At 49.3% G+C, this 71,049-nt stretch overlaps 4 protein-coding genes across 9 annotated transcripts in view; 1 reads left to right on the top strand and 3 right to left on the bottom strand.

Moving 5' to 3' along the window:
• Positions 1-4,976, bottom strand: part of LOC122387396 (trafficking protein particle complex subunit 5-like) — a 12,416-nt gene extending 7,440 nt beyond the window's left edge. Inside the window, exon 1 of one of the 5 annotated variants that reach the window (XM_043377556.1) lies at positions 4,833-4,976. The gene's annotated coding sequence lies outside the window, so the exon portion shown is untranslated. Of the gene's footprint in view, positions 1-58; positions 86-195; positions 258-4,773 lie in introns of those variants that run through there. The other 4 variants (XM_043377554.1, XM_043377553.1, XM_043377555.1 and 1 more) reach the window with 4 other exon arrangements.
• A 362-nt stretch (positions 4,977-5,338) lies between these two features.
• Positions 5,339-12,714, top strand: LOC122387405. Of its 2 annotated transcripts, XM_043377570.1 has the most exons (9): positions 5,339-5,351; positions 6,647-6,757; positions 8,247-8,330; positions 9,023-9,127; positions 9,812-9,962; positions 10,153-10,291; positions 10,609-10,803; positions 11,307-11,539; positions 11,803-12,714. In XM_043377570.1, the coding sequence occupies exons 7-9, from the start codon at positions 10,650-10,652 to the stop codon at positions 12,697-12,699; spliced, it is 1,284 nt and encodes a 427-aa protein (XP_043233505.1). In that variant the 5' UTR covers positions 5,339-5,351; positions 6,647-6,757; positions 8,247-8,330; positions 9,023-9,127; positions 9,812-9,962; positions 10,153-10,291; positions 10,609-10,649; the 3' UTR covers positions 12,700-12,714. The 2 variants fall into 2 exon arrangements, with proteins under 2 accessions (XP_043233505.1, XP_043233506.1); XM_043377571.1 differs by lacking the exons at positions 5,339-5,351; positions 8,247-8,330 and having other exon boundaries at positions 6,649-6,757.
• A 4,807-nt stretch (positions 12,715-17,521) lies between these two features.
• LOC122387387 (skin secretory protein xP2-like) lies at positions 17,522-19,842 on the bottom strand. Its single transcript, XM_043377537.1, has 2 exons — positions 19,828-19,842; positions 17,522-19,285 (listed from the first exon to the last, which is right to left on the bottom strand). The coding sequence occupies exons 1-2, from the start codon at positions 19,840-19,842 to the stop codon at positions 18,179-18,181; spliced, it is 1,122 nt and encodes a 373-aa protein (XP_043233472.1). The 3' UTR covers positions 17,522-18,178.
• Positions 19,843-40,455: 20,613 nt separating this feature from the next.
• LOC122387401 (WD repeat-containing protein 6-like) lies at positions 40,456-70,366 on the bottom strand. Its single transcript, XM_043377565.1, has 12 exons — positions 70,179-70,366; positions 69,549-69,753; positions 68,404-68,650; positions 67,442-68,135; positions 45,083-45,208; positions 44,698-44,843; positions 43,987-44,301; positions 43,505-43,687; positions 42,666-43,102; positions 41,624-42,270; positions 41,237-41,399; positions 40,456-40,903 (listed from the first exon to the last, which is right to left on the bottom strand). The coding sequence occupies exons 1-12, from the start codon at positions 70,252-70,254 to the stop codon at positions 40,801-40,803; spliced, it is 3,342 nt and encodes a 1,113-aa protein (XP_043233500.1). The 5' UTR covers positions 70,255-70,366; the 3' UTR covers positions 40,456-40,800.
• Positions 70,367-71,049: the final 683 nt, after the last annotated feature.

The raw sequence follows: 71,049 nt of genomic DNA, 5'->3' as shown, positions 1-71,049 counted from the left end.
AAATCTGCTATTTTTAGCAGTCTGCTATTTTTAGCAGAAATCTGCTAAAAATGGGTACGCATGTGACGTCATCGTACCCAAATATAGCAGATTTGGGTACGGCCCCATACAAAAGCAGATCTGAGGCCAGTTTTATCAAAAAATACCAGCCGGCCGCCGAAATAAAATATCCAGCCGAAAAAATAGCCGCCACACAGCCACGAGTTTCACCAACAAAAAAATTCCAGCCAACATCGGCCGGAAATATTTGTCGCCGGCAGTCAGCTGATATTTTAATATCGATAATGGTCAAGGAGATTGATAAATTATTTAAAACATGTTTCAAATAAAGTTAAGCGTGTTTTTTTAAAGCAAATACAACAAAGATTGAGAAATATTATTATTGGAAAACATAACATATATTTTCAAGAGTTGTAACCACAAAATAGACCATAATAAACTTGCCAATACAAGACCACCAAATTGTAAACATACGTCATTTATGACGGTCACGATAGGAAGCGTGCGTTTTAGTGGATCTTTTTTTCCTGTCAGCCTATTATTTTTCATTTTTACAATACCTTCAACTTGCAATTAACCTTTTTGTCTACTTTTAGTTGCACCTTGTAGAAAATAATCGTGTCGAACGTGCACGCAATGTATGGACCCCCACTCCCACCTTTTATGAGGTGGGGACTATAATAGATGGGACCCGCTCCCGACGCGGGAGTCGCACCTCTTTCCTAGATGTCAAAAGAGTGGGGAAGAAGCGGCAAACATTGTTCCCAGAGGCGCCACCTGAAGCTGGACGGACAGTTCCGCTGCCGAGCGAGTGAACTGCGGTGCTGCGAGGCGGCTTCGCGCGCACTGCATTACACCTACTTCTAGGTCCATCTAGGACCAAGAGGGCTAAGGATTCGCCAAAGCCTATATGGGTAAAGCCTTGTGCCAAGGCGAGTGTCATACCTCAGGAAGATACCTACCCAGATTAACTGCACCGCGGTCATTGCAGGGCTGAGGGCGGTCGTTCGCCCCACTTCGGCGAGGTGGAGGTCATGCTGCCCGGCTAGGTGGTTTCAGCCGATATGCAGGCCCCGTTTGCCGGGCCCGATCAAGACGAAGGAACGCCACACAGCAAACAATATAAGCTCCGGCCCCGCTACACTGGTCCGGCTCGTAACAATACCTGCGCTAGCTTCGTCGACCGTCGTTCGACTGCGCCCAGTACCGCTCAGTGGAGAGTCCTGCCGAACTCGTCCACGTGTGCCGAGATCATTCGTTGCGCACGGACACAATCGTCCGACGGAGACCGCTTTACATGATGATCGCGTGGTGACCACCTTTTCGCCGGCTTCCACGCCCAGTCGAGCCGTCTGGCTACGCCCCAACCAAATGATCGTTCTAAGCCTTTCGACTGGTTTGCAAAACTCGGGTCTAATATCGAAGTATTTGGGAGTTAGGACACGTTAAATCCGTGTTCATGAACAAATATACATTATGCAACTAAAAACGCCTTACCTACTTTAACTTTTCTGGGCTGATGACAAGGTAAACACCTATTCATTGTAATATTTCTAAAATGTAAATAAATCATGAGCGATGAGCGTAAAAAAGGTGAAAAAAGCGATCAACTAGAAGCTAGCGTGGAAATCCACTGACGTAGGTCGCCTCGTACTGGCGCAGCTCGTACAGCGGCACCGGCGTCTCCCGCACCCGGCCGTCCACCTTGCCCGCCTGCGCCATCAGCCGCTAGAAATGGCTGCGCTGCCGCTCAAACATTAGCGTGACCGCCTGGACGGCCCGGCTAACGCGCGCCGTCCGACGCACGCAGTGTGCCTTCAACAGCGCCGGGATGTCGTACGACACGACCACGTCCACGGCGTCCACGTCAATACCGCGCGCTATAGCCTCGAGCACACCAGCATCTCAGCTGGCGCGCGCCGCCGCCGCGCTGGCCCGCCGGCACTGCCCCAGGGAACTCGGCCTCGCGCGCGCCCAGCACCGACAGCGGTAGCTCCAGCTGGTGCGCTGCCTCGTTCCAGTTGACCAACACGAGCGAGCGCCGCCAGTCGGGCTGTCGGAGCAAATTGTGCATCAGCAGCGGCTTCAGCGGCTGCGGCGCCACCACGTTGAACGACTCGCTCAGCTCGGCCGGCGTGGTGAACCTGCCGACGAACTGACCGGGCAGTGCGACGGCGGCCGGCCGTGCCGGCCACCAGCAGTCGCGGCTGGAACAGCGACATTCGCTCCAGCTTCTCCGGCCTCCGGGCTCTGTGACAGGGTAGCCAAGAACGGCAGCTTCTGCAGCGGCAGGTGAGGCGCGCAGACGGCGGCGGCCGTCAGCCGGCCGGCGATGCAGGGCGGCGGGCCGTGGCTGCCGCCACCCGCTCCACCGCTTTCAGCCAGCCCGTCTCGGCCATCTCGATCACCCGGTCGGCTTCGTCGATCACCAGGTAGCGCAGGTGCGCTAGCGAGAAGCCCTCGGCGCTGGGTATACTTCGTCTCCACCCAGCAGCCGGACGCAGAGCGGCGTGTCGGCGTCGTACTGGCGGAACACGGCGGGCACCTGAGCGGGCAGCGCCTGTGTGGGTAGCACAGCTAGCGCGCGCACCCGGCGGCCGGCGCACCGCGGCGCCGCGCCTGCACCAGCGGCAGCACGAACGGCAGCGTCTTACCGCGGCCGGCCGGCGCCGAGACGCAGAGGTCGGCCGGTGGCAGCGGCGACTCTGCGGCCGCCAGCAACTCGGGCAGCACCGTCACCTGCACCAGGAACACCTGTTCGATGCCCTCGGCGGCCAGCCGGGCGCGCAGCTCGGGGCAGAGCGCCGGCAGATTGGCCGGCACCGGCCGCCGGTCGCCAATCGGCTGCGGGTGCGCCAGCCAGTCGGGCAGCGCACGCGGTGCACGGCCTGTCGGCTCGAGCGCTCCACCTCGTCCAGCACGGTGAAGTCGTCCGCGGCGGCGTCTCCGTCCGACTCGGAGGTGTCCTCACTGTCGTTATTGGCGACGGCGGCTGCCGCTGTGCGCTCAGTCAGGTCGGCTATCACAGCAACACTCGCCGATGATTGGCGTCATCGAAACCGTCGGACGACGGTGGATTCACCACCGTTTTTGCAGCAGAGACTGGAAAAACCTCAGCAATAAACAAGGAAAAACATCACAACATGCCACAGCCCGCAATTGTGCATATTGTCATTTTATTTCTCACATGACAGAAAATATTGGCTGCCTTATTCTAGGAACTGGCATGAAAAACATAAGCTAAAATCAAGCTAAGTGAATTATTATTGTATTTCAACATAAGACTGGGAAAAAATCCTTGTCACTGTCAACATGACCAGCGTAACGGATGGGCTGCATGAACATTTCGGCGCATGATCTGAAAACTCTGTGTGCAGAAATTTCAGCGCTGAGGTGAACAAATAACATTTTGACAATTTGCCTGGTGCCTCCACAATTTAGCAAAACTAACTCACAATACTTACAGCCAGTTTTAACATGATCCCTGCATGACTCATGCATGCAAGATACACATGCATTCAATATCAGCACAGTGCACACTGCACACACATCAGTTATGGATTCATTTACATTTTACAACATTACTATTATTTTCTTTTCCTTCAATATTGGCAGCATGACTTGCTGAGTTCAGTGGGACAATCTTATGACAGCATTCAGCAAGTTTGTTCGGGTTCGCAACCATGCAAACTTTGCACGTTTTGCTTAAAAAACAAGCCTTTATACATTTCTTTCATGCTATTCAATTTCTTTTTTTAAATTTATTCTATCTTGAGTTGAATTATCTTGAATTACTATCTTGAATTATTATATCTTGAAAATCTTGCCATTTTGGTCTTAGCAATGTCAATGCACCATGCCGCACAGCTCGAGTAAGTTCCACCCAAAAGTAGTAGTGGTATCAGTAGCTGGCACCTTGCAATGTCAAATGTAGATGAATATGTGAAAACAGTGACATATTTATTTAAAATCTTGAGTCCAATGAGCCTACCCTCTCTGCCTCTCCTTCCAGCATTTCTTCAATCACCTTCGATTTTCAAAAATGACCTTCCATCATTATTTTCCACTTCCGTGCGAGCAATGAACTTGTAAGCTGACCACTAGTTAATGCGCTATCATCTTGCTGTTGGGTGCTGGTAGCAAAAAGATAATATAAAACGAAAAAACTAACACCACAACACCAAACACCCGTCTTGTTGGTTCCTTTTGGTCCTGCCTGGTGACAAAGGCTCTTTCATTACGCAATATCATCAGTATTCCTCTTCTAATCTTGAAGCCCAGATGCTTTACAAATTGGCCATGAATGATACTAAATTATTATATCAACTGAGAAGCGCAAATCACGATAATTAGTAACAAATGAGGCCAATCATCCCCACAAGACATCAAAAAAATAGACGGGGTCGCCTGTCTATTTTTTTGGGCTGTTTTTCTACATATAATGGCGCAGATAAACACTCCATTAATGCCGCATTTGCCGTTGGTGAAACTCGTTGGCTATTTTTATGGCTGATATTTTTTCACGCCGGCGGATATTTTTTCGCCTGGTTGGTGAAACTCGTCGGCTGGTTTTTGACAGAAAAATTGCGCCGGGCTGCTATTTTTCTGTTGGTAAAACTGGCCTCTGATCTGCTTTTGTATGGGGCCGTACCCAAATCTGCTATATTTGGGTACGATGACGTCACATGCGTACCCATTTTTAGCAGATTTCTGCTAAAAATAGCAGACTGCTAAAAATAGCAGATTTTACCATAGTTTCCCCGACTGAAGTACCTATTTGCCAAAACGCTAAATACACATATAATAATAACCACCACCCACCACCAACTTACTGCACCGTTTTCGCCGCTTTTTCTGCTCAAATGCCTTCAAACATGCTTCAAATCTCATGTTTGTTTAACATCAGCTAGACGTAAATGACGTCATAGATACAAAATTTTTGAATGAATGTGTTAGTTTTTTCGTATCAAATTTAGAGTTTTTAATTTTCTTTTAATTTTAACGTGCTTCAATAGATTAGGATTTTTCAGGTTTCGTTTGGTTAGGCATAAAACTAAAGCAGTCTTTTAGACTCTTTTTTTACACTTGCGTAACAGAACAGCTGATTCGTTGTTTAGCTTTTTACCTGATGATGTCATTTCTTTTAACTTCTTCAAAGAAGATTTGGAAATCAGAAATCTTCGTTTACTGTTCATTTTACTAGCAACTGCTATTGGTGATTGGCATAAACTACGCGACCGCCACCAATGAAAAGTCGAGGAACTGCAGTGTTCTGGTGAATGACAATTGTGAACGAACATAATTCAGCGAAGGATGTCGCTGAGATTACACCGAACGACGAACGTGTGCTTGTATTTTTTGGATGCTGTGTGTGTTGTTTTAGAGTCATATTTTTCCCAGGTTTATGTTTGTAGATATAAAACTTTATCAGAATTCACTGGGATTGTATTGCGTATGCAAGTCCATGACCCAATGTGATGCAAGACACAGTTTTGACTTTTGAGCCGTTAGGACTGGAGTCCTAATAGGAGCTGGAATAGCGATTCATTCATGGATTGTACTTAGTGACCGTCCGTGATGACCAAGTCCCCTTGGTCATCACGGGTCACATTGGTCATCATAGGTCACATTGGGTCTGTTTCAGTCGCACTTCCTAACACCTCTAAACTCCTCTAAGATTGCTTCCATGTTCCACTTTCCAGTGGCAGCTCTAGCTCCTACAAAGCCAAGGAGGGCTGTGCTCGGTAATAGTAGAGCAGACGTCACACGACGGTTTTCCAACCAAGGAGAGGCGCTATGCCTGGAGGTACTTCTTCCTAACAAAACCTTAACAAACCTAATCTAACCTGACCTAACCTAACCTACAACCTACAACCTACAAACCTACAACCTACAAACCTACAACCTAAAAACCTACAACCTACAAACCTACAAACCTACCCTACAACCTACAAACCTACCCTACAACCTACAAACCTACAGCGCCTCTCCTTGGTTGGAAAACCTTTGTGTGACATCTGCTCTACTAATGTCCTCTGCTCCAACCTCCTCTATCCTGCTCTTGGAGAAGTTCAGAGGTGTTTGAAAGTGTGACTGGAACAGACCCCTTGCATGTTATTTATTAGTTTGGCACTATCATTTACTGTGATAATGATCATTGTATATTATCTAGATCATCTTTATAGGCACACAGGACATTGTATTGTATGACTAATCCTTCAATAAAATAAGGTTTGAACATATACAATTATAATAGGAAACTACTATTCAACAAAATATTCAGTATAAAAATAATTCTTTTGTGTAGCAGAAAGATGGGAATCATGGACGAGCTTTGGTCCAGTCAAACAATACAAGTTAATAATGCAAAGATGTCACCTTAATAAATAATATAATTGATCAGCATAAGGTTCTCATGGGTAATTTTAGAATACCAAAGCCATTCTTACCATGCAACAGGCAACTTCCAGGCAAATGTAAGATGATGCCCAAGAAATCAAGCTTATATATTATATAAATCTAATAGGTACCTACTACCTACCTACCAAATGAATATTGATATTCAAATTCATGTGCCTAACATTCTGCTTCATGTGTCTCACTTTTACCATGAGAGAATCCTGACACCTCATCTATACTTTTTCAGACATATATGAATAAGTGAACACTGAACTTGATGCTGGTGACTGGCAGTGCTTCAGACAGAAAAGTTGGACCACTTTTAAAGGAAATGAAAAATTCAGCAAAGCATCCAAAGGTATTAATTGGTATAATGGTATAATTGGTACCTGTAAGAAATGGTAATAGACATGATTGTGGACATAATGGTGTTACAAAAGCATGTGATGGTCCATAGACCATAAGTGACAGTTAGTAAGTACCTCAGCGCCAGTCTCTCTTACTAGAAGTTGTGGTTGCTAGCACACAGTTCTTTCTAATCTTCCTTCCATCAGCAGCTGGCACCCACTGGCCACTGATACTTGGCCTCGGAGGCGTCCAGCTGTCCTTGTCTCTCGCGGACGGTTTGCGATCGTAATATACAGCGGCTAGCCAGCGTGTGTCGCTTCATAGTGCGATGAAAGGGCAAAGCGGTGTCATCTCATGTATCGCCGTAACGCGGCCCCCTTAGGTTTACTGTTATAAATTGAGTTAGAATATTTGAATGGATGGATTGTCAGAGTCAGAGCCCGATGTTAAGGGCGCAAAATGACCTTAGTCGTCGGCGCGCCCTAAAGCCCCAATTAACAATAAAAGATTCAGAGCCCACGCTCAGCAGAGCTCGTTTTTCAGGCCCCGATCCCTTCCCCCCGGTCGCGCAATTCCAGGTGACTTGAGAATGTGGATGCCGATGTTTAACGCCCTTCAAAGCCGGACCTCCCTGTCCTAGGACGGTCACGGACGCAACTGACTTCAGCTGGCTACGGCTGCTTCCACCAACCGCAGACCATCCCCGTCAGGAGTCTCATAATATCGAGCGCTGGAGCGACACGAACCTGGGCTCTCACCACCGGGAGTACAACGCTCCACCAGCTGAAATACGGCATGGATGAAGTATTCCGGCATGGAATACCTAATCCATGAATACGGGACAGGCACTTGCCTGAGAGGCTTTGACCTAACTTCGAAAAAGGCAATTTGATCTTCTCCAACAAAAATTGTATCGATTGACGCGCCTGGACAAGCCTAAAACAATCAACGATGTTGTATCAAACAATGTATCATAACGATATATCAAAGTTGCTACGCTGCGACGATTTTTGATAAAATACTTACCAAAAGCCGGGCTCCGACCCTAGAATCATTGGCGTGATCCTAGCGGACCAACTGACCTGAGGCCTGAAAATTGGCCATTTTTACGTTTTGTGACCGCAAACAATGAACAAAATTGTTTTCTGTGAAGGTCTGGCTCAATAAGCGGCCAAAAGGAAGTTCGTACCCTCGCCATAGATATGTAGAAAACCAATGAAATAGGTCGGGGGATAGTTAGATTAACCGTCCACTGCTTAGCATATATGTAGAGTATAACAAATGCTTCCTACCACTTGCATCTTTTTTAGGTGTCAGTCTTATCACATGCAGCCACACCACAAGGCATATGCATTCTTAGAAAATGGATCATGGCCATATTCCACATTGGTGCATTTCCTCTGAGGTTCTTCGTGGAAAGGTTTCAGAATATATTTCTATATTTCTCCAATATAGTATTTATCCGATGGTAATATATTCCTCCGCTTCTGCTGTTCCAGGGAAGGAGATGTCGCGTCTGCAACATTTTGGTGCCGTCTTTGAGAATAATAAAGGAGCACATGAAGCTTTGCCATCCAGATGATGTGAGTCTTTTTAAGTCTTAGCTGTATTCCTATCAATAACTGTGCCATGAGTTACCTCTCATGACCTATCTCTGATTGTTTCAGCCATTTTATGTTCAAAATTTGTTCATTAATTTGGTTCGCGCATGTGTGGTGGTGGTGGTGGTGGTGTGTGTGTGTGGGGGGGGTCCCTTCTGTGTTCCGACCCGCACAGTCGGTCGAATTTGCTCTGAAGCACGATGATTTTTTCTCCTTATCCATCTCAACTTCTTCCACTTCAGTAGATCATTCGGAAATGCTGGATCGATCGATCGATCGATCGACTGTCGCGGTTGTCAGAACCCGGTCGGAGTAATTTAGCTACCTACTCGTGATTGCGATTACCTTGGGTCTTATGTCAGTGTTAGTAATCGCGCTGCTTGCCACATGAAGTCGGTTAGCAGGCTGGGCCGGGTGCGGCTACGCCAGTTAGCTCCACTAAATTACAATTTATACCGTCGCCGGGAATTTTAATATCGGGTAGTCGACATAACAACTCGCGCAACAAGTATCGGTTAGCGTGGGTTCTGGGGTGCAGGGAACCCGCCCATCCAGAATAGCTGGACTTGACTATTGGCCGTTGGGGATGCCTTGCGGCTTACCATATTGCTTCAATGAGTATTATTAAGTAATGTTCATTAGCATTAGTCTGAAATTACCCTTCTTTTCTTCAGTGTTTTCCGTGCGACCTCTGCAGCTACGTGGGTTTCAACTCTCCTGCGCTGTGTCACCACAAGAAACAATATCACAAAGTGCTGCCCAAAGAGCAATTAAAGCTCGTAAGTTCTGTCTCTAGAAATCTTGGTAGGTTACGCTGTTTTTTTTAACTGGCTCAAAGTTCACTACGGTCATAAATGCATGTTGTTATATGCATTATTTTGTCATGTAAATTAAAATGGTTTAAAACATGCAAACCAAAGTGCCTTAACATTAATAACATGTAGACAAATAGACAATATAATGTTTAGTGACACCCCTTTGGAATGCTTAAATCATCAATATTTCCTCATCTGTCTGTCTGCCTGTCTATCCATTCGCTCATTCTCTCTCTCTCTCTCTCTCTCTCTCTCTCTCTCTCTCTCTCTCTCTCTCTCTCTCTCTCTCTCTCTCTCTCTCTCTCTCTCTCTCTCTCTCTCTCTCTCTCTCTCTCTCTCTCTCTCTCTCTCTCTCTCTCTCTCTCTCTCTCTCCCTCTCCCCTCTCCCCCTCCCCCTCCCCCTCCCCCCCTCCCCCTCCCCCCTCCCCCTCCCCTCCTCCTCCTCCTCCTCCTCCTCCTCCTCCTCCTCCTCCTCCTCCTCCTCCTCCTCCTCCTCCTCCTCCACCTCCTCCTCCTCCTCCTCCTCCTCCTCCTCCTCCTCCTCCTCCTCCTCCTCCTCCTCCTCCCGCTCCCTCCCTCCTTCACACCTTTCCTCTCTCTCTCCTGCCTTTCTCCCTCTCCATTCTCATTTGTTGCACATTATTGCAGGCCTGCCGAGAATCGACTCGAACTGGTACATCACTGAATCCGTGCACGGCTGAGTTTAAGCGTGCGGCTAGCCTGCGACAGCACCTAGCAGATGTGCATGGCATCACGGAAGCTAGCCATGAGGTCACGAAGGAGTTTGGATCGGTAGATGGTGAGCATAATGGCACCTACAACATACGAGCGAGCGCGAAATAGGAAACGGAATCTTTCGTCGATTGACTAATGTGTGATGAGATGCATGCGATTCATTCGTACGTTTAAGCGCAATTCATGTAGAAGGTAACGCATTAATTGGTTAAAATCTGCGATTTACAATTTACATACAATTACTTGTTTTTCAGACTTTAAGAGATGGAAGGAAGTGTTTGAGGACGACACGTGTGCAAGATACAACGTGCGCGGCGGGAAGCTGAAAGAAGGCGAAAAAAACGATCATATACGCCTGCTCACGCTCAGGGACTTATGTGTCGAAGGTCAAAGGTAAATGCGATTTGCAACTAAAAATGCTTGTTTTTAAGACCACACATTCGGTGGGCTTTCAGGTTGTGCCGTGCTAAAAGCATCCAGTATAATTCACTGTATTGAAGTGATTTGATTTTTTAGGTGACTTAAATAATATCTTAGTGATACTTTAAAGTCGGTCCTGATGCATAGCTTTTATGTATTACCTAAACTCAATTGAAAGGTACCATCTTAGACATACACTAAGAACTATATTTACACGATATTGTGTAAGGTTATCCAACAGAATTAACAGGCAGTGACAGAAAGCTCCCAATGGTTTGTGTGCTTTCTAGGAGTCCGGAAGCGGCAGCTGAAATCCCAGGGATCTTCCAAGATGGGTAGTACCTGCACGGCGGTGATGTGTGCCAGGACATCAGAAGAGGGCAAGGTCAGCGTGACAGTGCATCCGTTCCACTACGGACACGCGACGGACAAGACCGATCTGCCTTATATACGACTACCGAAGACAGTCAGGGACTTCGCACAAGGTAAGTCGAATAACCTGTCTCACCTAGACTGAGCATCCGCATTCTACACACGAAACAGCTAGAGGAATAACACATACAAAATCTCTAGCGGGGAACTGAGTAACAAACCCCGACAAAACATTTATCTGATCGATGAATGTTGTGTCAGGGTTTGTTGGGATTTCATGAGCCTTCGCCAGGTCTGCGGGATTGCCAGTTGGAGTCTGTTCTTGTCGATAGTTCTGAGTGGCGTCCGTTTCAAAGTCACCAATCAAACCGGCTCTGGAGTTTGGTTCTTTTTTCGTCTAGTAGGTGCTAGTTTTTCATTGGATTCAACATTAACTTGCGAAGTAGAATTGCAATTATTGGTGTAAAAATATCCCTTACAGCAGGCAATGAGTCAGGAACCCAACGAGACGGATGAAACTCTCAACACAGGGAATTTTTGTGATGTTCCAATCGGTAGCTTCCGAGACTGAGCAATGAGCATGTCTCTGAAGCGGCGATCAATTTGTGTTGTGCAGAGAAACTCCTGAAAGGAGAGCCCGCGTCTCGCGTCATTAATGACATCCGTAAGTCCCTGGAGGAAACTGGTGATCCTGCCACTCGCCGTGGGTTCTGGATCGGCAGAAGAGATCTGCGGAACATGTGCAACAGTCTCAAGATCAGGCCACAGACCGAGACCTCCACTCAAAAGGAGCGCGTTGAAATGTCGAGTGAGGAACTGGACAATAAAGAAATCCGTCCTCCGAAAGAGGTTTGTTTTATGATTTTTTTAGGGGAATAAATTGGCGCTTGTAGTTGTTCGGTTCTGGATGACAATACTATAATTACTAACCGATCCGTTATCGCACCAGCAGAATTCATAACTGAGTAAAGAAGGAGGCTCGTGTGCATTTAATAAAGTATAATATGACAATAGTTTTTAATATGTCTATTTCTCTTGATGTAGTATGTAGTTAGTTATATGTTGTCGCTGAGTCTGCATGCTGAAGTAATGCGAGTCATGAACATCTCCAGGTGGACGACCTGTGGCAGGAGCGGAAAAAGCTGTGGCGAGGGCCCTCCGCCCGGCTGTCCGAGATCCGGCAGCGTCACGCGGCGGCCGCCGAGCTGGTCGCCGCCCGTACCGCAGCGGCTCACCGCCTGTCGGACGCGGCCCGACCCACGTGGCTGGTAGGCCCGTTCGCCGAGACGGACCACCAGTACATCCGCATCGAGCAGCACCACCGGCTGTGTCCGTTCGGATGCCAGCTGCGCTGTGAGGACTGTGGTGTGTGCGCGCACCAGTTCACCTGTCAGTGCCAGGATTGGGTGTCCCACAAACTGCCGTGCAGACATATGCACTATCTGTGCATGGTGGTGGAAGACCTGCTTGGTCCTTTGCCTCCGCCGGACCAGGAACAGGACAATGTGCCGGGGGTCGCTGAGATAGACGACACGCCAGGCGTCGCTGAGACGGTCGATTCGCCATGTGTTTCGCCGGCTCGCGAGCTACCTCCGGTGACGCCTTCTGCCGGCCGTCCCGAGGAAGGTGCCGCAAGACGACAGCAGGTCGTCACTAAGATGCAAGGGGCATTGTCAGCGATCGAAAGACTGCCGGACACTCTAGCAGAGGAGTCTTACCAGCGCATCCTGGCACACTTGGCCGTTTTAGAACGCCTTGTGGCACTGGAGGTGCGTCCTCAGACACCAGTGCAGGAACTCTTGCCTCCCACGGAGAACGGGCAGCAGACCTCCAATGCCAAAAGTGATCCCCATCCCACCCCTTCCTCTAAACGCCGGCAGCGAACGGTACGGTCTCGAGGACGGAGCAGGGCAAAGAGCTCCACGGCACAGCGAGGTGCGGTAAATCTCGTCGCGAGTGATGTTGACCTGGAGAACCTTCTAGTGGTTCAACAGGACCACTGCTACTGATGTGGGGTTATGGTGGGCTGAATTTGTTTTCTGTGCGATTTTGGTCCGTGTGTGACATATTAATGCTGTCTTATGTGTCGCTTCGGAGCGCCGTTCTGCGAATTCATGGTCATTTATGTTGAAGGCGACGTTGCAGTGTCCGATGCTACTACAATGTGTTAGGTCGGTGCTCGCAGTTACCCAGAATGGCATAGACTTGTATACTTCGTTTTTCGATATCATTGAAGGATCGTATGTTTCTCTCATAATGAGCTCAGATATTGTTTAGTTCTCTGTGTACATTGTACAGGGTGTCTCAAAAGTTCGCTTACAGGTACCAGTCATGCTTTTTTGTCAATAATTCTGAATCAACATGAAATTAACAGTCGAAATTTTGCGTGGGCATTGGTAACAACCTTCCTCAAGCAGCTTCATTGTTTTCAAGCGCATTCGGCCCTTCATGAGCTCACTGCCGTCGGGAGGAAAAAAGCCGTAAATCGCATTTTTATCGATTTTTCGTTTTTGATATCGTTGGAAAGCTCTTTTCATGATGCGTTTAATGGTACTGCTCAAACACGTGTACACTCAAAAATGAAAATATTATATATAATATAAAAATTCAAAAACGGATTTGTTACATCAGGGATAGCAAAACATGCAGGAAGAAAGCCGTATCCTTAAATTCGGCAGATACGGCATTTATACAAAATTTCAAACAAAGAATGTGGAACTGATAAGTCAGGAAGAAAGCCGTATCTTGTAGATACGGCTTTTATTTGATGGTGGCCTGTGAAATATGAGCCGAATCGTTGGTCCAGGCAGTTTGGAAGAAAGCCGTATCTACTCATTTAGCATGGCTTCGGCATATCCTGGACGGAACAGTTGAATATTTACACAAACATGCTACGTGATCGTAGCAATATGTGCCCATTTAAAGGGGAATTTTAATTGAAATAAAATAGGGAGTGAACTTGAGAAGTTTGAAGCCAACAGAACTTTGCCAACTCGGTGGTGTCAGCAGGGTGCCGGGCATTCAGCATTTTGATGTGCTAACCAGCCGGGGGCGCCAGTATAATCCGACCGTTCTTTTCCCCAGCTTCGTTTAAAATCCCAATAAGAAATGCCCCACCTAGCCTCCCCAATGATTAATTTAGCCTCCCTGTCCCCACCCCACCCCACAACCAAAATAGCATCATGTTAAGTTCGACCCGGTAATCATCATACTAGACATGCAGCTCGTAGCCGGCACGCTTAGTACGACGACCTACAATCTTTGTCTTAAAACCGTTGAAGATATAGTTGAATAGGTACCGTGAAAGGTCGATTGCTATTGCCAACCTCGTCACATTTATTGTGATAATTGTGACCACGCCCATGTATCTTTGGGACCGTCGTCCCCTGTCACTTCCATTCCTGATCAATGACTTTACTGTCTTCTTTCCATCTCCATCATACCCATGATGCTCAATCATATTGGAAAGTTAGGCTACCTTGTAGCACCCACACAAGCCCAACATTGTCATATTCTACGGGCAGCTGCCCAGAGCCTACCAGCACAGCTGTGGCCGGTGGAGGATGCAGCAAGACGTACCGAATAGCCCTCTGCTCTGTTGCAGTAGGCGCTGTAATCAGAGCCCTGTGAATACGAGTGCACATTGGGGGGCCTTTTGAGGGTGCGCCCTCTAAAGGGCGTTCCCGCAGACGTGTGGAGCTCTCAGCAGCCAGCAGTCTAGCGATCTCCGACAATGAGGCGGCATTTGCTTACACCATCAGCCGCGGCACAGTGCTGTCGCCCTAGATGTTTCGCACAGGCTTTGTAAATGCAGTTTCTTTACGGGAATTCCTGAAGTTCTTACACCATCCTCTATTTTGGTTCAGGAGCCGGGCGGTTCCGTGCTTGTAGCTGCGCACCACGTGACTTAACAGTCCAGTGTAATCGAAAACTGAAGCACCGTACAAAGACAGCATTCGTGATTCCCCTTGTCGGTTGCAGGCACGTAGCCAGGATTTTGCTCAGGAAGGGGCCACAGGTCGCGGCCTAGTGTCGTGCCCCTCCAGAAAAGGAAAACTCCTCGGATTTGGCCCACTATTTTTTGGGGTATGGTGCAGCGTGTTTTTTTAATTTAATTTTATTTTTCGTCTTTAGAGGCCCTGTGCCCCTGTGGCCCCTATGCCCCCTCCCTTGGCTACGTCCCTGGTCGGTTGGTCAAGCTGCCTTTTGATGGCACCCTGCGCAATCAGATTCCAAGAGCCTAAAGGTACGACAATAATGCGATTATTCATGGATGATGTAGTTTTAAAATGGGTATCATGTTTGTTTTTGTATCGAACGTTCAATTTAATATCCATACTCGAGAGCTGAAGCAGTGGAACGCAACCAGCAGCGGAACTGCTTTAGTACTTTTATTGACAGATGTGAACTGTCAATACAAATGCACCGATGATGCTGCTTTTTGACGACATATGGTTAAACAAAAATGGCGATACGGCTTTATTCCCGATCGGTTAACCAATGTATCAGAGATACGGCTTTTTGCATGACAGTATTGCTCAGGTGTCTCGTACGATGCGGCTTTCTTCCACGATACGGCTTTTTTCGTGAAAGAAAGATTCCGAAAACTCGGGGTTGAATTGGAAGCAAAAAAGTTTTTCGCCTTTTGCTTTTAGGTCAAAATAATTTCCCTTTTATAACCACTTTCATTGGATGTAAAATTTCTTTGCGATCACTGCAGTATGTTTCGTTTTGTTATCGAGCAAAGTTTACGAATTTTATAACAAAAAAGGCGTTTTTGCCTCTCCTAAACAATTTTCATTTCGAAAAGTACCCCAGATACGGCTTTTTTCCTCCCGACGGCAGCTCACAAAAAGGGTTCACCTCTGACCATGGATCAGGCATGAAAATGGAGGTCGCATACTCGGGTCGGCTGAGAAACTCTCTGCTTCACGAGTAATGGGAATGGTTAGGTCGGAAATGACACATGGCAAAGTGTCGGCGAGGATGAGTACAACATGATGGTCATCTAATAAAAACGGTGGCTAAATTTTTTGAAGGACAAAACCATGCGAGACTAACAGCGCTTTGAACGACCCTTGTACCGCAGCAGACTCGTGCTCCGGAAAGCAGCTGAAAATGCAGTCCTAACTATTGAAAACTGACTAGAAGCTCACAGACAGAGGTTACCCAGTTTCAAAAATTGCAGGTCATCATAAAATAAAGACAAAATATCATTTAAAATTGTTTATAATATCTATAACGCTAAATTTTGAGGGAAAATAATGCGAAAATCGTCAATGCCGAGGACAAGTGACCCTCCAAAAGTGTCAATTAATGTAAAGTTTTATCTAACGAAGTTTCAAGAGGCAGATCTGGAGCAAATAGCTTTCTTTTACACACAAAATCCGGACAAAACCGCACGATGGACAGCTGGTTTTGGCCGTTTACAAAGCAGAACCTCTCCTGAGGAAAACACTCCGGAACCCAGCGAAGGTCTTGGCATTGGGAATGACGAGCGTTCGGGATTTGCAAATTTTGCAAAATGTGTCTAAGAAACAGATGGCCGACACATTCTGCTACGATATGCTGCGAAAAATTTGCCCCTGGCACTTCCCATTTGTTCAGGAGTGGGGTTGTTTTGAAAAGGAAAATGGTGCTTGGGAGGTCGGCGCCAGTCATTCATGAAGGAGTTAGCGCCAGAGAAGACCTACAAAATACTCACGGATGGTGTCGATGCAAGCTATCGGCTTTCAGGGAGAAGCGGATGTTGCCGGGGAGCTCGTCAAACCTAAATCCGACGCAGAAACTGCGGGGGATTCCCCTACAAGAGCTTGAAAGCTGGAAACCTTTTATCAGCCTCCGGCAGCTGACGGAGTGACGAAAATCGGTATGGGCAAATATTTTTTGGAGATACAGCAAAGGGTTTGGTTTCCAACCTTCCGAATCAGTTGTCAAAGCATGCATATTTGTCTAGTGTACACACGGACACCAAAAGCTTAGATTTTTGGCCGGTTCTTATATGCTTTATTGACATGGGAAATGTGTAAACGAACTTTTGAGACACCCTGTAAGTGTACAATGTACAGGTCTCGCGGGTTTTAGCGGTAAGTTTTGCACTTAGAAAATGTAGTGTACTTCAGGCTGTATCTTCGTCGTCTTAAGCTTTTATGTGTTGAAGATGCGATCGACTTGTTGGTTCACAAGCCGGCCGTGATCGTGTAAAATGACTTCATCGTAGATCGATTAGTTTCTGAGATATAACCGGAAAGGTAAAAGTGCAAAACCTACCGCTTAATCTCGCGAGATTCGTACCTTCCTTGTCAGATTGGGGCTTTTGGCTGCAATAAAGCGTGGGGTGTTATGAAGTTTGGGTTGTTTGGGTGTTATGAACTTTAAAGTGCGAGCTTTAGTCTTTCAAAACTCATGTCTTCAAATGTATGTTTTTTAATCATACAGTATTGTTTTTCAGTTCAGTACGGTGTGGCCAGCGTGGATTGCGGCGTCTGTTACATTGCAAATATAAATAACCTCTCATATTTTTGTCTCTTTTTCGTGAACAATCTTGAACGTATGGACATTCTTAGGAAGCACTTCGACATTTGTATGCGTTATGGCTAATTTTTAAGCTGTTAACACTATTTCTGAACTGCGTGCACTGCTGACCTTGCTGGCATGCTGGCACTGATTTACTGCAACCCTACATTAAAACGGGCTGATATTTTTTGGACTCCTGGCCTGAACCGTATTTAGGAAAAAAAACAATTGGTCTCAACTGCACACAAAGCGCAATTTACGGTCACTGATTGTTATTGTGTTATCGTTCTCATTCTCCCAGAATATGCTGCATTATTAATATATTCATTTTACTTCACCATAGAGCACACAGTCGTAAAAATCGCGATAAAAATGTACGTCCCAGCCTGAGGCATACGAACCAACTACGCATCAGAAAATACACAGTCTCATTTGAGCAATAAACGCATCATATTAGCGCGGGTAATTTAACGAATGGTATCTGGGTAATAATGTACCGGTACTCAATTGTCCAGCGGCCAGTTCAGACACAGACACTATGTGATGACTGATGACGCAGTGATGACGTCAGAGCTCCCCCCAGAGACTGCCACCGCGCCGCCGGATCTTGGACGGTCACACAAGGTCAGCTGGCACTGGCCATTCAGAACGATACATGGAACAACAGTGAACATTGGACAATACGAGACACCGGCGGACAACGCTATCTGAGCGGGCGATGCGCTCCACTGATATAACGCTAGTCAAACACACAAAACGCAACAAATCACAATATGATCACATGTAAAACGCCACAAACGTTAATTCTTTACTACGTCTATCACAGCATATCATAATACACGGCCACTCAAGGATTCATTCGCAAAGCGTAAATAAATATAATAAATAAGTCCCAAAGTGAAAACCACAGGATCCCGACTTGAAATATCCAACAATTCATTAATCCATGAATCCAATCCTAGCCTGTCTTACTTAGTGACTGATCTCGTAGGCGCCGAGCGCGCAGGCGCAGGCAGAGGGCAGTTTGAAGGTCTCGATGGCGAACGGCGAGTAGTGATCGTACTCGTCGTACACCAGGAACCGGTGCACCACAGACTTCTGCAGGCAAGTGGACTCGTAGCAGCTGGGCACCAGCGGGCACGGCTCCCCGGCCGCCGAGCACTCCTCCAGGCGCGCCGTCTGCGTGAACGTGTAGTCGTGCACCTGGACGTTGTTGACGATGACCCTCCACTTGCCGTCCGTGTCCTGGGCGCGCAGCGGCCTCACGTAGCTGGTGGCGCTGCTACAGAGGTAGGTCTCCTCCTCCAGGCTCTGCAGACGGTCCACGGAGCTGGCTGTGTCGGCCAGCACGTCCTGGTACTGCAGCACGAAGGTGTTGTAGTGCAGCGCGATAGCCTTGGCGATCCGGTGGGTCGGGTATTCAGAGTCCTCCAGGCACCAGGCCTTGGTGGTGTTCTCAGAACAGGCGGGCGGTGCCGGCTTGTGCACCTTGCCGTAAGACGGCTGAGGGTGTCCGTAAGACGGCTTGGCGTGTCCGTACGCAGGCTGGTGTCCGTATGCGGGCTGGTGATGTCCGTAAGCGGGCTGGTGATGTCCGTACGCCGGCTGGTGGTGGCCGTAGGACGGCTGGTGATGTCCGTACGCCGGCTGGCGGTGGCCGTACGCGGGCTGATGGTAGCTGGTGGGCTGCTCATATGCGGCAGGCTCTTCAGCAGCGGGCTCGGCAGCAACAGGTGCTTCTACAACGGGCTCTTCGGCAGCCACCTCGGCAGCGGGCTCTTCGGCGGGCGCTTCCTCAACGACAGGCTCTTCAACAACGGCTTCAACAGGTGCCTCAGCGGCGGCTTCAGCAGGGGCTTCCTCCACCGCTGGCTCCTCCACCACCGGCTCTTCTACCGCAGGTTCTTCGGCAGGCGCTTCGGCAGCGGCTTCCTCCACTGGAGCAGCCTCCTCTACTGCCGGCGCAGCATCCTCCACCAGCTCCAGGGTTGGGCCGGCCGCCGTCGGGGCGGGCGTGTACGACACCGGGGCCGGCACCGGCTTGTCGCCGGCGGCCACAGCCGCCAGCAGCACGAACAACTGGGCACAGAACAGCAGTGTCACCGGCGGGAACAACGAGGCACATAGCAGTACAGAATCACCGGCAGGAACAACTGGACACAGCAGCACAGTCGCTGTTGCCAGCAGCGTGAACAACCGGACACACAATAGCACAGTCACCGGCACCGCATGATAAATGTCAATTGATCGACCAGTCAGTCTATGATTGAGTTCTGAGGCGTTCGAAAAATAGCAATGCATAGAAAAATAGCGTGTCCACTGTCCAGCATCATGCCACATCAGCGTCTACATCTGACCGGCGATGATATGTGTAAACCAAATATTAGAAAACAAATTTGAACAGCTGTTATACCTATAATATTATTTAAATATGTTTGAACAAATACCTAAGTAAATATTTGGATAAAATAAGAGAAAGAGTCTAGGCAATCTGCTCCTAAGACACACGTCAATTGCTTTTGACTGGCTTAACATAAACATTAAAACATAAAACAGACAACATTCACGATAAACAGACTAAAAATGATAGCCAGTTCATTGTACAGTTGCTGACCACTTACCGTGACTCTGAGCATCCCTGGACCGCGGCACTGTCGACTGGCGTCGAGCAACTGATGACGGTCCTGCGGCCGAGCCGGCTTTTATAGTGAGCGGGACGGAAACTGACGACCAAGGACCCGCGCGGTAATGTTACGAGGACGGTCCGCGGCGCGGCGCGGTGGATCCATTCGAATCCGTATAGACTTGGTAAAGTCAATAAAACAAGTAAAAACATTGATGTCTAACGCCCAGTCAGCGTGAGCGGCCACGCACTGCGTTCGCGTGAGATTCGCTTCTGGTGCTAGGTTCCTGTGCATGTTTGCAGTCTCACCATTCGCCAGTTACGCTCTTGTGCGTGAATGTAGTTTCCGAATGTTATTCTGGCCATTCTGGCAGTCAATCTCTGCTAAAGCTGAAAAGTGACTAGTGACTGAGTATTGCTAAGTTCCGATCAAGTGCGGTGTTGCCGACAAACTGCACGCATTTAATGTTGCGGCTCATTGTCTGCCCCAATTGTAGCTGCCGGGTCGGGCCGACTCGTGGTCCCGGCCGGCGCCGCGCCGCGCCGCCGCCGTTCCCCCCCCCCCCTCCCCCCATGCCCCGCCACGCCGCCGGCAGATGGGCCGTCCGCGAGAGAGTTTATGGCAGTGATCGGGTGACGGGACGCTCCTGTCTCCCGGCGACCGTGTCTTACAGCTGCAGTTGTATGAAAGGATGCGCTGTTACCGGAGGGACTGACCCGGGGGGAGGGGGTGGGCTGGCGTGGCGTCGCACGTGGAACTGTGTCCCCGGCGGGTCGGAGCCGTTAGGCCGACATGTGCCGACCGCGTGGTAGGGTTACCAGGACGCTGTGTAGTGTGTAGCTTCTTTGTTATTTCATTACTTCCGTCGCCACCTGTGTCCTCCCGACCCAGTACATAAACGGGACGGGAGCAACCCTCGCTCTCACTTCTTTACTTTTCGGCGCCGAGAGAGCACTGCCTCGCTCTCTCTGGCCAACTCTTGTCAGTGATACTGTGTTGTCATCGCCTATTCGCCATCTGCAATACTCACCAGTTCGGAAGAATCTTGTGTTTGTGAATGGTGAAGAGTGGAGTGCAGCGGCGGATAAGAGCACGGGGAGAGTGGCACACAGTCAGTTCACACAGTCTTTTATTTCACGGTGACCGAGTCTACTTATCATTCCTATCTGATTCCTTATTTTCCTAATACCTCTTGCTCTCTGAAAAGAGGGTTCCTTTGTCTCTCTGTAAAGAGGGCTCTATATTTAGGTCTTAACATGCTCTCTGTAAAGAGGGTTCCTTTGTCTCTCTGAAAAGAGGGCTCTGCATACCCTTTTAGGTCTTAACATGCTCTCTGTAAAGAGGGTTCCTTTGTCTCTCTGAAAAGAGGGCTCTGCATACACTTTTAGGTCTTAACATGCTCTCTGTAAAGAGGGTTCCTTTGTCGCTCTGAAAAGAGTGCTCTTAAACCTTGATCCAAAATTATATCCATTCATATAGCATCCACTTCTTATATTATAAATTCCTAATTTCGCCTCATTACCATATCAACCTACATCCTGTCAGGCCCCGGTCGCCAAACCAAATGATGCGAGACGTCAACACACACACAGTTATACAGTCCACTGAGTCAAGTTGAAGAACGTCTGCAACATTTTCTGGTCCTCCGGGCCGGATGATCCCGGCTAGAGGTGAGAAGTCAGAGGAAGAGGTCCAGGGACACAGCCCGCAGTAGCAACCCTCGCCAGTGTTCGTCAAGTGGTATGAACTCGCCCCCTGCAGGATCTAAGTGAAGGCTAATGGAAGATTCAAAGGAGGGAGACGACAGAGAGATGATGCTACGGAGCGGCGACGGCGCTGGAGCAGAGAATGGACGTGCTGCTGGAGAGTTGGGAGCCCTGACGCCTCAAGACTCAACAGAGGAAAGCAACGGGATGGCGATGCCGCAGAGCAGGGTCAATGGCGGAGTGAAGGAAGGAACAGCCACCGGTGAGCTGAAGACCCTGAAGCTGCAGCGTGGCCGCAAGGCCGCCCTACTCACCCGTGCCTGTAACATGGCTGAGGTACAAATCGATCGCTGTGCAAGTGAAGAAGAACTTAGGAAGCGGCTTGAGTCCCTGAACACGGCCCTGGAAGGCTTCCTGGATATAAATGGTGATTATGTTGAAAGGGTACATGAAGTGGGTGAGCTAGAAGAGGCGGAAGAGTATGCCGCCCGGTTGACGGCACGGCACGCCTCAGCAATCAAGGCGATTAAAGAGGCCATCAAGTTGAAGTCCTCAGGCTGCTCAGCGTCCGAGACAGAGGGGAAGCCGATGTCGCTCGCTCCACGGCGAGACGGAAGTAAGGTCAGTGGGTCCCGGGCTTCAAAATGCTCAAAGGCCTCAACAGTGGCAAGGGAGGCTGAAATAACTGCAGAGATGAAGGCCCTCGAGCTGAAGCATCTCAGGGCAAGAAAGGAACGAGAAAGGCAGAAGAGAGAGCAAGAGGACATGCTGAGGAAGCAAGAGGACATGCTGAAGGAGCAAGAAGACACGCTGAGAAAAGCACGAGAAAGGCAGAGTAGGGAGCAAGAGGACATGCTGAAGGAGCAAGAGGACATGCTGGAGGAGAAGGCTATGGAGGAAGAGGTTGAACGAGCGCTTGTGAAGGCACGTCTCTGCAAGGCGGCTGAGAGCGACCTCGAGTGGGAGAGACAGCACGATTTCGATGGCGAGAACGTCGCTCTGGTCCACAGGGAGTGCAATGTGGCGGAGGGTCCAGTAATGGTCGACCTGCCTCAGCGTAAACCACCGCCACTTGAAGAGCGCCGAACACTGCGACCTGAGCAGCAGACAGCCGCAAACAATGCCAAGCTGCCGAGCAGCAAGAACGGACAGCATCCCGCTAACAGGGTGACAGAGGTACGCTCTGAGCAACAGCCTTTGTTTCATCAACAATCAGCGTTTGTGAAGAGCATCCCACGTCTTACCCTGCCGACGTTCCGAGGAAGCGCTCAAGAGTGGCCACGCTGGAATGGGCTGTTTAAAGCTTTGGTGCACAATCAGCCGTCGTTGTCAGACTCCGAGCGTATGGCACACCTTCAGAACGCGGTAGAAGGACCAGCTGCACAAGCAATCAACGGCATGCTCTTCGACGGGGAACTCTATCAGGAGGCTCTCAAGACCTTGCAGGAACGCTTCGGCAGAGAGGAAGACATCATACAGGCCCACCTGCGGAAGGTCTTCACCTGCACCCCGCCATCTCTCATGGATCTCCCAGCCATGGAGCAATTCTACTCAGTCGTCCACAACACGGTGACAGTTCTGCGTAATCTGGGATACTCAAGCGACCTAGCGAGCAGCGAAAACTTGAGAAGAGTGGTGGAGAAGCTACCAGTCGAGCTTGGTCGAGAGTGGGGCCGAGAAGTGCATAGGCTCCGACCAGTGCGACCCACCCTGGAGGCGTTTAGCTCATGGTTGAAGATAGAAGTCGATGTCCTTAGCCACTCTGGCAGCCAGTTTGTGACGAACGACAGGACAGAAGCAGCCAAGTCCAGGGACGGTGGGACGACAAGAAAGTCGGCATTCGCGACAGGCGTCACTTCTTCGGCAGATCCAGAATCCCGACGGGCATGTGTGCTGTGTGAGGACACGCACAAGCTCTCAGACTGCCCGACGTTCAAGGCCAAAACTACCGAAGCGAGAATGAATATCGTGAGCGCTGAGACACTGTGCTTCTCGTGTCTCGGCAAAGGGCACTGGAGCCGAAGGTGCAGGGTGGCCAGAAGGTGCGAATCTTGTGTTTGTGAATGGTGAAGAGTGGAGTGCAGCGGCGGATAAGAGCACGGGGAGAGTGGCACACAGTCAGTTCACACAGTCTTTTATTTCACGGTGACCGAGTCTACTTATCATTCCTATCTGATTCCTTATTTTCCTAATACCTCTTGCTCTCTGAAAAGAGGGTTCCTTTGTCTCTCTGTAAAGAGGGCTCTATATTTAGGTCTTAACATGCTCTCTGTAAAGAGGGTTCCTTTGTCTCTCTGAAAAGAGGGCTCTGCATACCCTTTTAGGTCTTAACATGCTCTCTGTAAAGAGGGTTCCTTTGTCTCTCTGAAAAGAGGGCTCTGCATACACTTTTAGGTCTTAACATGCTCTCTGTAAAGAGGGTTCCTTTGTCGCTCTGAAAAGAGTGCTCTTAAACCTTGATCCAAAATTATATCCATTCATATAGCATCCACTTCTTATATTATAAATTCCTAATTTCGCCTCATTACCATATCAACCTACATCCTGTCAGGCCCCGGTCGCCAAACCAAATGATGCGAGACGTCAACACACACACAGTTATACAGTCCACTGAGTCAAGTTGAAGAACGTCTGCAACATTTTCTGGTCCTCCGGGCCGGATGATCCCGGCTAGAGGTGAGAAGTCAGAGGAAGAGGTCCAGGGACACAGCCCGCAGTAGCAACCCTCGCCAGTGTTCGTCAAGTGGTATGAACTCGCCCCCTGCAGGATCTAAGTGAAGGCTAATGGAAGATTCAAAGGAGGGAGACGACAGAGAGATGATGCTACGGAGCGGCGACGGCGCTGGAGCAGAGAATGGACGTGCTGCTGGAGAGTTGGGAGCCCTGACGCCTCAAGACTCAACAGAGGAAAGCAACGGGATGGCGATGCCGCAGAGCAGGGTCAATGGCGGAGTGAAGGAAGGAACAGCCACCGGTGAGCTGAAGACCCTGAAGCTGCAGCGTGGCCGCAAGGCCGCCCTACTCACCCGTGCCTGTAACATGGCTGAGGTACAAATCGATCGCTGTGCAAGTGAAGAAGAACTTAGGAAGCGGCTTGAGTCCCTGAACACGGCCCTGGAAGGCTTCCTGGATATAAATGGTGATTATGTTGAAAGGGTACATGAAGTGGGTGAGCTAGAAGAGGCGGAAGAGTATGCCGCCCGGTTGACGGCACGGCACGCCTCAGCAATCAAGGCGATTAAAGAGGCCATCAAGTTGAAGTCCTCAGGCTGCTCAGCGTCCGAGACAGAGGGGAAGCCGATGTCGCTCGCTCCACGGCGAGACGGAAGTAAGGTCAGTGGGTCCCGGGCTTCAAAATGCTCAAAGGCCTCAACAGTGGCAAGGGAGGCTGAAATAACTGCAGAGATGAAGGCCCTCGAGCTGAAGCATCTCAGGGCAAGAAAGGAACGAGAAAGGCAGAAGAGAGAGCAAGAGGACATGCTGAGGAAGCAAGAGGACATGCTGAAGGAGCAAGAAGACACGCTGAGAAAAGCACGAGAAAGGCAGAGTAGGGAGCAAGAGGACATGCTGAAGGAGCAAGAGGACATGCTGGAGGAGAAGGCTATGGAGGAAGAGGTTGAACGAGCGCTTGTGAAGGCACGTCTCTGCAAGGCGGCTGAGAGCGACCTCGAGTGGGAGAGACGGCACGATTTCGATGGCGAGAACGTCGCTCTGGTCCACAGGGAGTGCAATGTGGCGGAGGGTCCAGTAATGGTCGACCTGCCTCAGCGTAAACCACCGCCACTTGAAGAGCGCCGAACACTGCGACCTGAGCAGCAGACAGCCGCAAACAATGCCAAGCTGCCGAGCAGCAAGAACGGACAGCATCCCGCTAACAGGGTGACAGAGGTACGCTCTGAGCAACAGCCTTTGTTTCATCAACAATCAGCGTTTGTGAAGAGCATCCCACGTCTTACCCTGCCGACGTTCCGAGGAAGCGCTCAAGAGTGGCCACGCTGGAATGGGCTGTTTAAAGCTTTGGTGCACAATCAGCCGTCGTTGTCAGACTCCGAGCGTATGGCACACCTTCAGAACGCGGTAGAAGGACCAGCTGCACAAGCAATCAACGGCATGCTCTTCGACGGGGAACTCTATCAGGAGGCTCTCAAGACCTTGCAGGAACGCTTCGGCAGAGAGGAAGACATCATACAGGCCCACCTGCGGAAGGTCTTCACCTGCACCCCGCCATCTCTCATGGATCTCCCAGCCATGGAGCAATTCTACTCAGTCGTCCACAACACGGTGACAGTTCTGCGTAATCTGGGATACTCAAGCGACCTAGCGAGCAGCGAAAACTTGAGAAGAGTGGTGGAGAAGCTACCAGTCGAGCTTGGTCGAGAGTGGGGCCGAGAAGTGCATAGGCTCCGACCAGTGCGACCCACCCTGGAGGCGTTTAGCTCATGGTTGAAGATAGAAGTCGATGTCCTTAGCCACTCTGGCAGCCAGTTTGTGACGAACGACAGGACAGAAGCAGCCAAGTCCAGGGACGGTGGGACGACAAGAAAGTCGGCATTCGCGACAGGCGTCACTTCTTCGGCAGATCCAGAATCCCGACGGGCATGTGTGCTGTGTGAGGACACGCACAAGCTCTCAGACTGCCCGACGTTCAAGGCCAAAACTACCGAAGCGAGAATGAATATCGTGAGCGCTGAGACACTGTGCTTCTCGTGTCTCGGCAAAGGGCACTGGAGCCGAAGGTGCAGGGTGGCCAGAAGGTGCGGTATCGAAGGCTGCAAGTTCAAGCATCATCCCCTGCTTCATGGCAACAAAGGACAAGCGGTACCCGACAAACCTCGCAAGGAAGAAGGCAGTGACAGCGCGCCGTTCGTGGCGGCTTCACTGAACGAGGAGACGGACACCCTGCTTCAGGTAGTTCGGGTCCAAGTCCATGGCACCAGAGGCTCGAAAGAGGTTCTTGCGCTGCTCGATACCGGGGCGCAAACATCCCTCTGCCGTGAAGGCGTTCTGCGCGACCTTGGGATCACCGGACACTGTCGCCAACTCCGAATTCAGAATGTGGAAGGAAGTGGCGTCCAGAAGCCCTCGCAGCGCGTCTCACTGACCATAAGCACACTGGACCCTGATGGAAGGAAGAGCGAAATCCAAATCCCGGAAGTGTGGTCCGTTCCAGCTCTCAACGTGACTGCCCCTGTGGTAAAAGGAAGCCAGCTCAAGGGATGTGAACACCTTCACGGACTTGAGTTCCCACAGTACGACGGTAGGCAAGTGGAACTGCTTATCGGAGCGAACGTCTTAGAAGCGGTCCTGCAAAGAGAGACGCGTGTCGGACGCCCGAATCAACCAGTAGCAGTGAAGACCGACCTCGGATGGGCACTGACAGGATCGGTCTCAGCCACCGTTCCCAGTAGCTTGCGCCAAGTCATGTCCACGAAGCTGCTGCTGACGGAACAGGAGGACGAGCGGTCTGCTGCTGTCAGTCAAGGGCAGCCTACCGAGCCTTTCGGGACTGTGCGCTGCCAGATTAAACCAAGGTCAAAGGAGGGAGAAAGAGTGGTCAAACCGTTGGAAGAGAGCACAATCAGAAGTCAAGGACGATATAAAACCGGTTTGCTGGGGGCTCGATCGTCACCAGGCATCGCCAACTATGTCCTCAAAGAAACGCCCCAAGAGCACTGGAATGAAGGATGGACAGCGCCTCCGAGAGAACCCGAGCAGATCCAGCAAAGCTTTTGCATGGATGACTTCTTGCTGTATGACGCGGATGTGGATACCGCCAAGCATCTGAAGCAAGGAGCCATCCGAGCCCTCTCTGATGGGGGATTCCGGCTGACTAAACGGAGGAGCAGCCGGCACGAAGTTCTGGAAGGCACTTCAACCAGCGATCTGGCCTCCGCCTGGGTGCACCGACGGCTGCAGCTGACAAGACCTCAGGAGTCGTCTGGAAAGAGAACCTTCAGCGGCACCAGGCGGCACGTCCCAGAAAAGATGAACCCAGCCGATGACTGCTCGAGGGGACTGTCTGCCTCCGAACTCACGTCCGAGAGCCGGTGGCTGAGCGGCCCAGCGTTCCTGAGCGACGACGAAGAGAACTGGCCGGCGCAAGCGCCACCGCCACCGCTGACGGACGACCTGGAGGAGGTGAGGTCAAACATCCTGGCCAGCGTAGTGAAGGGCGGCGACCAGCCGGAACGTCTTCAAGGAGCGGACTACTGCCGCTGTCGCCGTACAACAGCGACGGCGGTGTGATGAGATGCAGTTAGTGGATGTGCCGGAACGTTTGTCGTCTCCTTACGTGTGTTTGGAGTGCATATCCAAACACAGGGGGGAGTGATGTTGCCGACAAACTGCACGCATTTAATGTTGCGGCTCATTGTCGGCCCCAATTGTAGCTGCCGGGTCGGGCCGACTCGTGGTCCCGGCCGGCGCCGCGCCGCGCCGCACGCTGGGCCGGCGGATCGGAAAAGCGCTAGAAATACCCCCAAGAGTGACTTTCCACAATATGAACAAAATATGTATCATTCGATCCCAAATTGATCAAAGCATACGATTCTGATGCCATTTTTGCCCTAAGGTCGAAATTGAGGTGGTCAGTTGTCACCAAACACAAGACTATTTAGACCAGCTAGTGGCCACCACATTTGCCGATTTTAATGCTAATCTTTAGTTGATATTTATTAGTTGACCAGTTGTCGTTTTGAACGCAATTTTCTGTCAGACTAGTTCAGGGCACTGTTGTTCACTGTACCAACAACATTCTTACATATTGCATCGCTTTTCTGCAAGATAAGCTAGCTTTTTGCAAGCAGCTGCAAGACCTAAATAAAAATCACATCTTAATTTTTAAATAGACTTTTATAAAAACGTTATTTCGAGCGGCTAAAAATGAACATCTTATACTAGCCTCTGATTACTCATCTTTCGTTTCATATAGGTGCTTTGCTGCTTTTCCCTGCTACTTTTCGAGATATGCGCCAGTCAACCACATGATGTAGGGACAATTGTCACCTCGCCGCTCTACTGACGGCCCGGCGCTCTTTAAAGCGCTGAAATTTATGAAAAACGAATGTTTATAATCTGAATAAAATATATGTCCCTGAGCTCAGAATTGATCAACGCACACAATGCTGTCAAAATTTTTGGGCCAAAGTCAATAATTAAGTCATTATGAACCCCCAAACACAGGTCAGTGATAATCAACAACAAGTTGCTCTTTAGTTAGACTTTTTGAAAAATGCTATTTCGAGCCGCTAAAGATGAGCATGTCATGCAAACAACTAGTCAAATGTCTGCCATGCCCTATTGACGATTATTGCCTATTACTGCTACTTTTCGAGATATCGTCTGCTTAGTCACCTGATATAGCTGCTGTGCCACCCTACCGCGGTATAGGGTGGCATAGCAGCTATTTCAGGTGACTAAGCAGACGATATCTCGAAAAGTAGCAGTAATAGGCAATAATCGTCAATACGGCATGGCAGACAATTGACTAGTTGTTTGCATGACATGCTCATCTTTAGCGGCTCGAAATAACATTTCTCAAAAAGTCTAACTAAAGAGCAAGTTGTTGTTGATTATCACTGACTTGTGTTTGGGGGTTCATAATGACTTAATTATTGACTTTGGCCCAAAAAAAATTGACAGCATTGTGTGCGTTGATCAATTCTGAGCTCAGGGACATATATTTTATTCAGAATATAAACATTCGTTTTTCATAAATTTCGGCGCTTTAAAGAGCGCCGGGCCGTCAGTAGAGCGGCGAGGTGACAATTGCCCCTACATCATATGGTTTACTGGCGCATATCTCGAAAAGTAGCAGGGAAAAGCAGCAAAGCACCTATATGAAACGAAAGATGAGTAATCAGAGGCTAGTATCAGATGTTCATTTTTAGCCGCTCGAAATAACGTTTTTATAAAAGTCTATTTAAAAATTTAGATATGATTTTTATTTAGGTCTTGCAGCTGCTTGCAAAAAGCTAGCTTATCTTGCAGAAAAGCGATGCAATATGTAAGAATGTTGTTGGTACAGTGAACAACAGTGCCCTGAACTAGTCTGACAGAAAATTGCGTTCAAAACGACAACTGGTCAACTAATAAATATCAACTAAAGATTGGCATTAAAATCGGCGAATGTGGTGGCGACTAGCGGGTCTAAATAGTCTTGTGTTTGGTGACAACTGACCACCTCAATTTCGACCTTAGGGCAAAAATAGCATCAGAATCGTATGCTTTGATCAATTTGGGATCGAATGATACATATTTTGTATAAAGTGTGGAAAGTCACTCTTGCGGGTATTTCTAGCGCTTTTCCGGTCCGCCGGCCCAGCGTGCGCCGCCGCCGTTCCCCCCCCCCTCCCCCCATGCCCCGCCACGCCGCCGGCAGATGGGCCGTCCGCGAGAGAGTTTATGGCAGTGATCGGGTGACGGGACGCTCCTGTCTCCCGGCGACCGTGTCTTACAGCTGCAGTTGTATGAAAGGATGCGCTGTTACCGGAGGGACTGACCCGGGGGGAGGGGGTGGGCTGGCGTGGCGTCGCACGTGGAACTGTGTCCCCGGCGGGTCGGAGCCGTTAGGCCGACATGTGCCGACCGCGTGGTAGGGTTACCAGGACGCTGTGTAGTGTGTAGCTTCTTTGTTATTTCATTACTTCCGTCGCCACCTGTGTCCTCCCGACCCAGTACATAAACGGGACGGGAGCAACCCTCGCTCTCACTTCTTTACTTTTCGGCGCCGAGAGAGCACTGCCTCGCTCTCTCTGGCCAACTCTTGTCAGTGATACTGTGTTGTCATCGCCTATTCGCCATCTGCAATACTCACCAGTTCGGAAGAATCTTGTGTTTGTGAATGGTGAAGAGTGGAGTGCAGCGGCGGATAAGAGCACGGGGAGAGTGGCACACAGTCAGTTCACACAGTCTTTTATTTCACGGTGACCGAGTCTACTTATCATTCCTATCTGATTCCTTATTTTCCTAATACCTCTTGCTCTCTGAAAAGAGGGTTCCTTTGTCTCTCTGTAAAGAGGGCTCTATATTTAGGTCTTAACATGCTCTCTGTAAAGAGGGTTCCTTTGTCTCTCTGAAAAGAGGGCTCTGCATACCCTTTTAGGTCTTAACATGCTCTCTGTAAAGAGGGTTCCTTTGTCTCTCTGAAAAGAGGGCTCTGCATACACTTTTAGGTCTTAACATGCTCTCTGTAAAGAGGGTTCCTTTGTCGCTCTGAAAAGAGTGCTCTTAAACCTTGATCCAAAATTATATCCATTCATATAGCATCCACTTCTTATATTATAAATTCCTAATTTCGCCTCATTACCATATCAACCTACATCCTGTCAGGCCCCGGTCGCCAAACCAAATGATGCGAGACGTCAACACACACACAGTTATACAGTCCACTGAGTCAAGTTGAAGAACGTCTGCAACATGCGGCATTTTTATACCTCGGCGGGTGAGGATGAAATAAGGAAAGCTTTTAGTGAGCAGTTGAAAACATGACGGTCACGGTATTATCGTTAACTCGGGGAACGTTTCAAGAATGGGTGAAGGATAAGAGAAGACAACGCCTATCTACATGTGTCGTTGCTACATCAGACATTTCGGAAAATGGATACTTTGGACGGATTAAGGATGAGACCGGGTCGATCTCTGTTTTGGAATGAATGATAAACAAAAGATTTCTCATAACGGCAGCAGCCGCACCAATCCTTGATCACAAGTCGGCGGAGTCGCGAATGCCTGGCATGGTATGCTGCACCGCAACGCAGTGTACTGCGGTACACTCTACCCCGCCAGGCATCTGCCGGGGAGACTGCAACGGCGAACAAGTGTGGAACTGCAAGGCATACGGCAGGCGGGAGGAGGCTGCGTGAGACGGAATCAGGACTTAGTGACTCTCGAAATCGCTTATGTTTGTGTTTCAAGAGAAATTAACCCTTTTTGAGACATATTGAGATGGTAACTATCGGTATTCAAAGGTTTGTTTACATATTTCAGACAACCGACAAGCATTACAATACCACTATCAAAAGGTTTGGCTCCTCTCACGCTCAAAGTTAATCGCTGGAGCAAGGGTAAATAAAACTGAGTGTTTTGGTGCATAACCCGCGCCCCGCTGGGGGGGGGGCAGAATCTGCCCCCCCCTCCCGTTTTTCGCCAATAACTTCTAAACGCGTTACGCCAGCGACGTCAAACTTTCAGTACCTTATCATACATCAATTTGACACGTTCCCTGAAAATTTGAGCGAAATCCGTCGGAAATTTTTTGAGAAATTGACGTTTTAGTGACGTCATGTTCGCCATTTTCGCCTAAAAAACGGCAAAATTTCAAACGCCGCTAACTTCTTCATTTTTAATGGAATCAAGACGTAACAAAAAAGGTTATACATGATTCTACTTTGTCTATCAAATGGCTATCTCGGTTTTTTGAAAATTTTGGATTTTGGCCAAAATTTTCCAAAAAACTGACTTTTTTGGGAAAATATTTATAAAATCCAAAATTTTAAGTTTATCGAAAAAACCGGAATATATGTCAAAGAAGTGGTCTATGTGCACCTACATACCAATTTTTAGAAGAATCGGTTGAAAAATGTGGGAGTTATCCAAAATTTTATGACGTCACGACACACACAAATTTTGAAAAATGATTTTTTTTGGAAGTTCTAGACCTCGTACGGAAATAAAAATAGCACCATTCGATTCGCCGTGAAAAACTGCATCGGATAGACACCTTTTTAGGCCTTAACAACCAACTTCAAAATTTGACCTCACTTGACCTGACCTTGACCTGACCTCGACCTGAAATTCATCCAGAGGTGGTCCATATCACTTATTGGGTGTGCCTATTGAATTCCATGAGTAAAATGACCCATAAAACATGTGTCGCACATGCCCTTTTCTATATTTTGTTTTTGGTGACCTGACCTGACCTTGACCTTGACCTTTGAATGACATTGTGTGCAACGAATATTGTCTTGGTAGTCTAAGAACACGTTTTGGGCAATCAGTCTCAGTCCATTCTTCGGCAACTACGGTGCAAGGCCGATACTGTAGAAACTTGCATTTTGTACCCTTGGCCTGACCTTGACCTGATCTCTGACCTACTTAAGCAAAAAAATTTGGGCTCTTAAGATCCGCCTTGTTGAGAGCTTTCGATTGCCGTTTTCCCCGTCTTTCTACGACCATCGGTTCGGAAGTTAGACAGGGGGGGGGCAGAATCTGCCCCCTCCCCCCCAGCAGGGCGCGTATGGCTGAATAGCCCAGCGGGGCGCGGGTTAAGTCTGAAGCCTGCCCTATTTGTTGGCTTTTGGATTTATCTTTTTTAACGGTATGCCATTTCTTTACTTTAATTTTCACCAGGTGCTGCGCGTACTTTCAAGAGCCCTTGGTTTTTCGAGTCTTTTCCACACCTTTTGAACGATGAACCCGAAGGGTGGGCAAAGCACTCTACGTAAACCGATGCATTTATGTTTTCTGAAGTTTGGCAGGCCTGAATGAAACTAAAAAATGGGGGAGTGCCTTTACAAGGTTTTATTAAATGGTATGATAGCGGCATCGCACTCCAAAAGCCCTCTCACATCATTACCTACATGTGTTTTATAAAGATGTTCTTGAAAAGAATGTTCTTCAGTCTTCACCATCATTTGCAAATTGATGATTATTATAGGTATTTGGCTATCGCTCGGACTAGGTCACTGGTCAGATATCACAAATCTAGCTGCACATCCACCTACTGTTAACGCCAGACCCCTTGAGACCCTAATTTTTCGCGATTACTTTTAAATGCGTGAAGGAATTTCAACCAAGCTCAGGACATGGCCGTTTCAAGACAGGCCGAAACTTTTACAATTTAGATATTTTATCGCCATTTCAATATTTCAGGCACTTGTCATTGACTCGTAATGTTAAATTTCGAGCAAGATTTTCATCCGGTGTGTAGAGGCTATCACCAGTCAGTCTGTGATACGTTATGACGTCACAGCTAAGCCCCGCCTCTGTGGTCTTGGCCTGCGGCGGTTTCGGGCCGGCGCGCGGTCACTCTCGCTGTGGCGGGGAGCGGGGACGGGCGACGGTCGAGCGGTGCCGAAAGCCGGCGGAGTTGTGCGTAACGTCTTGGCTGACAGTGCCCAGAGAGCGACATGATGACTAAGGAGTCATAAATGCTCAATGCGCATTGCTTCTACAATGCTGATATGTTCGCTGATATATTTTTTTTTTATATAAGCTGCATATGACGGGCAGATGGCATATAACTGACATAAGGTTAGGAAATATTCACCTGTATTTAAAGCCTATGGCGTTGCAGATAATGCGATAATGGGATGTCGGATGTCACCAAGTAGCTGCCGATTTGTACATCGCTATGCAACCATCGAACAACGCAATAATAAGTTAATTGCCTGAGCTTCACATCATACGGCTCGCTCGTATTTCAAACAGATACCCTACATCGAAAATCGTATTTGTTAGCAATCGTTAACGTTTGTTCGAAGCACGACTGAGTAGTAGGTTGAGGAGTGATGGTCCTCTTGGTCCTATATACAAGAGTCAACAAGAGCCTAACATTTACTTGACCGTCTGCTGCAATTGACTCATAGCACGTGAAGCGTCAGCGAAATTCATAGTCCTTCACAGATGGCAGGGGTGTCGTTTGTACAGAGGTCGCTGATGGGCACGGGTCAATGCCGCAGTCGTGGGCGGAGCCTAATGTCATATGACGTAGAAAGCTCTATCCAGGATGGAAAAACAGTTAACATTACGAGCCAATGACAAGTGCCTGAAATATTGAAATGGCGATAAAATATCTAAATTGTAAAAGTTTCGGCCTGTCTTGAAACGGCCATGTCCTGAGCTTGGTTGAAATTCCTTCACGCATTTAAAAGTAATCGCGAAAAATTAGGGTCTCAAGGGGTCTGGCGTTAACAGTAATAAGCAGTTTTTTATCCGTCACCCTAATTGCGGTGGTCCTCAGACATTATCTGCCACCCCTTCACTGCCGCGGGACATTGGACGACATGACCCACAGCCAGGACTGCCCAGCGACCATTTTCTGCCGCTGCCACCACACAGCTCCCCCCCCCCCCCCCGACTCGACCGCCGTCCTCCCAGACTCCCACGGTCCATTACCACATTCCAGCGATCGATCAGTATTGGGCGGCCCAGCCAACCGCGCACGGGAAGGGGTCGATATGCGGCCCGTGATTACTCAAACTCACGGGTGCAGTCGTCTCTGGGCGGTAGCAGCGTCCGCCAGCGTCACGGCCCGTGACCAGCGGCAGTCACAGGCCGTGACGAGAGGTCACCGGCGGACCCACAGCAGCGTCCTCGGCCACCCAGCGCACGGGCTGCATTACGGCTCCGCGCCGCGTCGCCCGCCCAGTTCATTACGCAGTCCATCAGACGACACAGCGGCGGCGGTGGCGGCGGCATTGACGTTCGGTCATTTGCCGGCCCAATTTGTGTCCGGCCGTGTTCAGTGATGCGCGCTGGACAAGGCCGCCGGGGAGGCCGCAGGTCGCGTCATCAGGAGGGAGGCGCGGTGGGCAAGGACGTCCGATGGCCGCCGGAGCCGCCCGAGGGCGCGCGCGGCCCCAGGACAAAGGATGGAGCGCCCCTGGCTCCGGCTGACCGCAGACGGCGGGCTGCAGGGGAGCTGCAAACAAAAACCACCGATTGGGACACCCAGACGATAGAGAACATATATGGGGGATCTGAGGGGATCTAAATGCTGGATCTGAGGCGTTGAGAATGCAGAAAATAACAGGGTTCCCAAAAGAGGGAGGAAATTCCCAGATGTGAGATAATGCATTGCTAAGCAAATAAAATAAAAGATTGCTTAGCAAAATACAAAGGCTAAAGTGAAGCTTACAAGGAGAACGGAAGATTCCTACATTCGGTCATTTTACCTAGAGTAGGCATCAGGCATTGCATTTCTCTCAATGTTATGGGTAGAAAGAAGAGACACGTTTTCATGAGTGCCGGGTGGAAAGTTGACTCAAAAAGAGCCCAATTCTTAGGCAATAAGGCAAAGCTGCGGAATCAGAGTCTGAGTAGCTCAGAGTCGACAGTTCTGGTCGGAGTCGGAGTAACCAACATATTTTCTCCATCCCGCTGCGCTTGCAAAGACATGACTGGTGGATACGGGTCTATGTGTTCCTGACATTTACCCCACGTCATACTCTTTGGGTGAGGGTAACGCCCATATCTCCACCCGAACCTCCACGGGACGGAGAACATAGTGAGGCGATGAATATATTATATGGTGCCGACTCCGATTCCTGCAAGTCAGAAACGACATTAATCTGCTAAATTTTAAAAGGCATGCTCAAAACTTGTTTGACGTAGCTCGGGAAACGTTTCGCTCATTTACCGTTCCAGGGCCCAACCTTACCAAATGCCGTGAATGCGCATTCTCGGCATTTGGTAACATTCAGAACTATTCCACAGCCACTTATTCATTCGTTCAGCCAACATTCATAATCATTCACGCTGTCAAAATCATTGGACAAGATTAGCTGGATGTAATTAAAAAGGATATTTATTAGGCATGTAATGCAATACAACTTCTAAGCCTTTGAAATGCGCAAAGTAATGCAACGGTGAAACAAAAAGCATCACGGACATTCTCTATTTTACCGTTACAAGAATTCTAAGAGGATGACCGTTACATTCAGAGTTGGAGTAGGACTAGTAGGAGCCATCGAAAACGGTCGAACCGGCAGTCCTGCAGCTGGGATAGTCGCAATGATGTGTTTACCTGGGACTTGGGAGGAACCACTCGTCAACACGGAATTTTAGGCCACCGTCTAGTTATTTAATCCTCGCCGGCAATAACTAGGCCCGTGGACTTCCCAGGTCATCCAAGGTCATCCTTTATACCATCTGATACAGACAGAGCAGCCGTGTTTCGACGAAACGAAAGTGGGGGCCATTATTGCAAGCTTACAATACAGTTTCAGAAATGGACAGGACATGGAAAAAAAAACACTGGTCTCTTGCAAACGAATTATTCACCTAGTTCAATTCACCTCCTCCTGAACTGCGGCTAGAATCCGAACCGTGCCGTTTCAGATCAGGATCATTAGTCATTTGGTTGCTCAGAGGCACATATGTTTACCTAGATATAAAATATCCGTGGTCAGTCAGCCGAATGTTCTGGTGAGAGGGACAGACGTCAGTTCCCTGTGCCAGCCCACGGCAGCACTCAATCAGACAGGTGCTCGCTTCTCACGGTACCCTCAAACTCAAACACATGGTATTATGACGTATTACTTCCCGGCCGAGATTGTGTCACGGTGTGTCGAAACTGGCGCATCCACCGATCATGACGTCATATTTACGTTACTCATCAGCCGTCTAATGATAAATAAAAATGTCATACCAACTACGGAACGTAAGAGCGCAGCATGAGGGCGGGGGGTACGCATCCTCGCGCTTTTTTGTTACCACGGATAAGATTCTTACTTGGAAAGTCTGCTGTGAAGGGATAATATAGAATTTGCATCCTCTCTTATAACCAAACTATCGAGGCTTTCTAATGCCTACTTCAATAAGAATAATAAGTGCTAATATTAACAAACAAATCGTTCTCACCTACTACCTAGGTTATTGAAGGCGAGGTGTCAAGGGTCAGGCCACTACCATTGCCTGAAATTCAAGCCCATTCGGGCCACTATCAATGGCCGACCTTCAAATAGAAATTCCAGCCTTCCGCTGACCTAGCATTGATGTTTTTATCTATGTTAGGTATTTGTTTACTAGTATTATTCATAATTTAAAACGTATGAACGTTTACACAAGAAGAGTTTTTTTTGTGCACCTTCGTAGCATGCCACGGATTTTCACCCAATATCATGCAGTGATATTTATAACACAAGCCTTCGGGTTAACACACCAAACATTAAAGCGGTGTTACTTTTAACAGCATAGGAATGTATGTACATACATGATAATTGCAGAAATTATGAAAACGTTAGTTATCCCAAGTTATCCAGTCAGATGATAGCTTTTCAATCAATGACCTAGAAGATCGCTCACAACGAAGCTTTTACAATCCACCGAATAATCACCGTCCATCATCAACCCTATCAGACATCCATTTGATATTCATCCAAATCCAATTACAATGGATTTCATTGGACACAAACCTCACTCCTCAGCGAATAATTACCAGCGCCACAGTCATTTCTCAAACCGCCAATCAGCAGTGACAATCACGGCGCCCCCCCCCCCCCCCCCCGGAGTATTACGCAGAGCTCAGGATCCATTCACATGCCACTCAATACCCGGCCGTGACGGTGGACCGGCGATCGGCCCGTAGTGGAGGAGCGATGCGCAGTCGGAGGGGGGGGGGGATTACACTCATGGCCACCGATCGAGAGTAATTACCCCCCCCCCCCGCCCGGTCCCATGGATACGGTCCGTCGCCGCCCGGCCCCGGTGGACACCCTGACACACAAGCATACAGTGCGGGGGTGGACTGCCACCATTACGGCGAGACCGGAAGCTTTACATACGGGCAGGCGGCGGCGAGGATATGGTCTTGGAACTGATTTCAGAATGTTAACCCGCGCCCCGTAGGGGGGGGGGCCGAAACGGCCCCCCCTGTCCTTTTCGGTCAATATCTCCTAAACGGCTGGAGATATCGCCACCAAACTTTCAGGACCCCTCCGGGCATCAATTTTACACATTGTGACCAAAAAATTTTCCAGAGGCTGTGATAGGTTGGCCACAAATGACGTCAGAGTGACGTCATGTTCTGTCATTTTCGACCGAAAAAAGACCTTTGCGAGAAGACCTGTCAGGCCTACAGCTTTGAAGATACAGAAAAATGATCAAAACATAAAAGGTGTAAAATTGACAGGGCTACAAAACTGCTATCTCGGATTTTTGAAATTTTTGAGTTTTGATCCCCAAAAATCAAAAAAGCATTTTTTTTATATATTAGCCAAAAAATCCAAAAAGTTTTTTGAGTTTCGAAAAAACCGGAATATATGTGATAGTACCTACCGTCTTCTATCTACATACCAAATTTCAGATCGATACCTCGTTTTTTGGCCAAGTTATAGCGAAAAAACTGTTCAAAAATGATGACGTCAAATTTTCAAACTCAATTTTTGGCAATTCTAGAACTTGTAGAGCAAAACAAAAGACCACCATTAGACTCCCCGTGACGAGCTGCATCGAATGGATACCCATTTTATGCAAAAATATCAACTTTGAAATTTGACCTAATTTGACCTGACCTTGACCTGACCTTCACCAAAACGTGACCTAGGCTGGCCCCAAAGGCTGCCTAACCCACATAATCGCATTTGTCATGTAAAATGGACCATAAAACATGTATCACACGACACATTCATATTGTGACCCCCGGTGACCTGACCTCGCTGTGACCTGACCTGGTATCAGTGACCTCAGATAGCAAAGTATGTGTTTGACGAACAATATACCATCGATGGTTTTCAATAAATTACCAATTTACTCGATTTCACAGCACATTTCTTGAATTGCCTGTGAACGGTGAAAACCTGACCTTTGACCTGACCTGTGACGTCATCGGTTTGACCTAGGTCAATGAAATTTGGTCACAAGGTAGTTCCCGGGTAGGGCTATCAAACGCCGTTTGAATTTTGAAAATCGGCCGGTAACTTTCCGAGATCTTAGGGGGGGGCCGAAACGGCCCCCCCCCCTACGGGTGGTAGGGTCCGCCGGTAGCCCTACGGGGCGCGGGTTAATTAAAAGGTGTTCAAAAGTGTTCAACCTCCTCGGACCATTCGCTTCTCTACTTACACCCCGGCCAAGGTGTGGGGCTGGAGAGGTGCAAGCTCCGTCGCCATTTCGCCCCTTAGTGAGTTAATAGAGCTTCGCGGAAAGAAACGAGCCTAACTGCCGCTAAGAGACGCGGCAGCTAGTATCCAAATTAATGCATCAGGTCAACCAGTGACATCGGAGGTCAGGTGAGTTCCTAAATGTAGGGACTAGGGGTTCGCTTTCGGCCGACGATGGTCGCAGAACGGCAACTTTGGCATGTTCGTATAGCGCGTCGAATGATACTTTTTTGAAAAGGTCAACTTGGTGTTGACCTCAGATCAATCACAGGTCAAAGCCACTCAAGTCACAAAATTGGCCTAGGGATGTCACATTGCATGCTGACAATTGGCATGTCTTTCTCAGTACTACGGTGGCTTCCCCCGACTCGCTTGCCCAATTTGAACGAACATTTTTTAATGAAAAGTGAAAGGACTTAAAGCGACATTAATGACCGGTGACGTTATATATGGCGTCACGCCAGGTGTGCAATGCAAAACGTAAACATTAGACCTTCCAAGCACACTGTATGGAAGCACGATTCCGTATCTTTCAGGTGGTCTTTGATCGTTTCCGGCGCCAACTAACAGTTTAGATGTTCCCCGTTGATTTTTAATACCGAGATCATGTGACAAATCTGACCTCAGTTAGACTTATAAAAAAAACAAAGATGCCTCGCAATCTTTCTGCGTCCTGTGTTACCTACCTCCCAGATATCCCTTGAGCAACAAATGCACTCTCGCTGATTGTCACATTTTAACTATCCCCGTTCATTACTTGATGTGGTAGGCATGCTTTTGTTTGGAGCTCATTGTGTCATCGTTGGCGCTCAGCGTAAGCAAACGGTAGCCGCTCGTTCATACTGCGTACGGAAATGTCAGGTAAAATTTCAATGGTGATTATTAGCAATTTTGTCACACAAATACAAAACACAACACACGCGCCTCGCACCTAAACATCAATAGCGACAAGTACTGCTTAAAACCGTAATAAATCACCTTTCCGTTGCACAAAAATGCCTGGAAAATCATCTCAAGCTCATTTGCTGGTCCCTTATCAGTAAATTTACCACTCAACTTATCTGTACAAAGTTCACAAAAAACAACCTCCAACATCCACGGCCCTAACAACGCCCAACACCCATGAACAATCACACAGCCTTAATGTGGTCAGCCCGGTACTCACAAGTCGTAACACACTAACAACTATTGTCAGCAATATCACAACACTACAGTTGATGATTCAGACAAATAATGAACCGCAAGTGCGACTCATTCTGGCAGTGTTATGATGGTAACCCCACTGACTAGCATAGTGCATTGAGCTTTACCCCTTAGCGGACGCAAACGAACAAAAGGCACTGGCATCTCCTCTACTGCGCCCAAGGACAGAGCACATTGTAATGTGTTACCGGAGGTGTTTTCCTGAACGCTCACAAGCCACTTTCACGAACGTTCACTATGTGTTACCGGTGTTGGCTTCCTGAGATGTTCGGGGACCGGTCGTACCCGGTCAGATCAAGACGCACCAGCTCCACACCCTCCCCGTACACCAGTACCAGGTCTCGGCTGAAACATGAACGCGAACGGACGAGTGTCAGCGATACCCTCAGATGAGCTCACGGCGCGGGCACACATTCCGCAACAATGATAGCTAAACGTCATGGGATTCATACAAAAGTGATCAACATCGTCGCAATTAAACCGTAAATGGAAACTGAAAATGGAAAAGCACTGTACGTAAACAAACGGAGACATTTTGTCGTATAAATGCGATGCTTAGATTAGTAATTTATCGATATCAGAAAATGAAAACCATTAAAAGGAATCAGAATAGCCCCGCGCACAAATCGCCCCACCGCCACCACGTCCACCCAGCCCGGCGTCGTCCCCTGAACTGACCCTTGTCGATCGGTCCAGTGCAGGAGTCCCTTGACGTCGGCCACAGGGGTGTTGTGACAGGCCACCATTGTCAGGATATCTGAGCCGGCCGGGCGCCGCCACACGCAGAGACGCTGGTCGATGGCGACAGAGAGCAGACAGCCGCCGGGCAGCATGGCCACGCCTGAAGCAAGGGAGGGAGAAAGGTGTCAAAGATACACCCACCCGACATCCACGCCCGAGAAAGATTCAGCTATTTTCAATCACTCACAAAGAAAGTAAGCGAAAGCAACAAAATGGAACCTAACCGCGGCTGAGTTGCTCCTCATCCAATCAGCCCCAAACCCCTCCCCCAACGGTTAGCGGTCCCGTCGTCTCCCGTCCTATCCTCGCTCCCACATCACTCACCAGTGACCTGAGATCCATGCGCTGGAGCCAGTTCCGCCCTGCACGTCAGCTGTCCGTCTGAGGAAAGCTCGCTCAATCGGACCGCGCCATCATCGCCGCCAGTGACAACGGTGGCGCAGCCCGCGCCGGCGGACGCCACCTCCAGAGCGTTAATACCCGACTGGTGCAGGGATGGAAGACGAACAGGATCCACAGGATCGCTGGGCGACTGTGCAGGGCGTGCCGGGTGAGTCCTGAGGTCCATAGCGCCTGATGGTTCGCTGCTATCATGGCGAGGGTCTGGTACTGATTCCCGAACTGATTCAGACTTGTCCTCTGAATCCAGTGCCGACTCTTCCACAGACTTTAGTCTAGCTTCCTTCATCACTCCTTCCAGCTCATGTGTCGACCCTCGTTCCAATCCAGAGTTGAGTCTAGACTCCGTATCAGACTCTTCCGACCCCGTTCCAGTCCGCTCGACTCTGCTCAGCTCCTCCCCAGACGTCATCACCGGCGTATCCCACAGCCAGAGGGCGCCATCAGTGCCTACGACCGCCAGTCGCGCAGAATCCAGCCACCGCAGTCTCAGCAGGCACCGGTCGGCCACGGGCACAGAGGCCAGCAGCGAGAGGTCCGGTGCCGGAGAGTCGGCACGGAACCCTAACAGTCTGGGGGTGCGGACAGGGAGTCAGCACGGAGTACGGACGGATTGGGGAGTCGGCACGGGATCCGGACAGCCTGGGGGTGGACAGGGGAGTCATCAGGGAGCGAGAACAGTCTGGGGGAGCGGCACAGAACCCGAACAGCCTGGGGGTATGGACAACAGAGGATAAGCAAGGAGCGTGAACAGCCTGAGGAGTCGGCGCCGAACCCAAACAGCATGGAGACGCAAAGTGGCGGGCAGGTAGCCAGAACAATGCCAGAGATCAGAGTATAAATTACACGAAAACCCGATGAGCGAGGTTAGGAATTAGGGTATGGTACTGAATCACGGCATCAACATTTATATAGAGGAATCTCATTTAGTGATCGAAGCAGGGTCTCCTCCCTCTCCCATCAGTACCTGACCAGTCCGTCGGAGCCGGCGGCGGCCACCGTCACCGTTCCGCCGTCCGCGCGTGCCGCTAAATCCATGTACCGGGTCTCTGGTGTATCCTCGACCCGGCGCCGACTCTCCGGTTTGACCCTGTGCTCGCTGAGTTGGAGTGCCGCCGTGCCGCCGTCCGTGAGTCCCCAGAGGAGCACCTGACCTCGGCCGCCGGCCGATACTAGGTGGGAAGAACCGGCGGCACACACCGCTCGCACGGCGCTAATGTGACCGCGCAGAGTGCAGAGCGGGCGGAGAGACGGAGAGAGGGGTGGGAGGGACGGAGAGAGCGCAGAGCCGGCGGAAATGAGGCGGACTGTGCCGTCCTGACCGGATAGGGCCATCAGAGAGCCGCCGTCTGGAGCGGGGCCCAGCAGCGCCGCCGACAGCGTGCCGCCGCCCTGAATACCGGCCTGGGGAGACATAGAAAAAGATAGGTAAGAGGTACTGCCGCCCTGAATACCACCCTGAGACATGGGCAAACGGGTCAGACGTGCACTGCACTAAACCGAATACCGACTTGGGGTATGTTGTAAGAAAACAAGATACTATAAAAAGATAGGTACTACCACGCATAAAAACCGAAGAATTCCGGGTCAAACAACAATATCTCTCCCGCTGTCCCGACCTAAGCACCTTGGCCATTTCTAACCATGACGACTGTGCTGTGCAGGCAGGACGTGCTACAGGGTCAGGCCATGTGCAGTGTATCCCAAATGTCACACACTACCTATCTCGTACCGTGACACCTGTGGTGCGGAGGTGCTCTAGGGGACAGGTTACGTGCCGTCTGTCCCACCCTGCCTGTCTCTCACCGTGACGACTGTGGTGCGAAGGTGCTCCAGGGGACAGGTCACGTGCCGCACACTACCCTCAGTCACCCAGCTGAGCCAGCAGTGGCGCTCAGAGACGGAGAGTGCCCAGGAGCGGTGTCCGCCGCCGCAGTCCACTCGCCAGAGCTCCCGCTCGGCAGACACCGACCACAACACCAGCTGATTCTGAAAGAGGGGAGGTAAGGGGGTTAGCTGACGGACAAAAGTCGGGGGTGTAGTGTAGTGTGCTAGCGAGGCTCGAACTTCACTCAGAAGATGGTCTGACTGGATGTCTGTGTAAGGCCATCAAGAGTTCACATTCTTTAATTCACCTGGGACTCTGCGTACGGTAGGTAACAAGTGCAGCAACCAATATCATTAAGCGATAGCTAGCACTCGACAACCACACCAGCCACTCTTTCCTACTCGAACTCGGACAGGACGAAAAACGAGACAAAAAGTATGAGTGCCTTGCCCAAACTCACGCCATGGAACCCGACGACCGCCTGCTGGCCGTCTAGCTGAACTGCCGCCGCCGCCCAGTCCCAGGGCAGGCGCAGACAGCCGGTCTGACGGAGCAGGCCGTCCTCGCCGACCCTCAGCCGGCGGGCGGTGCCGTTCCGAGCTGTCACCAGCAGCGTTCGACCGGAGTCGGGCGGAGCGGGACTGGTGGCGACATCTGGACCGGAGTCGGACGGGCCGGGACTGGTGGCGACATCTGGACCAGAACCAGAGAGACGGGTGATGGAGGTGGCTCCGTAGCGGCCGACGAGTCGTCGCAGGGTTTGAACTGGCTCCATCTGTAAAAAAAGCGAATTGCAGTCAGTTATTGAGACACTAGCTAGTACGCATGAGATTGCGATACACTAACACAACTGTCAAACAATTTTACTGTAAGCCTAGCTCTATCTACTAATGACATCTAGCTCCAGACTTATAGAAAAAACGGCTGAAAATAGGCTAAATGAATTTACGAGTTCCATAAATTTGTATTAGAGGAGGTCATACAGTGTTGAGGAAAGAGTGACGACCCAAAGGAAATCTAACACACCATCATATATTAACTGGCAAGACGAAGATGTGCCCACAGACCAGTACCTGAGCGGCAGCGGGTGGATCGAAAAGATGGTCCGCAATATGCGGACTCCGTATATTGGACCGGCGATCAGCAATCAGCATCTCTCACACTCCCTCACCCTGTCCGGGAGGTAGACATACAGCGAGCCGTCTCTGTCGGCTGCCACCAGGGTCTCGGGTGGACAGAGAGCAGCGGCCGTCACCCAGCGCTGTCTGCTGGGCGGCAGCTGGTGCCGGCGGCTCACACACAGCGCACCACCGACATCTGTCGGACAACGGACGAAACTGTAGTTAGAGAGGATGACGATCTCCGTAGGAACTCTGCCCAACTCCACACAGTTGACCACCGATTGGCGAGTCAGCGACCGCCTTCAAAATCGCTTGATAGTTTTGTCACTGACCATTACCTTAATCATTTCTCTTTTCCACTGGCCTATGATCCTGCTTTCTGACCTTCGCCGTAACCACTGACAGAAGCTTTGGGCTCCAGCTCAAGCATCTAACCTGTGAGGACATGCAGCTGTCCGGCGCCGTCACAGACCAGTAGTTGCCCGGCGTCCAGCCAGTGAAGACTGTACACCTTTCCGTCCAGCACCTGACGGTCGGCGGCCGGCACCAGGCAGTCTCCGTCTGTGACCAGCACACGTCAGGGGGTTTTTGAGAGACAGGAATAGATCGTTGAGAAAAGCAACCGGCGTGGGTATGACATAAACCATGCAGGCAGTGCGTAGCCCGCAACGCACGCCCGCCCGCCGCCAACCGCAAAACGCCGCAAAAAACGGCCGCCCGGCGCCAAACAAAAACACCGCATAAAACGCAAAAACGGCCGCCCGCCGTCAAACGCAAACACCGAAGAAACGCAAACACCGCCGCAAAAACGCCCGCCGTAGGCAAAACGCAAACACTGAAGCATTAAGACAAATATGGCGCCCTGCGGCAAATGTGGTGCATTCATATCTACCGTTTAAGCAGCCATCCCTTAATTACAGCGCATCCTAATCGTCCAATTTTCGACAAAGTTACGCACATTCTGCACTTTGTGGCAAAAATGGCGCTTTGAGACAAACGTGGCGCACTGCAACAAACGTGCCGCATTCGTTCATGTCGCTTAACAATTCATCAACCCACCAAATTCTAGTCCAATCGGACTTAAACTGACAAAGTTATGTACATTTGAATATTTCACTATAAAATATATCCGCAACGGAGGTGCCCAAATTTGCACGTGTGCCAAGTGATCGCCGGTGGTGTAAGCAGGACTTGTCCCCTCACTGATTGCACCATTTCAGTGTTCCTGGCTTGTGCTGTTTTCGTGCTATAAGGCCACAAATCGGCAAACACACGATAATCTGGGAGGTACGCGACTCAAACACGTGGCCACGTGGCACGTGCCGGATCTCTGATAGCTTCACCGTTCACGCCACGTGATGACCCATCGACGTGGCCATCAGCATGTAAAAGATGACCCCGGCCGGTGTCACCGTCTCTGAACAGTGGACGGCTAAACTCGAAAAACGGGAAAATTTTAGGAAATTTCACCTTCCGAATATATAATTTCCCCAGAATTTTCAATTTTTCATTTTACAAAAAATCCGAGATAGCAGTTTTGTAGCCCCCTTCATTCTGTGCCTAAACCCATTTTCAGATCGACCCTATCATAAAAACTGACGGCCTGACGGCTATTTCCCCCACTCCTTGCATTTCACAATGCTAGTATATTTAAGCACCAAAATTGACCCCGTGCCACGGCACGTGCAATAGCACGTGCGACACGTGACCACTAGTGCGACAAGCTGGACTCATCTGCTCACCGGCTGCACTGATTTGGTGTCGCTAGTTGAAGTCGTTTCCACGCCATAGGACCCCGAGTAGGCCAATGTCGGATTTTCCCGGAGGTTACCCCATCAAACACGTTTGCACGTGGCACGTGCTTTTCAATCGCCCCATATCTGACCCATACCATGTGGTAGCCGATACCCCGGGGCACAACATATTGGAACATTTTCAAAATCTAACGTAGAAATTTTTGACAAAATCGATTTGAAAATAATATTTCGAAATCGCCATAGGCTCAACATGGGGTAACTGTTCGTGACGATTACCTGAAATTTTGTCAATTATATTTTAAATAATTACCACCGTCAGTTGGGGTGCCAGCCCGAGATCCGACCCTAAAAATATCAGCAAATATAATTGACGAAATTTTTCGCAAATCGCATTTTAAATTTTCCCCATGTTAACCCTATGGGAAAATGCACGTGCCGATTACCCCAAAACGGGCCCATTATACCCATTATATTTCATAATGAAGCATAACAACATGTTCTATGGTCTTTTTAACAACAAGTCCTGGAAGTTAAAACAAAATCGTATCATATAATTTTGTGCAATGAACGAATGAAAATGTCTCTGCAAAAACGTCCATTGACTTAACATGGGGAGCGAAAAAAGTTCAACTTCAAACTCGTGCAACTCAAGTTAACGAATTCTGACGGGTATACGGCGCACACGGGCGTGTACCTGAACGTGTCGGTCATAAAATGGTGTGCAGCAAACCATACCTTGATCGGCGATTTTTTCCGCTATTCGCGATCGCGCAAAAAGTGTCCAAAACCCCATTGACTTAACATGGGCGCAAAATTGAAACGCACGTGCCACGTGCCACGAGGTTTTAAGCGAGTAGCGACCGGTGCCAACAGGTAGATCGCCTGCGGGAGCCCATACACTGAAATTTTTACGAAAATCGAGCCACAAGTTTAGGCCCCTACCAAGTTGCCCCAATTCGCGGCCAGACATGCAAAACATAGCCCGGAGAAGGACCGCTCCGGTTGTTTTTCAATAGAAAAACACAATTCTAACGAATAGTGTTTGTCTTTTCAAACAACCTGCGGTTACCAGCATCTGCGATGCTGGGCTCCGCATCGCGGGACCGCAGGTTGTTTGAGCAAGCACCTTTGTAAACGCAGCAAAAACGCCCGCCGCCAAACGAGAGGATGAGCCTTGCACGTGCAGACCGGAGTCGGTGTGCTAACCGGAGTCGGTGTGCTATCTTGAATCTAATGAAACAACAACCTGCGGTTAAGACAAATATGGCGCCTTGCGGCAAGTGTGGTGTATTCATATCTGCCGTTTAAGCAGCCATCCCTCAATCAAAGCGCATCCTAATCGTCCCATGTTCGATAAAGTTACGCACATTCTGTGATTTGTGGCAAAAATGGCGCTTTGAGACATACGTGGCGCACTGCGACAAACGTGGCGCATTTGTTCCTGTCGCTTAACAATTTTATCCACCCACCAAAGTCTAGCACAATTGGACTTAAACTGACAAAGTTATGTTCATTTGAATATTTCACTATAAAATATCTCCGCCACGAAGGTGCCCACCTTCGCACGTGTGCCACGTGACTACTGGTGGTGTAAGCAGGACTTGTCCCCTCACTGATTGCACCATTTCAGTGTTCCTGGCTTGTGCTGTTTTCGTGCTATAAGGCCACAAATCGGCAAACACACGATAATCTGGGAGGTACACGACTCAAACACGTAGCCACGTGGCACGTGCCGGACCTCTGATAGCTTCACCGTTCACGCCACGTGATGACCCATCGACGTGGCCATCAGCATGTAAAAGATGACCCCGGCCGGTGTCACCGTCTCTGAACAGTGGACGGCTAAACTCGAAAAACGGGAAAATTTAGGGAAATTTCACCTTCCGAATATATAATTTCCCCAGAATTTTCAATTTTTCATTTTACAAAAAATCCGAGATAGCAGTTTTGTAGCCCCCTTCATTCTGTGCCTAAACCCATTTTCAGATCGACCCTATCATAAAAACTGACGGCCTGATGGCTATTTCCCCCACTCATTGCATTTCACAATGCTAGTATATTTAAGCACCAAAATTGACCCCGTGCCACGGCACGTGCAATAGCACGTGCGACACGTGACCACTAGTGCGACAAGCTGGACTCATCTGCTCACCGGCTGCACTGATTTGGTGTCGCTAGTTGAAGTCGTTTCCACGCCATAGGACCCCGAGTAGGCCAATGTCGGATTTTCCCGGAGGTTACCCCATCAAACACGTTTGCACGTGGCACGTGCTTTTCAATCGCCCCATATCTGACCCATACCATGTGGTAGCCAACACCACGGGGCACAACATATTGGAACATTTTCAAAATCTAACGTGGAAATTTTTTGCAAAATCGATTTGAAAATAATTTTTCGAATTCGCCATAGGCTCAACATGGGGTAACTGTTTGTGACGATTACCCGAAATTTTGTCAATTATATTTTAAGTAATTACCACCGTCAGTTGGGGTGCCAGCCCGAGATTCGACCCTAAAAATATCAGCAAATATAATTGACGAAATTTTTCGCAAATCGCATTTTAATTTTTTCCCATGTTAACCCTATGGGAAAATGAACGTGCCGATTACCCCAAAACGGGCCATTATATTTCATAACGAAGCATAACAACATGTTCTATGGTCGTTTCTCAACAGGTCCTGAAAGTTTAAACAAAATCGTATCATATAATTTTGTGCAATGAACGAATGAAAATGTCTCTGCAAAAACGTCCATTGACTTAACATGGGGAGCGAAAAAAGTTCAACTTTGACCTCGTGCAAAGGCACGTTACGAAATTCTGAGGGGTATACGGCGCACACTAGCGTGTACCCAAACGTGTTTGCCATAAAATGCTGGGATGAAAACCACCCCTTTCTTGGCTCGTTTTTCCGCCATTCCCGATGGCGCAAAAAGTGTCCAAAACCCCATTGACTTAACATGGGCGAAAATTGAAACGCACGTGCCACGTGCCACGAGGTTTTAAGCGAGTAGCGACCGGTGCCATCAGGTAGATCGCCTGCGGGAGCCCATACACTGAAATTTTTACGAAAATCGAGCCACAAGTTTAGGCCCCAATCAAGTTGCCCCAATCTCAGGCCAACCATGCAAAACATAGCCCGGAGAAGGACCGCTCCGGTTGTTTTTCAATAGAAAAACACAATTCTAACGAATAGTGTTTGTCTTTTCAAACAACCTGCGGTTACCAGCATCTGCGATGCTGGGCTCCGCATCGCTGGACCGCAGGTTGTTTGAGCAAGCACCTTTGGAAACGCAGCAAAAACGCCCGCCGCCAAACGAGAGGATGAGCCTTGCACGTGCAGACCGGAGTCGGTGTGCTACGGACTGACGTGCACGGCACCCTATTCGCCGGTCTATAGCGGTGTGCCAAATTTGAGTGCAATCGACCCGGCCGTTTTCGAGATCTGGAAGCGTGACCCTGCACGTGCGCACGTGCAGCCTGGGCCCTAATTGACTTGTGCACGGCACTCTATTCGCCGGTTTCTAGCGATGTACCAAATTTAATCTGAATCGGCCCAGCCGTTTCCAAGATCGGGAAACGACCCCTACACGTGCGCACGTGCAGCTGCACCCCAACCGCGGCACATGAAAATACATACTTACTGACTTGTGCACGGCACCCTACTAACTAGTCTCTAGTGGTATGCCAAATTTGAGCACAGTCGGTCCAACCGTTCTTGAGATATGGAAGCGTCAGCCTGCACGTGCGCACGTGCAAACTGGGTCCCATCTGACTTGTGCACGGCACCCTACTCGCCGAGCCCTAACGGTGTGCCAACTTTGATCACAATCGGCCCAGTCGTTCTCGAGATCTGGAAGCGTCACCCTGCCCGTGCGCACGTGCAGCGGCACCCCAACCGTGACACATGGAAATGCATTGCGCGGCGGGTGCCTACAACCATGCCAAGTATCAGCGCAATCGGCAAACTAACTACAGAGTTATTAGACTTGTTACTGAACTGACTTCTTTTCGTTTTGCACGTGGCACGTGCATTAGGGGTCACCCATACGCATCGAGAGTAGCACACTACGTGTAAGAAAGGAAGGAGCTATCCCACACAAAAGACCGCGAGTGAATCGGTCCAGTGGTTGCAGAGATATAAGGTTTGTACAGGCACCCCACAGGCGGCCTACTGCTAATATTTAGCAATAATCAGTGTCGCATCCGCACACGGGAGGTATCGCCGTCACCTATTCGTATACTCTAATGTGGTTGGGTTCAAGTCACAGTCGAGCCCTGCTTTTTTACAACTTTTCTTAAAAACGGCACATCGTGCAGTGACGTTCTATACATTATTGGAAAGAGCATCGAAAGTTGTATGTTTTATTAACTTTTCACTTTGATATATCTGTAACGTAAAAAGTTATTAAGCAACAAAGACGCTCCCATTGACTTTCCATGTTAAAAATTTTCATTTTCAAACGAACTTTATTAGAAAAAACGATTTCTGCCAGCTTAACGAAGCATAACGGCATGTACTATGCTCTTTCCTTTACAAGATATAAGAGTTTGGGCGAAATCTATCTCTAAAATTTTGTACAAAGATCGAATGAAAATGTCTCTGCAAAGTCTCGACATCGCCGTCCATTGACTTAACATGGGACACAGCAAAATTCCAACTTTGACCTCGTGCAAAGACACGTTCCGAGATTCTGAGGGGTATACAGCGCACACTAGCGTGTACCCAAACGTGTTTGCCATAAAATGCTGGGAAGAAAACCACCTCTTCCTTGGCTCGTTTTCCCGCTATTGGCGATCGCGCAAAAAGTGTCCAAAACCCCGTTCACTTAACACGGGGAAAATGGAATCGCACGTGCCACGTGCCACGAGGTTTTAAGCGAGTAGCGACCGATGCCATAAGGTAGATCGCCTCCGGGAGCCTATACACTGAACTTTTTACGAAGATTGTACATTTCGTCTAGGCCCCAATCAAGATGTCTCGATTCGCTGCCAGACTTGCAAAACATAGCCCGGAGAACGACCGCTCCGGTTGTTTTTCAATAGAAAAACACAATTCTAACGAATAGTGTTTGTCTTTTCAAACAACCTGCGGTTAAAATAGAGCTTTCAAGAGATGACGGTGATTGCCATTCGGTAAGTGATAAAAACATGATATTAAAAGATATCCATCATTTATATTTTAGTGTTTCAAATCAAAAGAGCACAGCCTTTTAAACCAAAGTACCGTAAGACTACCGAATAGTGTTTGTCTTTTCAAACAACCTGCGGTTACCAGCATCTGCGATGCTGGGCTCCGCATCGCGGGACCGCAGGTTGTTTGAGCAAGCACCTCTGTAACGCCGCAAAAACGCCCGCCGCCAAACGAGAGGATGAGCCTTGCACGTGCAGATCAGAGTGGGTGTGCTACGAACTGACGTGCACTGCACTCAACTAACCGGTCTCTAGCGGTGTGCCAAATTTGAGTGCAATCGACCCGGCCGTTTTCGAGATCTGGAAACGACACCCTGCACGTGCGCACGTGCAAAATGGTCCCATCTGACTTTTGCACGGCACCCTATTCGCCGGTCTCTAGCGGTGTACCAAATTTGAGCTCATCCGGCCTGGCCGTTCTCGAGATCTGAAAACGTCACCCTGCACGTGCGCACGTGCAGCTGCACCCCAGTCTGGGCACATGGAAATACATACTAACTGACTTGTGCACGGCACCCTACTGATCGGTCCCTAGAAGTGTGCCGAATTTGAGTTCAATCGTCCCGGCCGTTCCTGAGATCTGAAAGCCTCACCCTGCACGTGCGCACGTGCAAGATTGGTCCTTACTGACCTCCGCACGGCACCCTACTAACCGGTCTCTAGCGGTGTACCAAATTTGAACTCAATCGGCCCGGCCGGTCACGAGATCTGGAAGCGTCACCCTGCACGTGCGCACGTGCAGCGGCACCCCTACCGTGGCACATAAAAATGAATCGCCTAGTAGGTGACTACCTCCATACCAAGTTTCAGCGCAATCGGCCCAGTAATTACCGAGTTATTGCACTTATTACAAAACTGACACCTCTCCGTTTTACACGTGTCACGTGCAATAGGGGTCACCCGCATGCATCGTCCATAGTGAAGTACTTGTAAGAAGGGTATACGCTACCCCTTACAAAAAACTGCAAGTGTATCGGTCCCCTGCTTGCGGAGATATAAGTCGTGCAAAAACGTCCCCACGGAGGCCGGCCGCTAATATTTAGCATTAAATCGCATCCTTCATTGGGAGGTATCCCCGTCACCTGTTCGTATACTGTCTGAGCAAGACCATATATAGGTGTGAGCTCAAATCTCGGTAATGTCGTGCTTTTTTACTAAATTCATCAAAAACGGCACAACGTGCAATAATGCTCTATATATCATTGGAAAGAGCATCAAAAGTTGTATATCCTATCAACTTTTCACTTAAATATATCTTCAACGTACAAAGTTATTAAGCACCAAAGACGCCCCCATTGACTTTCCATGTTAAAATTTTTCATTTCTAAACGAGCTTAAAAAGACCAAACGAATTCTGAGAGCTTAACGAAGCATAACAACATGTTCTATGGTCGTTTCTCAACAGGTCCTGACAGTTTAAACAAAATCGTATCATATAGTTTTGTACAATGAACAAATGAAAATGTCTCTGCAAAAGCGCCCATTGACTTAACATGGGGAGCGAAAAAAGTTCAACTTTGACCTCGAGCAAAGACACGTTACGAACTTCTAAGGGGTGTACGGCGCACACTGGCGTGTACCGGAACGTGTTTCCCATAAAATGCTGGGAAGAAAACCACCTCTCCCTTGGCTCGTTTTCCCGCTATTCGCGATCGCACAAAAAGTGCCCCAAAACCCCATTGACTTACTATGGAAAAAATGGAATCGCACGTGCCACGTGCCACGAGATTTTAAGCGAGTAGCGACTAATGCCATCAGGTAGATCGCCCCCGAGAGCCCATACACTGAAATTTTTACGGAGATTGAGCGATTCGTCTAGGCTGCGACCAAGTTGTACTGATTCGCGGCCAGACTTGCAAAACATAGCCCGGAGAACGACCGCTCCGGTTGTTTTTCAATAGAAAAACACAATTCTAACGAATAGTGTTTGTCTTTTCAAACAACCTGCGGTTAAAATAGAGCTTTCAAGAGATGACGGTGATTGCCATTCGGTAAGTGATAAAAACATGATATTAAAAGATATCCATCATTTATATTTTAGTGTTTCAAATCAAAAGAGCACAGCCTTTTAAACCAAAGTACCGTAAGACTACCGAAGTGACTTTGATTACCGGCATCTGCGATGCCGGGCTCCGCATCGCGGGACCGCAGGTTGTTTGAGCAAGCACCTTTGTAAACGCAGCAAAAACGCCCGCCACCAAACGAGAGAATGAGCCTTGCACGTGCAGACCGGAGTCGGTGTGCTACGGACTGACGTGCACTGCACCCTATTCGCCGGTCTATAGCGGTGTGCCAAATTTGAGTGCAATCGACCCGGCCGTTTTCGAGATCTGGAAGCGACACCCTGCACGTGCGCACGTGCAGCCTAGGCCCCAATTGACTTGTGCACGGCACTCTATTCGCCGGTTTCTAGCGGTGTACCAAATTGGAGCTCAATCAGCCCCGTCAATTTCAAGATCTGGAAGCGACCCCTACACGTGCGCTGGTGCAACTGCACCCCAACCGTGGCACATGAAAATACATACTAACTGACTTGTGCACGGCACCCTACTAACCAGTCTCTAGCGGTATGCCAAATTTCAGCAGAGTCGGCCCAGCCGTTCTTGAGATCTGGAAGCGTCAGCCTGCACGTGCGCACGTGCATAGCGGGTCCCATCTGACTTGTGCACGGCACCCTACTTACCAGCCTCTAGCGGTGTGCCAAGTTTGATCACAATCGGCCCAGCCGTTCTCGACATCTGGAAGCGTCACCCTGCCCGTGCGCACGTGCAGTTGCACCCCTACCAAGACACGTGGAAATGCATCGCCTGGAATGTGTCTACCTCCATGCCAAGTTTTAGCGCAATCGGCCCAGTAATTACCGCGAGCTATTGCACTTATTACAAAACAGGCACCTCTTGGCTTTGCACGTGGAACGTGCGTTAGGGGTCACCCATATGCATCGAGAGTAGCACACTATGTGAAAGAAGGAAAAAAGCTACCCAACACAAAAAACCGCACGTGTATCAGCCCAGTGGTTGCCGAGATATAAGTCGTACAAAAACGTCCCCACGGCGGCCGGCCGCTATTTAGCAGTAAAATCGTGTCGCATCCTTCTATGGGAGGTATCCCCGTCACCTGTTCGTATACTGTCTGAGCAAAGACCATACGTTACGGTCCAAACTCCATAGTGAGGCGGACATACGAATTTACGAGAGTTTAGCGACGAAATGATTCACTTAATTGTTAAGTAATGGGTACCATTAGGTAGACCATAAATTTTATCTAGCATCTCACCGTAGATGCAGTAAAAAGTGCTTTACTTTTCAATGTATATAAAGACTTGCTCAGCTCAATCAGTTCACTCTGTATTGGCTCAAGCCGTATCATGCGAACGCAATGCAAACTAGAGCACCGACAGCGCAGCGCTCCCCAACTCACTGCTCGCCCAGTCCACCCGGGCCGCCGCCACGACGGCCCCCCGCAAGTAGGCATCCCGCACTGCACCGACAGCCGCGGGCGACCAGCTGACCGGCCAGCTGACCGGCCAGCAGCCGGCGGGCGGCAGGGCGCGGATGGCCGACCCGCCGGCGCGGCGAGGGAGGGGAGGAACGCAGCTGAAAGACCCGACTACATATACAGGGTGTCCGGATAGTTCTGGCGCTTTTCAACATTTTCTAAAACAAATGCCATTGGTTCATAGATACTAATCAATGGATCAAAACAATGACCAGGGACACCAAGCCACATGCTTCCGCTACGTGCTCATTCAATGTAACCACCGTCGGCGCCGACGACGGCCTCGACGTAGGGGAGGAAGCGTCTGCGGGTTTTGACGATGCGGGGCATTTCCAGGTCCTCCCATGCTGTCATGATGCGAGTCTTCAGCGACTCCAGGTTGGGGTGAGAAATGGCCTAGATCCTGTTCTACAAAACGCGTAGCACGCCTTAGTCGAGCGGGTCAGGTTAGGAGAATAAGGCGGCCTAATCTCATTTCGCCACGGTGATCTGGCCCGGCAAGCTCCTCTGTCAGTTTAGCTTGAATGGCGGCGGCGTTGTTGGAGGGTGCTCTGTGCTGTTGAAATGCGAAGTGACCCTTAGGGCATGTCGTCTTGACCCTCGGGTTGATGTGGCTGTCCAGGAACCCCTCGTGGGCCAGCCTGTTATTCATTTATTCGACATTGACGAAGATGATGGGACATTTTTGTCCATCAGACCCCCGCACTTTCTTCGATTGTCGCGTTGAAATGCTGCTCCGTTCCCATATCGCGTTCGAAACGGTCTGAGGATATTTTTTAAGGAATTCCCGAGTCGAAATAAACCTTTACCTGCTAAACCATTCATCGAAAAACGCCGCATCGCGCTGCAACTCGCGCCTCGTTCAAGTCGCACCCGGCCGCCGCGCGCAGGCATTCAGCGACAAGGCGCATCTTCGCCCATCTACCCATCACTGAAAACGATTTCAAGGTCATATTTACACGACCCCTGGCTGAGCAATCAACGAGGGGTCATGTCTGTGATGATTGGCTGAATGTCCAATAATCACAGCGCGCGTTACACGGCGTCCAAAAGAAGCGCCAGGACTTTCCGGACACCCTGTATATCAAAGAAACATTATATGTAATCATCGATGACGCGACATAAATCTGCTTTATTGGGGTTAGCGGTGTAGTCTGTGATGCCATCACAATGAAAATAGGCGCCTAGTTTTGTACAGCATCAAATTCTGATTCCATAACGACTCTCGCTAGTCCATTTTCAATTGTAAATAAGCCTTTTATTGCGATGCAAAGTCCCGAAATGGTGCCGACGGCGGCCGGTCCCCCGATGGTACCATACCATAGATGGTAAACAGGTTAGTTCACATTCCCGCCGCTATGCGGGCGGCGGCGGCGCCACCTGTCCTCGTGTCCGCCTGACACCGTAACGATATAGGTCTGAGCTCAAATCTTGGTAATGTCGTGCTTTTTTACTATATTTCTCAAAAACGGCACCACGTGCAATAAAGTTGTATATATCATTGGAAAGAGCATCAAAAGTTGTATAAAATATCAACTTTTCACTTGAATATGTCTTCAAGGTACAAAGTTATTAAGCACCAAAGACGCTCCCATTGACTTTCCATGTTAAAATTTTTCATTTTTAAAGAAGCCTAAAGACAACAAACGAATTTGCACAGCTTAAAGAAGCATAACAACATGTTCTATGGTCTTTTCTCAACAAGTCCTGAAAGTTTAAACAAAATCGTATCATATAATTTTGTACAATGAGCGAATGAAAAAGTCTCTGCAAAAACGCCCATTGACTTAACATGGGGAGCGAAAAAAGTTCAACTTTGACCTCGTGCAAAGACACGTTACGAAGTTCTGAGGGGTATACGGCGCACACTAGCGTGTACCTGAACGTGTTTGCCATAAAATGCTGGGAAGAAAACCACCTCCTTCTTGGCTCGTTTTCCCGCTATTCGCGATTGCGCAAAAAGTGTCCCAAAACCCCATTGACTTACTATGGGAAAAATGGAATCGCACGTGCCACGTGCCACGAGGTTTTAAGCGAGTAGCGACCGGTGCCATCAGGTAGATCGCCTCCGGGAGCCCATGCACTGAACTTTTTACGAAAATCGCAATGCACGTTTAGGCCCCGGTCAAGTTGCCCCAATTCGCGGCCAGACTTGCAAAACATAGCCCGGAGAAGGACCGCTCCGGTTGTTTTTCAATAGAAAAACACAATTCTAACGAATAGTGTTTGTCTTTTCAAACAACCTGCGGTTACCAGCATCTGCGATGCTGGGCTCCGCATCGCGGGACCGCAGGTTGTTTGAGCAAGCACCTCTGTAACGCCGCAAAAACGCCCGCCGCCAAACGAGAGGATGAGCCTTGCACGTGCAGATCAGAGTGGGTGTGCTACGAACTGACGTGCACTGCACTCAACTAACCGGTCTCTAGCGGTGTGCCAAATTTGAGTGCAATCGACCCGGCCGTTTTCGAGATCTGGAAACGACACCCTGCACGTGCGCACGTGCAAAATGGTCCCATCTGACTTTTGCACGGCACCCTATTCGCCGGTCTCTAGCGGTGTACCAAATTTGAGCTCATCCGGCCTGGCCGTTCTCGAGATCTGAAAACGTCACCCTGCACGTGCGCACGTGCAGCTGCACCCCAGTCTGGGCACATGGAAATACATACTAACTGACTTGTGCACGGCACCCTACTGATCGGTCCCTAGAAGTGTGCCGAATTTGAGTTCAATCGTCCCGGCCGTTCCTGAGATCTGAAAGCCTCACCCTGCACGTGCGCACGTGCAAGATTGGTCCTTACTGACCTCCGCACGGCACCCTACTAACCGGTCTCTAGCGGTGTACCAAATTTGAACTCAATCGGCCCGGCCGGTCACGAGATCTGGAAGCGTCACCCTGCACGTGCGCACGTGCAGCGGCACCCCTACCGTGGCACATAAAAATGAATCGCCTAGTAGGTGACTACCTCCATACCAAGTTTCAGCGCAATCGGCCCAGTAATTACCGAGTTATTGCACTTATTACAAAACTGACACCTCTCCGTTTTACACGTGTCACGTGCAATAGGGGTCACCCGCATGCATCGTCCATAGTGAAGTACTTGTAAGAAGGGTATACGCTACCCCTTACAAAAAACTGCAAGTGTATCGGTCCCCTGCTTGCGGAGATATAAGTCGTGCAAAAACGTCCCCACGGAGGCCGGCCGCTAATATTTAGCATTAAATCGCATCCTTCATTGGGAGGTATCCCCGTCACCTGTTCGTATACTGTCTGAGCAAGACCATATATAGGTGTGAGCTCAAATCTCGGTAATGTCGTGCTTTTTTACTAAATTCATCAAAAACGGCACAACGTGCAATAATGCTCTATATATCATTGGAAAGAGCATCAAAAGTTGTATATCCTATCAACTTTTCACTTAAATATATCTTCAACGTACAAAGTTATTAAGCACCAAAGACGCCCCCATTGACTTTCCATGTTAAAATTTTTCATTTCTAAACGAGCTTAAAAAGACCAAACGAATTCTGAGAGCTTAACGAAGCATAACAACATGTTCTATGGTCGTTTCTCAACAGGTCCTGACAGTTTAAACAAAATCGTATCATATAGTTTTGTACAATGAACAAATGAAAATGTCTCTGCAAAAGCGCCCATTGACTTAACATGGGGAGCGAAAAAAGTTCAACTTTGACCTCGAGCAAAGACACGTTACGAACTTCTAAGGGGTGTACGGCGCACACTGGCGTGTACCGGAACGTGTTTCCCATAAAATGCTGGGAAGAAAACCACCTCTCCCTTGGCTCGTTTTCCCGCTATTCGCGATCGCACAAAAAGTGCCCCAAAACCCCATTGACTTACTATGGAAAAAATGGAATCGCACGTGCCACGTGCCACGAGATTTTAAGCGAGTAGCGACTAATGCCATCAGGTAGATCGCCCCCGAGAGCCCATACACTGAAATTTTTACGGAGATTGAGCGATTCGTCTAGGCTGCGACCAAGTTGTACTGATTCGCGGCCAGACTTGCAAAACATAGCCCGGAGAACGACCGCTCCGGTTGTTTTTCAATAGAAAAACACAATTCTAACGAATAGTGTTTGTCTTTTCAAACAACCTGCGGTTACCGGCATCTGCGATGCCGGGCTCCGCATCGCGGGACCGCAGGTTGTTTGAGCAAGCACCTTTGTAAACGCAGCAAAAACGCCCGCCACCAAACGAGAGGATGAGCCTTGCACGTGCAGACCGCAGTCGGTGTGCTACGGACTGACGTGCACGGCACCCTATTCGTCGGTCTATAGCGGTGTGCCAAATTTGAGTGCAATCGACCCGGCCGTTTTCGAGATCTGGAAGCGACACCCTGCACGTGCGCACGTGCAGCCTAGGCCCCAATTGACTTGTGCACGGCACTCTACCCAGTAATTACCGCGAGCTATTGCACTTATTACAAAACAGGCACCTCTTGGCTTTGCACGTGGAACGTGCGTTAGGGGTCACCCATATGCATCGAGAGTAGCACACTATGTGAAAGAAGGAAAAAAGCTACCCAACACAAAAAACCGCACGTGTATCAGCCCAGTGGTTGCCGAGATATAAGTCGTACAAAAACGTCCCCACGGCGGCCGGCCGCTATTTAGCAGTAAAATCGTGTCGCATCCTTCTATGGGAGGTATCCCCGTCACCTGTTCGTATACTGTCTGAGCAAAGACCATACGTTACGGTCCAAACTCCATAGTGAGGCGGACATACGAATTTACGAGAGTTTAGCGACGAAATGATTCACTTAATTGTTAAGTAATGGGTACCATTAGGTAGACCATAAATTTTATCTAGCATCTCACCGTAGATGCAGTAAAAAGTGCTTTACTTTTCAATGTATATAAAGACTTGCTCAGCTCAATCAGTTCACTCTGTATTGGCTCAAGCCGTATCATGCGAACGCAATGCAAACTAGAGCACCGACAGCGCAGCGCTCCCCAACTCACTGCTCGCCCAGTCCACCCGGGCCGCCGCCACGACGGCCCCCCGCAAGTAGGCATCCCGCACTGCACCGACAGCCGCGGGCGACCAGCTGACCGGCCAGCTGACCGGCCAGCAGCCGGCGGGCGGCAGGGCGCGGATGGCCGACCCGCCAGCGCGGCGAGGGAGGGGAGGAACGCAGCTGAAAGACCCGACTACATATATATCAAAGAAACATTATATGTAATCATCGATGACGCGACATAAATCTGCTTTATTGGGGTTAGCGGTGTAGTCTGTGATGCCATCACAATGAAAATAGGCGCCTAGTTTTGTACAGCATCAAATTCTGATTCCATAACGACTCTCGCTAGTCCATTTTCAATTGTAAATAAGCCTTTTATTGCGATGCAAAGTCCCGAAATGGTGCCGACGGCGGCCGGTCCCCCGATGGTACCATACCATAGATGGTAAACAGGTTAGTTCACATTCCCGCCGCTATGCGGGCGGCGGCGGCGCCACCTGTCCTCGTGTCCGCCTGACACCGTAACGATATAGGTCTGAGCTCAAATCTCGGTAATGTCGTGCTTTTTTACTATATTTCTCAAAAACGGCACCACGTGCAATAAAGTTGTATATATCATTGGAAAGAGCATCAAAAGTTGTATAAAATATCAACTTTTCACTTGAATATGTCTTCAAGGTACAAAGTTATTAAGCACCAAAGACGCTCCCATTGACTTTCCATGTTAAAATTTTTCATTTTTAAAGAAGCCTAAAGACAACAAACGAATTTGCACAGCTTAAAGAAGCATAACAACATGTTCTATGGTCTTTTCTCAACAAGTCCTGAAAGTTTAAACAAAATCGTATCATATAATTTTGTACAATGAGCGAATGAAAAAGTCTCTGCAAAAACGCCCATTGACTTAACATGGGGAGCGAAAAAAGTTCAACTTTGACCTCGTGCAAAGACACGTTACGAAGTTCTGAGGGGTATACGGAGCACACTAGCGTGTACCTGAACGTGTTTGCCATAAAATGCTGGGAAGAAAACCACCTCCTTCTTGGCTCGTTTTCCCGCTATTCGCGATCGCGCAAAAAGTGTTCAAAACCCCATTGACTTAACATGGGGAAAATGGAATCGCACGTGCCACGTGCCACGAGGTTTTAAGCGAGTAGCGACCGGTGCCATCAGGTAGATCGCCCCCGAGAGCCCATACACTGAAATTTTTAAGAAAATCGAGCCACAAGTTTAGGCCTGACCCAAGTTGCCCCAATTCGCGGCCAGACATGCAAAACATAGCCCGGAGAAGGACCGCTCCGGTTGTTTTTCAATAGAAAAACACAATTCTAACGAATAGTGTTTGTCTTTTCAAACAACCTGCGGTTACCGGCATCTGCGATGCCGGGCTCCGCATCGCGGGACCGCAGGTTGTTTGAGCAAGCACCTTTGTAAACGCAGCGAAAACGCCCGCCGCCAAACGAGAGAATGAGCCTTGCACGTGCAGACCGGAGTCGGTGTGCTACGGACTGACGTGCACGGCACCCTATTCGCCGGTCTATAGCGGTGTGCCAAATTTGAGTGCAATCGACCCGGCCGTTTTCGAGATCTGGAAGCGACACCCTGCACGTGCGCACGTGCAGCATAGGTCTCAATTGACTTGTGCACGGCACTCTATTCGCCGGTTTCTAGCGATGTACCAAATTTAATCGCATTCGGCCCAGCCGTTTCCAAGATCTGGAAACGACCCCTACACGTGCGCACGTGCAGTTGCACCCCAACCGCGGCACATGAAAATACATACTTACTGACTTGTGCACGGCACCCTACTAACCAGTCTCTAGTGGCATGCCAAATTTTAACACAGTCGGCCCGGCCGTTCTTGAGATATGGAAGCGTCAGTCTGCACGTGCGCACGTGCAAACTGGGTCCCATCTGATTTGTGCACGGCACCCTACTCGCCGATCCCTAACGGTGTGCCAACTTTGATCACAATCGGCCCAGCCGTTCTCGAGACCTGGAAGCGTCACCCTGCCCGTGTGCACGTGCAGCGGCACCCCAACCGTGACACATGGAAATGCATTGCGCGGCAGGTGCCTACAACCATGCCAAGTATCAGCGCAATCGGCAAACTAACTACAGAGTTATTAGACTTGTTACCGAACTGACACCTCTTCGTTTTGCACGTGGCACGTGCATTAGGGGTCACCCATACGCATCGAGAATAGCACAATACGTGTCAGAAAGGGAGGAGCTGTCCCACACAAAAGACCGCGAGTGAATCGGTCCAGTGGTTGCAGAGATATAAGGTTTCTAAAGGCACCCCACAGGCGGCCGGATGCTAATATTTAGCAATAATCAGTGTCGCATCCGCACACGGGAGGTATCCCCGTCACCTGTTCGTATACTCTAATGTGGTTGGGTTCAAGTCACAGTCGAGCCCTGATTTTTTACAGCTTTTCTTAAAAACGGCACATCGTGCAGTGACGTCCTATGCATCAGTGGAAAGAGCATCAAAAGTTGTATATTATATTAACTTTTCACCTATATATCTTACTAAAGATAAAAGTTATAGAGGAATAAAGACGCTCCCATTGACTTTCCATGTTAAAAATTCTAAATTTCAAATTAACTTTAAAAGAAAAAATGAGTTTTGCCACCTTAACGAAGCATACCAGCAAGTACTATGCTCTTTCCTCTACAAGATATAAGAGTTTGGGCGAAATCTATCTCTAAAATTTTGTACAAAGATCGAATGAAAATGTCTCTGCAAAGTCTCGACATCGCCGTCCATTGACTTAACATGGGACACAGCAAAATTCCAACTTTGACCTCGTGCAAAGACACGTTCCGAGATTCTGAGGGGTATACAGCGCACACTAGCGTGTACCCAAACGTGTTTGCCATAAAATGCTGGGATGAAAACCACCCCTTTCTTGGCTCGTTTTTCCGCCATTCCCGATGGCGCAAAAAGTGTCCAAAACCCCGTTGACCTAACATGGGGAAAATGGAATCGCACGTGCCACGTGCCACGAGGTTTTAAGCGAGTAGCGACCGGTGCCATAAGGAAGATCGCCTCCGGGAGCCCATACACTGAACTTTTTACGAAGATTGTACATTTCGTCTAGGCCCCTACCAAGTTGCCCCAATTCGCTGCCAGACTTGCAAAACATAGCCCGGACAACGACCGCTCCGGTTGTTTTTCAATAGAAAAACACAATTCTAACGAATAGTGTTTGTCTTTTCAAACAACCTGCGGTTATTGACACTGACAGCAAGGATCTCACAATCAAATACCCAGCATCTGCGATGCTGGGCTCCGCATCGCGGGACCGCAGGTTGTTTGAGCAAGCACCTCTGTAACGCCACCAAAACACCCGCCGCCAAACGAGAGGATGAGCCTTACACGTGCAGACCGGAGAGGGTGTGCTACGAACTGACGTGCACTGCACTCTACTAACCGGTCTCTAGCGGTTTGCCAAATTTGAGTGCAATCGACCCGGCCGTTTTCGAGATCTGGAAGTGACACCCTGCACGTGCGCACGTGCAACCTGGGTCCCAATTGACTTGTGCACGGCACTCTATTCGCCGGTTTCTAGCGATGTACCAAATTTAATCTGAATCGGCCCAGCCGTTTCCAAGATCGGGAAACGACCCCTACCCGTGCGCACGTGCAGCTGCACCCCAACCGTGGCACATAAAAATGCATACTAACTGACTTGTGCACGGCTACCAAATTTAATCTGAATCGGCCCAGCCGTTTCCAAGATCGGGAAGCGACCCCTGCCCGTGCGCACGTGCAGCTGCACCCCAGCCGTGGCACATGAAAATACATACTTACTGACTTGTGCACGGCACCCTACTAACCAGTCTCTAGTGGTATGCCAAATTTGAGCACAGCCGGTCCAGCCGTTCTTGAGATATGGAAGCGTCAGCCTGCACGTGCGCACGTGCAAACTGGGTCCCATCTGACTTGTGCACGGCACCCTACTCGCCGAGCCCTAACGGTGTGCCAACTTTGATCACAATCGGCCCAGCCGTTCTCAAGATCTGGAAGCGTCACCCTGCCCGTGCGCACGTGCAGCGGCACCCCAACCGTGACACACAGAAATGTATTACCCGGCGGGTGCCTACATCCATGCCAAGGATCAGCGCAATCGGCAAAATAACTAGAGTTATTACACTTGCTACCGAACTGACACCTCTTCGTTTTGCACGTGGCACGTGCATTAGGGGTCACACATACGCATCGAGAGTAGCACACTACGTGTGAGAAAGGAAGAAGCTATCTCACTCAAAAGACCGCGAGTGAAGCGGTCAAGCGGTTGTGGAGATATAACCTTTGCAAAGGCGCCCCCACGGCGGCCGACTGCTAATATTCAGCAATAATCAGTGGCGCATCCGCACACGGGAGGTATCGCCGTCACCTGTTCGTATAGTCTAATGTGGTTGGGTTCAAGTCACAGTCGAGCCCTGCTTTTTTACAACTTTTCTTAAAAACGGCACATCGTGCAGTGACGTTCTATGCATCAGTGGAAAGAGCATCGAAAGTTGTATATTTTATTAACTTTTCACTTTGGTATATCTGCAACGTAAAAAGTTATTAAGCAACAAAGACGCTCCCATTGACTTTCCATGTTAAAAATTTTAATTTTCAAATGAACTTTATTAGAAAAAAACGATTTCTGCCAGCTTAACGAAGCATACCAACATGTACTATGCTCCTTTCTCTACAAGATATAAGAGTTTGGGCGAATTCTATCTCTAAAATTTTGTACAATGAACGAATGAAAATGTCTCTGCAAAGTCTCGGCATCGCCGTCCATTGACTTAACATGGGACACAGCAAAATTCCAACTTTGACCTCGTGCAAAGACACATTCCGAGATTCTGAGGGGTATACAGCGCACACTGGCGTGTACCCAAACGTGTTTGCCATAAAATGCTGGGAAGAAAACCACCTCTTCCTTGGCTCGTTTTCCCGCCATTCGCGATCGCGCAAAAAGTGTCCAAAACCCCGTTGACTTAACATGGGGAAAATGGAATCGCACGTGCCACGCGCAAAAGACTTCTTAGCGAGTAGCGACCGATGCCATCAAGTAGATCGCCTGCGGGAGCCCATACCCTGAACTTTTTACGGAAATTGAGCGATTCGTCTAGGCCCCAATCAAGATGTCTCGATTCGCTGCCAGACTTGCAAAACATAGCCCGGAGAAGGACCGCTCCGGTTGTTTTTCAATAGAAAAACACAATTCTAACGAATAGTGTTTGTCTTTTCAAACAACCTGCGGTTACCAGCATCTGCGATGCTGGGCTCCGCATCGCGGGACCGCAGGTTGTTTGAGCAAGCACCTCTGTAACGCCGCAAAAACGCCCGCCGCCAAACGAAAGGATGAGCCTGGCACGTGCAGACCGGAGTGGGTGTGCTACGGACTGACGTGCACGGCACCCTATTCGCCGGTCTGTAGCGGTGTGCCAAATTTGAGTGCAATCGGCACGGCCATTTTAGAGATCCGGAAGCGTCACACTGCACGTGCGCACGTGCAAAATGGTTCCAACTGACTTTTGCACGGCACCCTATTCGCCGATCTCTGGCGGTGTGCTAAGTTTGATAACAATCGGCCCGGCCGTTCTCGAGATATGAAAGCGTCACCCTGCACGTGCGCACGTGCAGCTGCATTCCAACCGTGGCACATGGAAATACATACTAACTGACTTGTGCACGGCATCCTACTAACCAGTCTCTAGCGGTATGCCAAATTTGAGCACAGTCGGCCCAGCCGTTCTTGAGATCTGGAAGCGTCAGCCTGCACGTGCGCACGTGCCAAATGGGTCCCATCTGACTTGTGCACGGCACCCTACTCACCGATCCCTAACGGTGTGCCAACTTTTATCACAATCGGCCCAGCCGTTCTCGAGATCTGGAAGCGTCACCCTGCCCGTGCGCACGTGCAGCGGCACCCCAACCGTGACACATGGAAATGCATTGCCGGGTGCGTGCCAACATCCATGCAAAGTACCAGCGCAATCGGCAAACTAACTACAGAGTTATTAGACTTGTTACTGAACTGACTTCTCATCGTTTTGCACGTGGCACGTGCATTAGGGGTCACCCATACGCATCGAGAATAGCACACTACGTGTAAGAAAGGAAGAAGCTATCCCACACAAAAGACCGCGAGTGAATCGGTCCAGTGGTTGCAGAGATATAAGGTTTGTAAAGGCACCCCACAGGCGGCCTACTGCTAATATTTAGCAATAATCAGTGTCGCATCCGCACACGGGAGGTATCTCCGTCACCTGTTCGTATACTCTAATGTGGTTGGGTTCAAGTCACAGTCGAGCCCTGCCTTTTTACAACTTTTCTTAAAAACGGCACATCGTGCAGTGACGTTCTATACATCAGTGGAAAGAGCATCAAAAGTTGTATATTATATTAACTTTTCACCTATATATTTTACTAACGATAAAAGTTATAGAGGAATAAAGACGCTCCTATTGACTTTCCATGTTAAAAATTTTAATTTTCAAATGAACTTTACAAGAAAAAACGATTTCTGCCAGCTTAACGAAGCATACCAGCATGTACTATGCTCCTTTCTCTACAAGATATAAGAGTTTGGGCGAAATCTATCTCTAAAATTTTGTATAAAGATCGAATGAAAATGTCTCTGCAAAGTCTCGACATCGCCGTCCATTGACTTAACATGGAACACAGCAAAATTCCAACTTTGATCTCGTGCAAAGACACGTTCCGAGATTCTGAGGGGTATACAGCGCACACTGGCGTGTACCGGAACGTGTTTGCCATAAAATGCTGGGAAGAAAACCACCTCTTCCTTGGCTCGTTTTCCCGCCATTGGCGATCGCGCAAAAAGTGTCCAAAACCCCGTTGACTTAACATGGGGAAAATGGAATCGCACGTGCCACGTGCCACGAGGTTTTAAGCGAGTAGCGACCGTTGCCATCAGGTAGATCGCCTCCGGGAGCCCATACACTGAACTTTTTACGAAGATTGTACATTTCGTCTAGGCCCCAATCAAGATGTCTCGATTCGCTGCCAGACTTGCAAAACATAGCCCGGAGAACGACCGCTCCGGTTGTTTTTCAATAGAAAAACACAATTCTAACGAATAGTGTTTGTCTTTTCAAACAACCTGCGGTTACATACCGAAGTGACTTTGATTATTGACACTGACAGCAAGGATCTCACAATCAAATATATTCGTTAGAATTGTGTTTTTCTATTGAAAAACAACCGGAGCGGTCCTTCTCCGGGCTATGTTTTGCAAGTCTGGCCGCGAATTGGGGCAACTTGACCGGGGCCTAAACGTGCATTGCGATTTTCGTAAAAAGTTCAGTGTACATGTCAGCAGTGCCGCTGACCTGTTCTGAGTGTTATGACGTGTCCTTGCATCCCAGCCAGTGCCACCCGTTCTCCGTCCGGGCTGACCGCCAGCAGAGCGTAGCTGGCCAGTCGGGGGTCGTGCAGCAGCAGCTCACTGGTCACCCCTCCGTCTCCGTCCCGTCTCAGCAGCAGCAGCCGGCCGGCGTCTGTGACGAGCAGTTGTCTGTATCCGTCCAGCGACCGCAGCGTGCGGGCTCTGTCCCCGGCGGGTGCCGCGAGCAGGCTGGCCGGCGCCGGCGGCCCCACCAGCGGCCATACCAGCACCGCGCCGTCGCCGCCGCCGGTGACCAGCCAGCGGCCGGCCGAGTCCGCCGCGGCTGCGCGTACGCTGGCACCGGCGTGAGCGCGCCACCTCCGCACCAGCCGGCCCTCCGGCGACCACAGGCACACCCGCGAGTCCTCACCCACACTGACGACACGGCCGGCGCCGACAGGCAGCGCCGACCATACGCGCGCCTCGTGACCGAACAGGGCGCCGGCGGCGGCGGGCGCGACGCGCAGCCAATCGCTGCCGACGCGCCGCCACTGCCGCACCGAGCGGTCGTCAGAGCAGGAGAGCAGAGAGTCGCGCGCTGGGGAGAGCGTCAGTCGGAAAATGACCCCCGTGTGACCGGTCAGACGGTGGAGGATCGGCCCGTCACAGTCGCCGTCACCAGGCTCCCAAATCAGCACCTGTCGGCAACGGTGGACGATGGTCAGAAAAGTCCTCCGATGGATGAACGACACAGCGCATTGCAATGACTGAAGCAAGGAAATTGTTGCTAGCAGCCCGCAACCGCCTGAGAAATCCAATCAAAGACTGAAAAAAGCGGACCAAGCCGTTCACTCACGACCGATCTGATAAAAAAATATGTAAAAAAAAAAACGCTTGTCTATAGTCTATACGCAATACGCATAGCCACAACTAAACCTAAACATACCTTCCCCTCCCTTCACTGACCTGACAGAATACTGTACCACAAAAGGCCAGCAGACTATCTGCAGACGTGGCCGGCGGCAGCAGCGCTCCACTATACAGAATGCACCTGTCTGGGCAGCGGACCGGTGGTACCACCTGGCCGCTCAGGTCACTGGCCAGCCGCAGAAGTCGACCGTGTGTGTCCAGGGCGGCCAGAGCGCCTTCTGGGAGGGGTGTGATGTCCAGGAGCCAGCTGGTCAGGTGCACCGCCGGCCGGACTACGCGCAGACTGGGGGGGGGGGCGTGAGGGGCGGGGTCAATATGGGTAATGGGGTGACAGGTCCCAGACCAATGCCCAGACCAATGTCTCCCCCTAATTCCTAGCATCCTTCCGACTCTGAAATGGTCTTGTCAGACTGAAAGGGCCTAACCCCACAAAACAGAGTAACATAACAATGATCAAGATCAAATGGTCTAATACAGGGTGACACAAAAAAAGCGGTCATCACCAAAATTCGAATAACTTCGGAAGTTTTATTCAGATCATCACCAAACTTCGGCCACTTTAGGTCACACCTATGTAGCAGACATCCACCAAGTTTCAAGTCTTCACTACGAATACTTTTAGTACAGTGTGTGTTTTACGGACGCTCCACAATGTGCTCCAGGTGAGCGCCCCGGCGCTGCAGGGCGTAGGCACACCTGCATCCGGCGGGCAAAGTTGCCGATAACCCGATAAGAATAACGTTTCAGGGGTAGCACACCCCCTGAGCACTGTCTCCAGAGGCCATTGCACTCTGTAAAGTGCACAGCCATCGGGTTATCGACAACTTTGCCCGCCGGATGCAAGTGTGCCTACGCCCTGCAGCGCCGTGGCGCTCACCTGGAGCACATTGTGGAGCGTCAGTAAAACACACACTGTACTAAAAGTATTTGTAGTGAAGACTTGAAACTTGGTGGATGTATGCTACATAGGTGTGACCTTAAGTGGCCGAAGTTTGGTGATCATCTGAATAAAACTTCCGAAGTTATTCGAAATTTGGTGATGACCGTTTTTTTTTTTGTGTGTCACCCTGTATGTGAGAAGTAGCGCCGAATGATCAGTTTGTAATCTCATGAACTAAAACACTCCCATCCCGAAAAAAACGACTGTGCAATGTGCGGCCGCCCAGGCCCTAAACTCTCACCATCCTCCCGTGTCCAGGGACACCTGGCATAGCTGTTTGCTACCATAGACAATCAGCTGACGGTGTTCGGGCGGAGCTCCGCTGTCGTCAGCATTGTGCACTGGCAGCTCGGTGACGCCGTGCACCCGAGCACCGGTAAACACAGTCAGCTGACTCAGCTCCTGGCCATTCTCCAGCTGGTGGCAGCGAACACATCCACCCTCCCCTGCGAGACAGAGAACAGGGACTTACATCAGCTGAGCTCAGAGTGAACATGGTGCCTTTGGACTTTGAAGGAGAGGGAACCTTTTCAGAGGATTAAGGTTGCTAGCAACTTTGTAAAGTTATAGTTTAATTAATATGTAACACCTATGATTTATTTTAACTAGGTAATACACATTTACCTCAATTACTATCCCTCCCCTAATGGGCTATGGCAGGACGAATTTGTTTCAATAATGCTCCATATGTGGCTGAACAAAACATACAATTCTGCACTTGCAGTCAGTTCAATATCATAGCTAGCATTGCAAAAACTGATAAATAGATGTCAAAACAAAATGTGTGGAGATGATAAGAACAGAGTTAGAAAAGAGTGGGACATCTTAGAAGAAAGCATGAATAAAAGAAAATATACATGTGCATACTCACCAACAAGTAGAAAGTTATCAATGACATGAAGACAAGTGATCGGAACCGACATTGACTCAGTAGACATCTCTGCCATATTTGGGTAAATATATGGCCCTTAACTCTTAAATGTGCAGTTTGCACTACGCAATATTACAGCCAATGCAGTGTGTTAGTAGCTTGATACCTGTAAAATAAGAAACCACACCCATTAACAACCAAACATGACATGCCTTCTGAAGGGGGGTCTACTTTGCTTCGCCATAGGTCCAGTACTGATGCCATTGGTTTCGATCCTGGTGACGTCAGTGCTGTCTACATCTAGGAACTTCGGTAAATGTCAAGTTTAAGTCCTAAGAAGATTTCATTGATAAATTTTTCATATTTTTACATTATTTGACATCCTGAATCCAAAAATGATACTCATATGTCTCGCAAATAAAAGAAAAAACATAATCAAACCTGACCTAACCTTACGGCTTACCTACTTACCTATAACCTACCAACCTACAACCTACAAACCTACCCTAACCTAACCTAACCTACAAACCTACCTACCTACAACCTAAAACCTACAAACCTACAACCTAACCTAACCTAAAACCTAAAATTTTGGCTGTTTCATATTCGTATCAACAGCGTCACAATTGTAGTTAGGACCTAAACTTGACATATACCGGAACTTCTTGCACTTGATTCTCATTAGAGATGGCCATACTGTTTTGTCTTGTGACGACACATTTGCGTCATCGGGATCAAAACTGGCTGTAAACAAATCGCTGTGTCGCTACCTATGGCCTTAAGTAAATAGTGTACTGGTGCCTTTGAATTTGTTTGTAGACAGAATAAGTATCAGAAATCAAAATGAAATCAGGTCTTACTAAGACCTTAC

This window comes from Amphibalanus amphitrite, unplaced genomic scaffold (assembly GCF_019059575.1).
Source record: "Amphibalanus amphitrite isolate SeventyFive unplaced genomic scaffold, NRLGWU_Aamphi_draft 000285F_arrow, whole genome shotgun sequence".
NCBI lineage: Eukaryota > Metazoa > Arthropoda > Thecostraca > Balanomorpha > Balanidae > Amphibalanus > Amphibalanus amphitrite.
The sequence above is the reverse complement of the archived record's forward strand: the minus strand, read 5'-3'. Positions and strand labels throughout refer to the sequence as shown.

Bases quoted from the DNA above. Each gene is read 5' to 3' on its own strand.
- LOC122387405 (XM_043377570.1), top strand. From the start codon at position 10,650: ATGGGTAGTACCTGCACGGCGGTGATGTGTGCCAGGACATCAGAAGAG. The intron at 10,804-11,306 runs GTAAGTCGAATA...TGTGTTGTGCAG, and splicing joins AGTCAGGGACTTCGCACAAG to AGAAACTCCTGAAAGGAGAG. The intron at 11,540-11,802 runs GTTTGTTTTATG...GAACATCTCCAG, and splicing joins AAATCCGTCCTCCGAAAGAG to GTGGACGACCTGTGGCAGGA.
- LOC122387401 (XM_043377565.1), bottom strand. From the start codon at position 70,254: ATGGCAGAGATGTCTACTGAGTCAATGTCGGTTCCGATCACTTGTCTT. The intron at 44,844-45,082 runs GTTAGATGCTTG...GTTGTCCGACAG, and splicing joins ACAGCTGCATGTCCTCACAG to ATGTCGGTGGTGCGCTGTGT. The intron at 41,400-41,623 runs GTGAGTGATGTG...CCCTTGCTTCAG, and splicing joins GCATGGATCTCAGGTCACTG to GCGTGGCCATGCTGCCCGGC.